This window comes from Ascaphus truei, chromosome 2 (assembly GCF_040206685.1).
Source record: "Ascaphus truei isolate aAscTru1 chromosome 2, aAscTru1.hap1, whole genome shotgun sequence".
NCBI lineage: Eukaryota > Metazoa > Chordata > Amphibia > Anura > Ascaphidae > Ascaphus > Ascaphus truei.
Window position 1 is genome coordinate 424821927 of NC_134484.1, and position 61151 is coordinate 424883077.

At 42.6% G+C, this 61151-nt stretch overlaps 1 protein-coding gene across 1 annotated transcript; it reads right to left on the reverse strand.

The window, feature by feature from the left end:
- Positions 1–23955: 23955 nt before the first annotated feature.
- On the reverse strand, positions 23956–60298 carry MAP3K8 (mitogen-activated protein kinase kinase kinase 8). Its single transcript, XM_075587681.1, has 8 exons — positions 59791–60298; positions 50903–51261; positions 31683–31850; positions 29927–30188; positions 29365–29471; positions 27819–27971; positions 26167–26410; positions 23956–24861 (listed from the first exon to the last, which is right to left on the reverse strand). Exons 1-8 carry the CDS (start codon positions 59873–59875, stop codon positions 24728–24730), a joined length of 1512 nt encoding a protein of 503 aa, XP_075443796.1. The 5' UTR covers positions 59876–60298; the 3' UTR covers positions 23956–24727.
- Between the last annotated feature and the right edge of the window lie 853 nt (positions 60299–61151).

A 61151-nucleotide genomic window follows, 5' to 3' on the forward strand; every position in this document is an offset into this window, starting at 1 on the left:
CAGCACTACTAGAGCTCAGTGTGATCTCTGGCGGAGTTCTAATAGACGTTAGCTGTCTATCTTTTATTTTAGTATATAGGATTCCACTATCTACTGTATACTGTTTTATCACACGTCTGCACAGCTATTTAATAAAGTTCACTACACTCACTACATTCACCCCTGACCGTCTATACTCTAAAGGTCTGCGGTGCGCCTAAAAAGGGATTCTGTAGTGCACCTTCTTTGGTACACTTTTTTGGTATACCCCACATTAACGTACACAATGGGACCGGAGCATGTATGTAAAGCGAAAATGTACTTAAAGTGAAGCGCTACCTTTTTTCCACTTATCGATGCATGTACTGTACTGCAATCGTCATATACGTGCTTAACTGATGTAAATAATACATTTGTAACAAGCTCTATAGTCTCCCCGCTTGCGCACAGCTTCGGTACAGGTAGGGAGCCGGTATTGCTGTTCAGGATGTGCTGACATGCGCATGCGCGGGCTGCCGTTTGCCTATTGGGCGATATGTCCTTACTCGCGAGTGTACTTAAAGTGAGTGTCCTTAAACCGGGGTATGCCTGTACTGTACAAAGACAGTAGAATAAATAATCCTTATGATGGCGCACACCTCAGCAAAATTATGAATGATAAGGAAATGTAAAAAAATAAACTATATTATGTTATTTAAAATAAAGACAGATCAGACAAATTGCTAATACCTTATCGGATAGTCCAATAGCATGGATTATGCAGGACACCCTGTGCTCATGCTTGGAGAGTTGGTGATATCACCGCTCTCAGTGGCAGCGTTGACGCAGCCTAATTTTGCAAGCGCGAGCTGTTGAAATAAGTATGTAAACATTTGTATTTACATTGTATACCGTTTAATAAAGGGTTTTTTTTTTTTCATGTGATTTTGATTACATCAGGTAGGGGGGGCCCGAGAAATTTGATGGATGAAAAGGGGGGCTCGGCATAAAAACTTGCTCACCCCTGTAAATATAAACAATTAAAAATGGTATTAGAAAAAAAACAGTCGCTATTATCTAATACTAGAGAACTAATTTATTAAAGTAAAATACAAAATTAAACAGTAAAATGTCACATGTTTTGCTGCTTTAATAACCATGTCAGAGAATATAGGCCACTGTTATCTTGGAATTGGGTTCACCGAGATATTCTTTGATGCTTACAGCATCTAGCAATGCTATTTAAGTAATAATAATAGTTTAGCCTATAATTGCAGTTAATACAAATGTATAGTACAAAGATGCCTTTTTCTGTTGTAAAGCGAAAGCGATAAAAGAAAAAGAATTATTGATTTGGACATGCCAAAAAAAAAAAAATGAATAACTAACATGAAAACACACTGTGACATAGTTTGTGGAAAAAATAAACATTCCATTCTTATATTTTAAACTGAAGAGCTATTTTTGTCTTATCTTCTTTTAAAAGGTGTAAATATCACATTACCAGCCTACTGCTGCGGCACTTCTGAGTCTAACACATCGCCGGTTTTTCCCTGGCTTTTTCCTGGAATGCGACGCACTTCACCTGGAGCATGCCGCATTCATTTTGCGTTCTCAGCCATGGGTCATGCGCGGGTCATGCGCGGTTGACGCGCGGTTGATGCGTTTATTGAGAATGGTTCAGATTTAATAGGTTGCAATTCTTCGCGTGTCCGCCAGATGGCAGGTATTCATGAATTGTAATGCGCATGCGCTTCAGTAATGTGTCCACTTGCAGGTGTTTCGTTTAAAAAAGATACCACAGTGTGCTATTGTAACTTGGCCTTGAGACTGAAGGAAGAGGTTGCAAAAATTTATCAATTTAGGCTTTTCATATTAAAGAAAGACAAAGACCAGTTTCGGTTACAGTATTCTCCAGAGACCCGCCGCCCGCCATGAGTGTTCAAGTGCAGCCCGTTTTCCAAAAACCTGACAGAAGTTACGCGTATTTGATATGGGCTGCGATTAATGCAACAGATGATAAGATGGCAACAGTTGCTCAAATTTATCCGTATTTTATCGAAAACTATGACTTTTACAAATTTTCGCCAGCTCCTCATACGTGGAAGCGTGCAATAAGGAAAAGGTTATGTAGCGATCCCTGTTTTTATCGTATTGAGCCACCATTTGTTGGAGGGTATTGGTGTGTATCACCGGATTTTTCCTGTATCTATGATCATGCAGACGGCAAAAGGCGAAGGGTCGTGTTAAAACCAACAAAGAAACGACAGTCGCTGCCAAGCAATGCACCAGCACCGGCTTCCAATAACGGTCCCACCGCCAGTGACAACCCTGAGCCTGAGCCGGATTTCACGTGCAGTTTCGATCAAGCTTGCATGTACCTAAGCAATTTCAAGCCTCATCAGCTGACTACAGGTGGACTAGTCCCGCTGCAATCTATCGACGTGGATTATCAAGAACGCTGGACTGGCAGTGGACCGGCGCCGGCGCCAGCTGAATGGGAAATTCTATGGTGAGTATTGTTGCCGTATTATTTTCTGTGTTTTTTTTATTTTGACAATACAGTATCAATATCGGTGCGATTCAAAAGTCAAGCAATTCTCCTGTAAGCAATATTATTGGCTGAGTGGCTTCTACAGTACTGTACTGCAGATACTGAACTATTGGTGGAACGCTAGGCGCATGCGCATTGGAACCTTCTTGAAACACATACAGTATGCGTGTCATTACATCGACGGTAGGCGCATGCGCATGTGAACAGGAGACGCCCCCCCAGAAAATTATTGGTGGGACTGGCTGGGAACTTCTTTAGACAATTACAGTAAAACTTTTCTTTTTGTTTTTCCTCAGAAAAGAAAACGGCTAATGGAGGGATTTTGATGGATAATATCGCTTTGTGTAACAATGCCTGCACATTGCTGAATCGGATTTAAAAACTCACGTACCGAAGTCTACAGTTTAGTGGCTGATGTACACTATGCTGATGTTTTCCGGCCGTACAGTATACAATACTTTTTTTATAAACAGTGTAATAAACCCGAAAAAAATAAAAACTATGCATTTATTCTACATGTATTACAGTACTGTACATACAGTATGTGTCTTCTATACAGTGCCAGTACATACAGTATAGTACTGTACTGTATGTGTCTTCTATTTTTTTTTAATACTCTTGTACTGAGCATGCCTACAGTATACAGTACAGTATGCCTGGACAGTAGTGTACATTCTAGAAACACTGTATTTTGTTACAGTAGCAAAGGAGCCAATGGAACAATGTAAAACAAATCAACATGTTCTTTTATTGGTGGAGTAAGTACAAAAACATTTATTTACCAATACTGTACAATGTAGAAACATTTTAAGTGCACAGCAATTCAAAACATCAACAGGTATATGGTTTACTGCTACAGTTGTGAAAACATTTATGTATAGAAAGTAAAAACATTTACAGTCAGTCAGTATGGTTTACAGTCACATGTTTTAAAAACAAATTCTTTATTCATAAAATATACAAAACGCAACATCTCCTTTATCAAAGAACGGCAAGTCAAAACATATACAGTGGGATGGTGTGCAAAACAGTCTGCACCAGTACAGTCCTCGAAGGCAGCAGACAGGTCCGGTTTTCAGGACAACCTTGAAAACCGTGCCTGTTTGCGGCCCTCAGGGACTGGAATTGTACAGGTCCTGTGTGTGTGTACAGCAAGTTAAAACATTTCTGTATAAATACAAGTTAAAAAACACACAACAACATCTCCTTTATTTAAGTACAGCAGGTCAAATCATGTAGAGTACAATACAGTTCAGCACAACAGTATGGTCTTACCTGTGATTAAAAAAATTCTTTATTCATAAAATACAGTATACAAAACGCAACATCTCCTTTATTAAAGAAACATACAGTATACAGTACAGTGGGATGGTGTGCAAAACAGTCAGTCAGGCCTGCACCAGTACAGTCCTCGAGGGCAGCAGACAGGCCCGGTTTTCAGGACAACCTTGAAAACAGTGCCTGTTTGCGGCCCTCAGGGACTGGAATTGTGCAGGTCCTGTGTGTGTACAGCAATGTAAACAGGAAGTTAAATACAGTACAGCAGGTCAAAGCATCTCCTTTATTTACAGTAAGTTCAGCAGGTCAACACACGTACAGTACAGTGCAGCACAACAATATGGTCTTACAGTTCCCGTGATTAATCCAGAAAGTCCACCACATTGTCCGTCCATGGCCGATTCCTTGCATGGCGCAAAACGCCATTAATGCAGTCTCGAACGCCTTTCATTACAGGATCTGTAATTGGATAAAAGCGCCACATTTCATCCAGAATGTTCTTTCTTAAATTGGCAGGAAGCGCCTTTTTTACGCGATTTCCGTCGTAGTTCACTTTGAAGGCCCAGTCGCAGTACAACGAGTAGGAAACATGGTGCTTAAAAATTAACAAGGCATACTTGTGGGGTGCACCAGCACTCATCACCCTATACTTCTCCCTGAGTGCCGGTGGCAGATCATACAGGGTGATGTCGGGCACCATATCGATGCGAGCGAATGTAGGTCTTCTGCGAGCGGGTGTGCTTGAGGCGACGGGCGATGGTAGGTTGTCTGGGAGGAAGCATTCCTCCGGTCTTGGTCGCCGTGTTGTCTCCTGGCGTGGTCTTGACGGGGTTGTCATGTCCTCCTCAACGGCATACATGTACACTACATCTTCTGGTGGAGGGGGTGCGCTTGGTGATGGAAGGGGGTCGATGCTCCCATTCATCACATCCATGTCACCCCCCTGCTCCGGCGTCGGGGAAACAGGGGCATTAACACCGAGCAAACGATGTATACCCGCTATGTCAGACTCTATCTTCTCCATCCGTCGATCCATCCGTTGATCCATATCTAGCATCCGTTGATCCATATGTATCATCCGTTGATCCATATGTAGCATCCGTTGCTCCACATTTAACATGGTCTCCAGAAGCAGATCTATCTTTGCTAGCACAATAAAGTTCCCGGGGAGACCCACACTTATCCCATTCAGCATCCGGTCTAACGAGCTGCTTCTTCTGCATGGCGTGTGGACTTCTGGGTGGATGGGTGCAACGGAGGATAAGATGGGTGTTCCATGGAGAGAAGCGGCAGCGACATCGAAGAAGGGTGGAGGAGGTGACCTGTGGATATCCGGTAGAGGAGAAGCGGCAGTGTCGTCGAAGAGGGATGGAAAAAGTGACCTTTGGATTTCCGGGCGAGAAGCAGAGTCATCTAAGAGCAAAGGAGAAAGTGACCCGTGGATTTCAGAGGCGGCAGCGTCGTCGGATAGAACCGGAGAAGATGGCCTGTGGGTTTCCGGGAGGGCGGCGACAGCGTCGAGGACGAGGGGTGGAGAAGACGGGCTGAAGATTTCCGGGACAGCGGCGGCAGAGTCGTCAAAGCGTATGGGAGGAAGTGGTCTGCGGGTTCGATGGGTTGGCTGCCAATCGTTTTGCTTCGAGAGTACATCACCGTATATCTTCTTGACATAATAAGGCTGACATCTATGAAAACCCTTAGCCTTTGGGGTCAGCAGAAGGTTTTCTTTATTGGCCTTAGCCTGTCGCTTTTGCCTTGGTGTGGAAACGGCAATCGCCTTTCGCTTTTTCTGCATGACAGGCACGGCAGAGGCGAGTGGGTTCCTGCGTCCGTAGAATCGGGGTTGCTCCATGGAAGCAGGTGGCACAATGCAGTATCTGGACAAGGGCAAGTTCAGATAAAGATCATCGAGTGGTGGGCTATGCAAAGTGTGTAACCTTTTATGCATGCGGCGAGGTACAGGTGCTGAAAGTGGGCGTACTCTAATGTGAGTCATTAACGTATAAATACACCATCCATTTTGTGGATTCACTGCACATTGAATACACATCGACTAAACATCGAATATACATTCTTGTGTTTGTATTTCTTTCTACTCGCAGGAATGGTTGTTAAAAAGATTTCCAAGGATCTCAGCATGCAAATTAAGGAGATGTACACGAGCGGACACCGAATTGCTGCTATCCAACGCTGGTTAGCTACTTCTGGCCTCGTTGTGCCAGCAACCACCGTGAGCTATCATGCACATGGAAAAAACAGAGAACGCAAAAGGGCATCAAGGGTAACTAACGCGTAAGTATATTTATAAAACTTTTTAAAAAAATTAGATCCAAAAATGTATTGTACATCTACAGTACTGTATCTAATATTTTTGTTATTTCTGTAGATTTATATTACAATAGTATATATATTTTGTATATTTATATTACAACAGTATATATATTTTGTATATTTATATTACAACAGTATATATATTTTGTATATTTATATTTATATTACAACAGTATATATATTTTGTATATTTATATTATAACAGTATATATATTTTGTATATTTATATTTATATTTCAACAGTTATATATTGCTGCATACTGTATTAATAGAACAATATATTGTATCCTCTTGATCTACTGTCTCTAATATTTTTACTTACCGGAATGTTTTTCTTTACATTGTAGGGAGACAACTCTTCTGGTGGACAAAATAAGTGAGGAGAATGATGAGAGGAGTGCATTAAGGGTCAAATACACTCTGCAGCAAAATCACAATCTCGCTGTATCCGAGACCAGCATAAAGAAGATGAGATGCAGCATTGGATGGAAATATGTACTTGTGAGGTTAGTACTGGACAGTACAGGAGGTAAGAGTGTTGTTTAGGAAACTGTACTGTACCGCTAAAATTATTTATTCCTTGTCATTACAGAGCGTACCCCATGATAAGGGACGCAAACAAAATCAAAAGAGTGGTCCAGGCCCAGGCATGTATCGACAGTGGGGAAACTTTCCAGGATTGCATCTTTACTGATGAGTCTACTGTGTCGCTGGAGAGATTTGCAAGCTTTGTATTAAACAAAAAAGGCCGCATATCTTTGAAGGCGCGGCCAAAACACCCCATGAAGCTGCATGTGTGGGGTGCCATCTCTAGGCGTGGACCAGGATGCATTGTCATCTTTGAAGGTAAAATATATCAAATATAATGTAGCCTTATGCACTGTACTTTACTAGTATAGCCTTACTGTATGCACTGTACTGTACTATTGTGCAGTTTTTTGAGCACTTTTCTTTTCTTGCTATAGGAATCATGAATAAAGCTTTCTTCCAAGACAACATTGTCTCTGAGATAGTGCAATACATCACACGCGAGTTCCCGAATGGTCACCGCTTCTACCAGGACATTGATCCGAAGCACACCGCGTCAACAGCGCATATCCTTGAGCACGGTATCAACTGGGTGAAGACACCAGCGGAGTAAGTGCGGTAACCGTGTCTCATTTGTTTTCCACAGTTTTTACTGCGTACTGTATCTCTTAAACTAATTGCCCTTTTTTTCCAATGACAGATCGCCAGACTTCAATCCGATCGAAATGGTCTGGCATCAGCTGAAGGACCATATCCGGAAAGTGGTGAAACCCTCCAAAGAAGATGAGTTGTTGAAAGGCATAATGAGATTTTGGAACGATGTACTCACCGTGGAACGCTGCAATAAATATATTGACCATATTGCCACTGTGTTGCCCATTGTCATCGCGCGTAATGGGCAAGCATCAGGAAAGTAGTACTGTACTGTAGTATTGTAAGTACAGTATGATACAGGTAAGTATGGCACAGATTTTTTCTTTCCCAATAGTCAGAGTATACAGTAGTTACAGTTTTTTTTTACAGAGAGAGCAGCACCAGCCATCAGGTTACAGTACATAGTATTTAACAGTAGTCAGAGTATACAGTAGTTCCAGTATAGACTAGTTTGACAGTACTACAGTAACTGCCTACTAACTGCTCAATTTTTTTCTTTCCAGAGAAAGCAGCACCAGCCATTTGCAGTAGTACTACACATCACACAATGCCATAATACAGTACGCACATAACTGCACTAATTTTTTGTTTTCTTGTCGTTTCAGGAAAAAAGGGTGGCCTGGTGGGAGGTGGGGTTTTGTGTCCAGTCAAATCTGTTTGTACAGTAAAATGTACAGTATATAAACAGCAGTAATGATGTACACAAAACCTCTCCTCTCTCAATGAACTACTGTACTGTACACTGAATGAGGAACAAGATAAAGACGGAAAAAATAATATTACTATATATATATAGTAATATTATTTTTTCCGTCTTTATCTTGTTCCTCATATATATTATACATTACAGTATATATTGTTAAATAATATTCTTATAAATGTGCATTATTCATGTTTCCCCATGTTTTAGAAATGTTTTCTAAATGTTTATCCAATTTCAATCTGCCAAAAGAACTTAATAAAGACTGCATTATGTATTATTCATGATTATTTTTATATTTGTATTTTTTGGTTCCTGATAAAATAAAATAAATATTTATTCACATTCCTGCTAGTCATAATCATTTACAACAACCACAACCCCCCCACCCCTACAGTACACCAATGAATAAGAATGAATGACAAAACAACATGAATCAGTTAATGTTTTTTTTAACTCTCAATTCTCACAATGCTGTGCAAATCGGATTTACATTTCAAAATCGAGAAGGGATTTTCCAAAGCGTTACCGTAAACAAAGCCTCAAGGGTTGGGGGGGGGGTGATTACACGCAGGTGCACTGAGGCTTTCTAGCTCAGCTATGGACGGATTAAGAACACAATGGCAATATTCAGAAAATTAACGACTCTGTGGAGAGAGGGGGTTGGGTGACTCATGCGCAGTAAGCAGCAAGCACCCATCTCTAAAAGGATTAGAGTACACGCAGGCGCAGTGAGGCGATTGACGCTCGGCTAGGGACGGATTAAAAACACAATGACTAACTAACTTCAGAAAATGAATGACTCTGTGGAGGTGTCTGTCGATAACAGTTTGTGTGTGCGTGGGGGAGGAATGAAGGATTAGTTGTGCAGCAGTTCAAAGAAATAACATACTGTACTGTAGAGTACAGTAATTTCAAAAGGCAGTTCATCATTATACTGTAATTTGATCCCTACACCCCCCAAATACAGTACATAAAAAGCACACAAATCATCCATGTGCAGGCAAACGCACAGATTTAATATCGTAATATCAAGATTGTTTTTGCAGGCTTGTGGATAAAATAACAGTTAAAAAATCATAATTAAATTTTTTTGGGGGGGCACTGAAGCGAGCAGTTGTGGGTGAAGTTACAGGCGCATGAGCAGGAGCAAACTAGCTCCCATCCGAAAGAGGATTACATACAGGCGCACAGAGAGGTGATGCTCTGTGCAAATCAAATTCGAGAAGGGATTTTCCAAAGCGTTGCCGTAAACAAAGCCTCAAAATTCCCATCTCAAAGAGAATTACACACAGGCGCAGTGAGGGCTTTGTAGCTCGGCTATGGACGGATTCAGAACACAATGGCAAGATTCAGTAAATTAACGACTCTGTGGAGAGGGGGGGGGTTGGGTGACTCATGCGCAGTAAGCAGCTAGCTCCCATCTCTAAAAGGATTACACGCAGGTGCAGTGAGGCTTTGTAGGTCAGCTATGGACGGATTAAGAACACAATGGCAAGATTCAGAAAATTAACGACTTCGTAGAATTTCAAATCCTTGAGCTAGCGTTCGTGGGGGAGGGGGCTGCAGGGTACAGCTGCATGAAGTTCAAAGCTAAAGACATACTTTAATTTCAAAAGGCAGGTCATCATAATAATACACCCCCAAATACAGTACGTAAAAAGCACACAAATTAACCATGTGCAGTCAAACGCACAGGGTCGCAGTCAAAAGCTACAGCACAGATTGAATATCGTAATACAGTAAGATGGTTTTTGCAGGCTTGTGGAGAAAAAAAAAAATTACAATAATTTTTTTTTTTTAATTTTTAATTTTTTTTTGGTCACTCACTCAGGCAAGCAAGCAGTGGTGGGCGAAGTTACAGGTGCATGCGCAGTAAATTCCTGCTGTCAAGCAGGAATGTGATTGAAACCAGACACACGTTCAAAGGAATGGTGTGGGAGAGATGTACTGCATTACACAGAAGATAAGAAGTTGAAATACCCTGCAGTGCAGTTAATTATCCTGAGCGAGGGGAGAGAGCTGTATATGCCGAAATGTGACACTGTTACAGTACTGTACACGCCTATGCGTTTCAACAATTTTCAAATGAGACATACCGTACAGCAGCACAGCACTGCAAATGCATGTATACTTTAAATATGCAAATTTACAATTACTGCGCGCGCGCACACACAGACTATGTACTGATGTAGGTTGAACCGCGAAGGTATTAGACTTCCAAGACAACAGCTCGCAAACGCCCCCTGAGTTTTTACACGGCATTGAGTATTGCAGACAGCAAGAATAAAATGCTAATATCACGAGCACGAAAATAACGCAGTTCACTCCGGGCGAAAACGACAAAAAAACACACCTAACCGGGATAATCTCAGAACCGCGGATCTAGCCGTCTTAGACTCAGATCGGCCGCCACTGTGTGGGGGCGATTCAGTAAGCTCCGTTAAGTGGCTTTAAGAGCGCAAAGTACCCTTTAAGACCGATAAGGCTGCAGTGCGATTCACTAAGCAGTGATAACTGCGCTTTATCGCTCTTAAAAGGGCTTTTATCAGTCCTCGGCGCAAAATGCGCACGATCAGGCTATTGCGCTGATTTTTGCCAGTACACGAGATTCACTAAGCAGCGCTAAGTGAATCGGCCTAAAAAAACGCGCCAGACAAATGCAGGCGCAAAGGGAGCTGGACTTAGAAAAAATTTCTTTGTTTACCTTTTTGCAGGCACACCATCCATACAACAGGCCCGCGGAAGTCCCCGGCTGACCCCGTGGGGGTCCCTGGCTGATCCCCACGGGACTACAGGGGTCCCCGGGGGTCTCAGCAGGGGTGTCTGGGGGTCCCCACAGGCATCTGGGGGTGTCCGGGGGTCCCCGCTGGCATCTGCGGTACCAATGGTGTGCCCCCAAAAAATAAACAATACTATAAAAAAATACCCCCCCCCCCTAACACATACACTAAGGTAATGGCCAAAATTACTATTATCCACATATGGATAATAATGCATTTGCCCATTAAATATACATTAATCACAATAAATAAAATAAATACATTTTGTGCTCACCCTTGTCCGGCACCCACGATGAAGGCCATCCTCATCTTCATCACCGTCCATACACTCGGGTGCTGAAAAATATACACAAGAATAAAAAGAGCCAATCTAATGTCCCCAAACCCCTTAATTACCTTAGCGGTTATTAATCGCGACAGTCATTAAGGGGTTAACCCAGCCTCACCCACCACTCGGGAGGCCTACATACCCTCCCCCACTAACCCCCCACCCCGTGAGGCCTAACCAACCTCACCCACTACCCAGCCGGGAGGCCTGCCCACATACCCTTGGGGCCAATACCCCCTCCCCCCACACCCAGTACCCACAATAAAAACAATACACTGCCCCACAATAAACATCATTCTATTTATTAAATACATAACCCACTGCCATGGGAGAGGGGATTTGGCCCGGGATTAAAGGGGTTACACCCCATTTGGCCACCCCCTGCTCTCACTTGGGAAGCAAGGGGTTAACTGGACTGTGGTCCAGTAATGTGTTTTTACCTTGCTTCAGAATCCAACTGTTTATTCCCCTGTGGAAATGTATTGTCTCATACCAGTGTTTGCACCAACACATACACTAGGGTTGATGCGGGAGGGAAGGGGTTAATGTTCATTCAGTGATTATAGCCCTTTGTTCCCTTTTCCCGCCTTTTCAGGCTCCAGTTTGCAGCCTTCCATAGGTCGCCATTGAGGCTCCATACATACCAATGGCAGAAGTAGCGGTTTTGGACCTGTTTTCCAGCGATGACCAGCAGGTGGCGTCCGAGAGGAGGAGCGGCGGTTTCCCATTGTAAGTCAATGGGGCCATTGACTTCAATTGGAATTCCTCGACGCCGGCCTCCAGGAACAGGTTGGCAGCCATCCAAACCGCAGACCGCAAAAGTGGATACAATGTCTTTGAAAAGAGCTTTATCACTTGGTTCAAGATCAATGACAATTGGCGTGGGAATCTTAGGTTCTAGGGCACCTGGGAATAAAATTCTTTTTGCCCCAAGCCCCTAGGAACCCCCACACATGACCCCCATCGGGTCCGGGAATGAGGGACCCCCGTAAAGGGTTGAGCGGAGAAAGAGGGTCGCGCCATTGACTTTAATGGCGGAGCGGAGGTCCCATTGAATCCAATGGCGGCGTGCGCCCATGCATTGTCTATGGCGGCGCTGGCCATTGATTCCAATGGGGAAAAGCCGCGTGGCGTGAAAACGGCTAAATAACGAAATGGTGAAAAGTGTAGTCCATATCTAAGGTTCTGGAAGGACCAGAGGGCTGGGATTTGGGTGGCCTGTAGCCAAGGTTCCGGCATGAATGCATGGCCATTCCCAGCCCTCTCGAACAACCAGACGGAGTGTGGGCAAATGTAAAGATTTTTGGTTTTTCCATAGACTTCAATGGCGGCGTCTCCCCATTGAAAGTCTATGGCGGGGAACCCCATTGACTTCAACGGTGGAGCCACGCCATTAAAAGCCTATGGCGGCGGAACCCGTTGATTTCAATGGGGAAAGAGTAAAAGGCAGAGATTCATTTTTAAAGGGAAGAATCGTGTATTTTAAAAGTGTTTTAACCTGCATTTGTGTATCTCTAGTTCTGGGGGTCACAGAGGGCTGAGACTTGGCCTCAATGAAGATACAGTTCCGGCAAGAAAAGCTGGCAGGTATCAGCCCACTGGGCCAAACGGAACCGATTATATTAATATGTGAAGATATTAAACTGTGAATGGTATTTTGGGTCTGGTATGAGAACGCAGAGCCCATCTGCTATGTTAATAGGTCAGGAGGGCAGACAAATGGTTTAGCATAAGCCCTCTGATCAAAGGTTGACCGCTCTGATTGTATACACTAGGGCGAAGAACAAAGGGCCTGAGTGGTCTGTAAGTGTCATAGTTCACACTTGCAGATAAGGGAGATTCTACTTCAAAGGACTCCACTAGCCAGCTAGGCACCCCAGGGTTAAGAGATAGCCCTGAGATGGCATATAAATGAGGCTCAGCCTATACTCATTGTCTTTGTGTCATCCTGAGATTGATGTATGAACTGCTAATCAAGATTTCTGATTATTTCGTCATTCCAATTCTAAGTAAGTGCATATTTTGTCTGTTATTTGAAGATCTCGTGTGTTCACCTTTTTCAATGAATAAATTATATTTTATCATATCTACTGGTAGTCGTGTTCAGTTCAACCCAGGTATTTTGGTGTATATTATAACTTGTCATAAAGTTACCGTGACACCCACCCCCTGTGCCCCCCCATAAATACATGATTTATTCTTTTACATACAGGGTTCATACCCCAGGCCCACGTGAGTCCCCGGTGGGCCTGACGGGTCACCTCACAGACCTACAGGTTACCAGCAACTTGTTTCATACAGGGTCTGGAGGCCTGTTGGTGGGTCCCGCCAAGCACCAATGGCTCATCAGGTGGTCTCCACGGGTCACCTTGGGCCACAATTGGGTCCCCACGGTAGGCCCGCGGATGTCTGGGGGCCCCGGGTCAGACCCACAGGTGTCTGAGGGGCCTCGGGTGGTTCCCATGGGGGTCTGGCGACCCACGGGTGGTCCCTACGGGTCCACGGTGCCCCCACAGATGTATGGCCACCGGTTCTTCCCTGCAGGTGTCCCCCGTGGACCACGCAGCCTGGTACCTGTGAGAAGCCCGAGGATACCTCAGGTGGTCTCCAGAGGTCTCTCGCAGACCAAAGGAACAAACCCTGTATGTAAAAAAAATAAACCGGACCTATATATTCAATACATCAATCCCCCCCCCCTCCCAGCACATACAGTACAATAAAGTGCAAAATAACTATTATCCAGATATGGATAATATATTATTTGCCCATTATGAAACACATAAAACATGCATAAATCAAAACATGAATTCTTAATCTTAAAATCACCACATTGCATGTTACAATAAATCCAGCATCGATTGTAAATATAAACCAACACACCAGCAGCTACACAAATGTATATGAAATGTCACACAATTGCATTGAGTGTGTACATGATGGAATTAATCTGTGCATCATGTAACACTATGCAAAATATATGTAACAATAAAATACACTATGCGCAATGTCCCCTAACCACCAATGCCATCATGAAAATCAAATAGAAACTAAGCAACATCAATACAATTACAATCAATCAATCAATTTCCTCAAACAATTACAATACAATACAAATCAATTATACAATTCCCTATTCAATTCCTAAAGCCAAACCATTGCCAAAATAATTCTAATTTAAAGTAACCACCATCATTCTAATCTAACTACCAGAAACAAGCCATTACAAATAACCTGTAACTAAATACAAATTACATTATTCACAACAATGACAAAATACATCTGATAAATACATTAGCCATACATGAAAAGAACATAAACATTAGCAAAACAATCAATTATTATCCCTGTATGTCTATCCATATAGATAGATAAACATAACATACAGGGGCAATAATAGAGCATAAAATACAATGCATTTACATACAAAAATCACATACAATACACCCATTCAGTGTCCATGAATGTATGTATATACATAGATACATTCACGGGCATTAAATGGGACTGAAAAAAATAAAAGTCATGAATCAAAAATCCAAAAAACCTGTAAAAGTAAAACTAATAAACTTTTCTTTTGTTTACTCACCATTAGATGCCCACTCACCGAAATCCAGGCGACCCAGAAGCACTGGAACCAATCCACAGGTAACCATAAAATAATAAACCCTTACAATCCATGTCTGTGTCTTCTTTCTTCTATTTGTAATCCTTCACATCTGTCTTGCGGTCTTCTTTTCTTTTTTGGGGTCTTCTCCGTCTTCTTCCGTCACGCCCTTCTTCTCTTCTTAGGAGGGGAGGTTTTCCCTCCTCGGCGTCTGGCTCCTGCTTTTTTTATCACCAGCCTTTAGCTGGTGAGCTTTATTCAGCGCAACTTTCACGTACGATCAGTTTGCGTTGCTTAGTGAATCCCGCAGAAGGGCAGGATTCCGCGCAAACAGCTGTACGAGCAAAGTTGGACTTTGAAAAAATTTCAAGAAAAAGTCCGTTTTAGAGCGCAAAGTGCCTGTTTGCGCGGCTTAGTGAATAGCGCTCGGCGGAACTTCACGTTCTAAGAGCACTTTGCGCTCTTAAAACGACTTATCACTGCTTAGTGCATAGCACCCTAAGAGTTTTAACTGGAGTGGCTATACTATGTTTGTGACAAAGGAGTAGCAAAAGTGCTTGCTAATGTAATGGAGTTTCCCCCACACTCTGGGAGATCTGCCTATTACAGGGTGTGTAGTGCTGGGTATCTGCTGGTTCACAGGATGCTGAGTTTTCCGCCGGTGGTATGGGAAAGACAGGACAGGCTTTTGGGGTGATATTTAGCTCTTCTCTCGGTGGTTCAGCGCCTCCATCTCTTGCAGGCTCCAGGAGTGCCGGAGGCAATCCCTGCAGGAGAACCCTCTGATACTCCCCCTGATAGATTGCACTCAGAGGCAGGAGTATATTTTATAACTGGAACAACTTTATTCTGCAACTCTGCATATAGTCAGCATACACTGCATATACTTGGCCTCCAGCCTTCAGATGGTCCCTGGACTCAAACCCCCAGGCACGGCCCCAAGTGTCAATCTTAACTTTTCCCCTACTCCCTTATGAAGCAGGAGGTTTAGTCCTCACTCCCACTCCCCGATGGGATGGAAGGTGGCCAGAACCTTGCGCATACTCTTCCGTGGGACTGTCTCTCTCAGGGGAGAGATAACACTCCCTTAAGTACCCTTGGGGAGGGTCCAAGTTCTGAGCCCAGGATTGGGCAGAACACAGGCCTTGTCCTGCCCCCCTGTCACTCAAGGGAGCTGCACACTGCTGTGGAAAACCCGGGTTGGGCCCAACACTGCCTGCACTGTACCAGGACTTACATGTTAGGCAGGGCACAGTAGGATAGGAGCCAAATCCAGACATGGCAACACTAAAATGCAAAAATCAAAATTTTTGGGAGAAACATAAAAGAGATGAAAGGGATTCAGTGACACATTCATAATATTGCTTTGCTTATGAAGCCCCTGCTAGAAATAGATATTTGTATACTGTGGACAATACAGAATTAATTTGCTCCACCTATCACATAAGGCTGTCACACATTTTAATCTGGTCTGTAACTGTTTCATACGCCCATAATATATATTATCTTTAACTCTGCATGCAATGTCTTGTATATAATGTATACCCTGCTCATTATGTAACTGTATTTGTAACCACGTATTATTTGTCTTAACTCTGTGCCCAGGACATACTTGAAAACGAGAGGTAACTCTCAATCTATTACTTCCTGGTAAAATATTTTATAAATAAATAAATAATAAATACATGGTGGGAAGGAATAAGAAACACTGTACCTGGTCTGCCTAGCAACACGACAGGAGATATAGGAATGGAAAAGGAGAAAAACTGAGAGAATCTTAAGAGCAACTGTCAGTCTGAGACATACACACACAGATAGCTAGTGACAGTCTGAGAGATACACACACAGATAGCTAGTGACAGTCTGAGATATGCACACACAGATAGCTAGTGACAGTCTGAGAGATACACACACAGATAGCTAGTGACAGTCTGAGATATGCACACACAGATAGCTAGTGACAGTCTGAGAGATACACACACAGATAGCTAGTGACAGTCTGAGAGATACACACACAGATAGCTAGTGACAGTCTGAGAGATGCACACACAGATAGCTAGTGACAGTATGATACACAGATTGCTAGTGACAGTCTGAGAGAAGCACACACAGATAGCTTGTGACAGTCTGAGAAACAGAGACAGCTAGTGGGCAGTCTGAGAGATGCACACACAGATAGCTAGTGACAGTCTGAAAGATGCACACACAGATAGCTTGTGACAGTCTGAGACACAGAGACAGCTAGAGGGCAGTCTGAGAGATGCACACACAGATAGCTAGTGGGCAGTCAGAGATTCACACACAGATAGCTAGTTACAGTCTGAGATATGCACACACAGATAGCTAGTGACAGTCTGAGAGATGCACACACAGATAGCTAGTGACAGTCTGAGATATGCACACACAGATAGCTAGTGACAGTCTGAGATATGCACACACAGATAGCTAGTGACAGTCTAGAGATGCACACACAGATAGCTAGTGGGCAGTCAGAGATTCACACACAGATAGCTAGTTACAGTCTGAGATATGCACACACAGATAGCTAGTGACAGTCTATAGATGCACACACAGATAGCTAGTGACAGTCTGAGATATGCACACACAGATAGCTAGTGACAGTCTATAGATGCACACACAGATAGCTAGTGACAGTCTATAGATGCACACACAGATAGCTAGTGGGCAGTCAGAGGTTCACACACAGATAGCTAGTTACAGTCTGAGATATGCACACACAGATAGCTAGTGACAGTCTGAGATATGCACACACAGATAGCTAGTGAGTCTGAGATATGCACACACAGATAGCTAGTGACAGTCTGAGATATGCACACACAGATAGCTAGTGACAGTCTAGAGATGCACACACAGATCGCTAGTGACAGTCTGAGATATGCACACACAGATAGCTAGTGACAGTCTAGAGATGCACACACAGATAGCTAGTGACAGTCTGAGATATGCACACACAGATAGCTAGTGACAGTCTAGAGATGCACACACAGATAGCTAGTGACAGTCTAGAGATGCACACACAGATAGCTAGTGACAGTCTGAGATATGCACACACAGATAGCTAGTGACAGTCTGAGATATGCACACACAGATAGCTAGTGACAGTCTGAGATATGCACACACAGATAGCTAGTGACAGTCTAGAGATGCACACACAGATAGCTAGTGACAGTCTAGAGATGCACACACAGATAGCTAGTGACAGTCTGAGAGATGCACACACAGATAGATAGTGACAGTCTTAGAGATGCACACACAGATAGATAGTGACAGTCTGAGATGCACACACAGATAGCTAGTGACAGTCTTAGAGATGCACACACAGATAGCTAGTGACAGTCTTAGAGATGCACACACGGATAGATAGTGACAGTCTGAGATGCACACACAGATAGCTAGTGACAGTCTTAGAGATGCACACACAGATAGATAGTGACAGTCTTAGAGATGCACACACAGATAGATAGTGACAGTCTGAGATGCACACACGGATAGCTAGTGACAGTCTGAGATATGCACACACAGATAGATAGTGACAGTCTTAGAGATGCACACACAGATAGCTAGTGACAGTCTGAGATATGCACACACAGATAGATAGTGACAGTCTGAGATATGCACACACAGATAGCTAGTGACAGTCTTTGAGATGCACACACAGATATAAAGTGACAGTCTGAGATGCACACACAGATAGATAGTGACAGTCTTAGAGATGCACACACAGATAGATAGTGACAGTCTGAGATGCACACACAGATAGATAGTGACAGTCTGAGATGCACACACGGATAGCTAGTGACAGTCTTAGGCTGGGGCCATAGAGGGTTGAGCCGAGCCGAGCCGCGCTGACGCTGAGGCTCGCCTGCTTAAATCTGCATGATTTCATGCCCATGCAGATGAGCCAGCGGGCGCGATCGGAGGCGGGGGGGGGGGGGGAGACTGAGGGAGGCGGGGCAGTGACACACAGATAGCTAGTGACAGTCTTAGAGATGCACACACAGATAGCTAGTGACAGTCTGAGAGATGCACACACAGATAGCTAGTGACAGTCAGACACAGAGACAGCTAGTGGGCAGTCTGAGAGATGCAGATAGAGACAGCTAGTGACAGTCTGACAGCCTGAGATAGAGACAGCCAGCGCCATCTTAAGCTCCAGTGAGGGAGTTGAGGGAAGAAGTCACCTCACAATCTGCAAAGTGGTTTCTTGCTAAATTGTTAAATGAACAAACCAAGACTACAATTTATTTTACTTTATATAGCATTGAAGCAGGGGGTTTTGGGAGCTGAACACAGTTCATTTCAGCTCTGAGGACTCACTGCTTCCGGGAAACTTACCTCTGACAGTCTGAGAGATACACACACAGATAGCTAGTGACAGTCTGAGAGATACACACACAGATAGCTAGTGACAGTCTGAGATATGCACACACAGATAGCTAGTGACAGTCTGAGAGATACACACACAGATAGCTAGTGACAGTCTGAGATATGCACACACAGATAGCTAGTGACAGTCTGAGAGATACACACACAGATAGCTAGTGACAGTCTGAGAGATGCACACACAGATAGCTAGTGACAGTATGATACACAGATTGCTAGTGACAGTCTGAGAGAAGCACACACAGATAGCTTGTGACAGTCTGAGAAACAGAGACAGCTAGTGGGCAGTCTGAGAGATGCACACACAGATAGCTAGTGACAGTCTGAAAGATGCACACACAGATAGCTTGTGACAGTCTGAGACACAGAGACAGCTAGTGGGCAGTCTGAGAGATGCACACACAGATAGCTAGTGGGCAGTCAGAGATTCACACACAGATAGCTAGTTACAGTCTGAGATATGCACACACAGATAGCTAGTGACAGTCTGAGAGATGCACACACAGATAGCTAGTGACAGTCTGAGATATGCACACACAGATAGCTAGTGACAGTCTGAGATATGCACACACAGATAGCTAGTGACAGTCTAGAGATGCACACACAGATAGCTAGTGGGCAGTCAGAGATTCACACACAGATAGCTAGTTACAGTCTGAGATATGCACACACAGATAGCTAGTGACAGTCTATAGATGCACACACAGATAGCTAGTGACAGTCTGAGATATGCACACACAGATAGCTAGTGACAGTCTATAGATGCACACACAGATAGCTAGTGACAGTCTATAGATGCACACACAGATAGCTAGTGGGCAGTCAGAGGTTCACACACAGATAGCTAGTTACAGTCTGAGATATGCACACACAGATAGCTAGTGACAGTCTAGAGATGCACACACAGATCGCTAGTGACAGTCTGAGATATGCACACACAGATAGCTAGTGACAGTCTAGAGATGCACACACAGATAGCTAGTGACAGTCTGAGATATGCACACACAGATAGCTAGTGACAGTCTAGAGATGCACACACAGATAGCTAGTGACAGTCTAGAGATGCACACACAGATAGCTAGTGACAGTCTGAGATATGCACACACAGATAGCTAGTGACAGTCTAGAGATGCACACACAGATAGCTAGTGACAGTCTGAGATATGCACACACAGATAGCTAGTGACAGTCTGAGATATGCACACACAGATAGCTAGTGACAGTCTGAGATATGCACACACAGATAGCTAGTGACAGTCTAGAGATGCACACACAGATAGCTAGTGACAGTCTAGAGATGCACACACAGATAGCTAGTGACAGTCTGAGAGATGCACACACAGATAGATAGTGACAGTCTTAGAGATGCACACACAGATAGATAGTGACAGTCTGAGATGCACACACAGATAGCTAGTGACAGTCTTAGAGATGCACACACAGATAGCTAGTGACAGTCTTAGAGATGCACACACGGATAGATAGTGACAGTCTGAGATGCACACACAGATAGCTAGTGACAGTCTTAGAGATGCACACACAGATAGATAGTGACAGTCTTAGAGATGCACACACAGATAGATAGTGACAGTCTGAGATGCACACACGGATAGCTAGTGACAGTCTGAGATATGCACACACAGATAGATAGTGACAGTCTTAGAGATGCACACACAGATAGCTAGTGACAGTCTGAGATATGCACACACAGATAGATAGTGACAGTCTGAGATATGCACACACAGATAGCTAGTGACAGTCTTTGAGATGCACACACAGATATAAAGTGACAGTCTGAGATGCACACACAGATAGATAGTGACAGTCTTAGAGATGCACACACAGATAGATAGTGACAGTCTGAGATGCACACACAGATAGATAGTGACAGTCTGAGATGCACACACGGATAGCTAGTGACAGTCTTAGGCTGGGGCCATAGAGGGTTGAGCCGAGCCGAGCCGACGCTGAGGCTCGCCTGCTTAAATCTGCATGATTTCATGCCCATGCAGATGAGCCAGCGGGCGCGATCGGAGGCGGGGGGGGGGGGGGGAGACTGAGGGAGGCGGGGCAGTGACACACAGATAGCTAGTGACAGTCTTAGAGATGCACACACAGATAGCTAGTGACAGTCTGAGAGATGCACACACAGATAGCTAGTGACAGTCAGACACAGAGACAGCTAGTGGGCAGTCTGAGAGATGCAGATAGAGATAGCTAGTGACAGTCTGACAGCCTGAGATAGAGACAGCCAGCGCCATCTTAAGCTCCAGTGAGGGAGTTGAGGGAAGAAGTCACCTCACAATCTGCAAAGTGGTTTCTTGCTAAATTGTTAAATGAACAAACCAAGACTACAATTTATTTTACTTTATATAGCATTGAAGCAGGGGGTTTTGGGAGCTGAACACAGTTCATTTCAGCTCTGAGGACTCACTGCTTCCGGGAAACTTACCTCTGACGTAGGTGGCGGTAGCTGCTCTGGCTCAGCAGGCAGGGCTTTAAAGCTTAAAGCTCCCACGTCACATAGGCCAATGGGAAGCCGCACCGATGACGTCACTGCTTCCTATTGGTCCACCGGACACAAAAACTTTCAACAGCGGACATATTGTGAACCGTGGCAGCCAAGTAGAGCTGCAACAGGTATCTTGTTCGGAGGTAAGGATATCCAAAAGCAGGGGGTCCCTACAGCTGAAATGAATGGGGTTCAGCTCCGGACACCCCCTGCTTCAATACAATATAAAACATTTACAAGAAAAATCCACCGGATCGGATTGCCATTTTAAGACACAGACGGATAACAGACAGTCGGGAGACCCGTTCCTGACATTTTGTGTATCCTCTGTGAACGTACACAAGCATCACACAAATAATTCATTCTTAACAGGTCTGTAATGCGAACATACTCTATCTTTAGATAAGAGCTCCAACGCCGTGCTGTCGGCATTAACATTGGCCTATTTGGCACACACACGTCTCCTCTGGTTTTTGTCTGGTTAGTCTGACTATGGTGTACTAAGGGAGGGTGGACTCAGGCTCCCACCCTGACACATAGGGAAATAAGAGGGGCTATACAGATGTTATTGCCTTGCTTCTGATGTCTCTCTAGGCATGACTTTCAAATAACATATCACCCCCTATATTTGTAACAAATGTAAGATTTGCCGAATATGGTCACCATATATTAACTATAATAAATATCTATGCTGGTCCATCAAGGTTGTTGACATATTGGGCAAGATAGGTAAAGGTGAGACATTTTTAATCCTTTGGAGTGGTACTCCAGGGGCAGTAAATCATGGACTTCATTAGCTCGTTTTGTAGGGGAGTTTGTGTTCTACGCTCCTGTGCAGCGTAGGACGTGATATGGCACACAGAGAGACCTCTTCCATTTCCATAATCAGTCACTCCATGAGTATGTGTTCGCAACATGCTTGAAGGGCCGTGCCCCTACGGCCCTCAACAGGCTAGTATGTATTGTATGTATATCTTTATTTATATAGCGCACACAGTACTTTGGGGCTTTAAAAAAATAATAATACAGTACAGAGAATTATAGTACAATAAGTACACCATAGAAAATCAGATAATAGGAGAGGAAATCCCTGCCTGAGAGCTTACAATCCAAGTGGTGTGTTGGGAGATTTACAGAGACAGAAGGTGAGGGAATAAGTGCAGTAGGTGGCAGTGATTGGCCACAATAGTTGGTAGGAGTGACTGTGGGTGTGGGACAGTAATTATGAGTCTAGGCCAGCGGTGCGCAAACTCCCCGTGCCTGCGCCCCCCCTACTTGCTCCCTCCTCGGTCGCACCCCCATCGCGTCCAATGATGCATCAAATGACACTGCGGGGTCATGTGACGTCACGTCTCCATGGCAACGGGCGTCATTTGAAGCCGCGTTGTCATAGAGCCGCATGACCAGAGCCTGGTAATTAAGTTTACAGAGGCCTCGCGCTCTCAGCGCGGGGCCTTTGTAAACGCCGGGCCCCCCCCAGAAAAAGTTTTGGGCCCCCTAGTTTGCGCACCGCTGGTCTAGGCTATTGAAATTCTTTATTTAAAAGGTATAACTTTAAGCTTGGGGAAGAGGGTGCTTGGCATATACTGACTGAGGCAGTTCCACAGGTAAGGGGCAGGGAGAGAAAAGGGTTTAACGAGAGAAAGCAGTAGAGGTGAAATGGGTGGAAAGGAGGCAGAGAGTGTTTTGGGCAAAAGTTAAATTATTCTAGCAGCAGAATTTTGGATGGATTGCAAAGGAGAAAGTTGTAAGGCAGCGATGCCTGTTAGCAGTATGTTACAATAATCCAGACGAGAGAGGATAAGGGCATGCATTAGAGTTTTAGCAGTAGATTGACAGAGCAAATGGTGGATCTTGGCAATATTACGGGGGAAGAAGCGACACATTTTAGCCATGGCGTGAATGGAAAGGGAGGAATCAAATATCACTCCTAGGCCATGTGCATTTGGTGACATGATAGATGGTAGTACCATTGTCTGTAATGAAAAAAGGGGGTATAAAGCCAGGTTTAGGGGGAAATCTGAGAGCTCAGTTTTAGACTTATTAAATTTAAGGTGGCAGACCACCATCCGCGAGGATATAGCATGGAGGCAAATTAGAGAGTTGGGACTGGATTGCAGGAGTGAGGGTAGGGGTGATATACAGTATCTGCGTATCATCTGCATAGAAATGACATCTAAGGCCAAAAGAGTTGGAGAAAAGGAGAGGTCCCAGAACAAAGCCCCGAGGCACACCAACAGACAGATAAAACCCTTTACTCATATAGTACATGTTATGTAATGATAATAATGAAAGCATACACATAAAATAACCATTGTACTTATGATTTATTTAATGATTGCGATCAGACATATAGATATATATATTTTTTACAGTGGCACTCTTGAACGAATGCTTAAAATCTACAAGCTGGTCTTGCTACCATTGAATGCAAGTATTTAGCATACACAGTATGCCACATTCTGTTCATAGCACAAAAGAGTACTATTTTACCATTTAGCTGCTTTGCAGAACCCTCCTGAACAATAGAAGTTAAACGAGCAGTCTTTAAGAGTTTCATAGAATTTCCCACTCATCCGTAGGGATGTACAGAATAACATGTCAAAACATTACACTTTACATTTCAGATATAAGGAACAACCATGTGAATTACAATTCCATAGGAACATATTCATTTTCTAAAAAGATACAATTTAAAATGTGCTAATTAATAATCCTTACAAGAGCACATCATATTTTGGACTTCACTGGTGAAGTCTCTGACATCCATAAAGACTTTCTGACATCAGAGCATCACTGATGATTCGTTGTGTATTTGAAATGAAGAATTAAGCGGTAGATACATGAAAGTGCAATATCGCAATAAATAGGAAGATGGATAGATTTCTAGTTGCTTATTTCATTACGTCGACCAGTCCTTTTCATGTTCGTTTTGCATTCATTTCAATTGCTGGTGAGAGTATGTTATATAAAATAGCTTACATCCACTGTTTTCATTAATAATGCTTGACAAGGAAAAGTTTTTTTAAAAATAGCAATTTCCTGTAGACATTGGATCCTTCCTTATCCATGCTTCTTCTACAAAATCCATAATTACTGGCAGTCATACTCCACATTAGGAGGTCCACGGACAATGTTAAAATAGCCAGCAAGAGCTCCAAGGTCAACAGACAGGGACCTCTGCCTCTTCAGCATCTCAGAATCATCACTTAAGTATAACGAGGAGTCTGAAAAAGAAAAAGATTAGGCGTTAAACGATGAAAATCTGTGAAAAGTTCCCTAAAGAAAAGAAAAGGCCTGCACCAGAAAGACCTCAAGTATATCTTATTCCCATTCTTATACATCAAACCTATTACTCAATAATGTAGGAGTTCAAATAGGGAAGAAAGTTAAACTGTGACATTTATGAGAGCAATCACACTTCTGATCATAAGATACATTTGGTCATATGTGGGGTTGGGTACACACAACTTGTTAACATTGATGAGTAGAGTTTAATGTAATTATAAACTGTTGTATTGAGTTAATCAATTATGATCCTAGGTTGCACCAAAAAACGCACTGCTTTAATTATTAATTGCTGTAAAAAGGTCTGCAATGAATTTGTGCTTTAGGTATTTGTAACCTCACTTCCAAGAGACACCCTTCCCCTATTTTCTTGCTAGCTAAACAAGAAGTGTGAGTAGGTGACAACTCCTAATGGATAATGGATGGAGAGAAGCTAGTCTTGTATGAGCTTATTGAGTGCTGCAAAAAGCTAAAAAAAAAAGGAAGGGGGGGACAGAAATGGACATGAGAAAGACAGGGCAGTTGAGAAGCCAGAGGGTGTCGTGAGAAGGGTGTGTCGAACATGTCAGAGGGTACATAAAGGAGCAGGAAAGACAGGTGGGAGACAGGGAAATCTTGAGATAGAAAGTGGGCTCTTTAGTTGGAAAGAGAGCAGAGAGAAAATAAGGGAGACATAGGAAACATAAGGACGGCAGGATGGCACATAACAGGGCTGGGGAATAAGAGGCTGGCAGGGGATAAAATAGAGGGGCTAGGAAATACCTGATGGTAACAGGAGACATGTGATGGGAAGAGGAAGTTACTTAAAAGGGATAGGGTGACAGAATGTACATATTTTAGATGAGGGCATATAGGACGGCCTGGAACAAATAGGAGAAGTGGGTGCTGGTTAGATTAGCTTCCTCCACATTTTTCTACAAAAAATGGCACTGAATGAGTGCAGAAGTTTCCATCTTCTGTTATTAGAACAGAATAATGGAATATCCTGGATATGAAGTATATTAATGCTGTATATGAACCATGGAAAGAGTGGTTTTCATTGGTAATCAGGTCTGCAGGAAATCAGAATTGATTCTGCTTCTACATTGCAAAATTTTCCACAAAAAAAGTTAAGAACTGTTGTTAAGAGAACCCCAATTCATAAACCCATTTTTACCCAATACAATAGGTTTCCACATCACCACTGTTACAGAACACATGCAATCGTGAAAATATAAGCAGGACACATAAAAAGGCATTTGTACCTGTAATGTTTTCTGGTAGCTCCAACTCTTTCTTAAGTAATCGTTTCCTTTCAAAGAGGGCAGAGTCCAAACTCTGACACCGTGGCTGATCCTCTGGAGGGGGATGCAAGGCTTCATGTTTTAGTAATTCTGCAGCAGGAAGCCGTTGATTCGGGTTCCTTTCCAGTAATGCAACAAGAAACTGTCTCATGGCAGGGCTGCAATCTTCTGCAATGTCTTCTAACGGTGGGGCTTGCTTGTGTATCTGTAATAGATAATAACGTGCATTTTTTTAATAACATGACAAGACACCATTTCGCATAGATTTTATAGAAAGCATGTACAACTACTCTAGAGAATAAGGAACAGTTAGTTACATTTGATAATTACAAGTTATTTTAATCTCCCAAAACAGGTAGAGTAATCATAGGAGTCAGGAGTAGCGAACATTGAACAGAGAGAAATGGAAATTTCAAGACTAAAAGCACTTGGAATAAAAGCACTGGTTGAAGTGTGTTGTTACTGCAGGGAATAGAGTACAACTACTTTTTAATTTGCAACCCAAGTACAGCTACTTTTTTTTATTGACATAATAAGAGTCCCATATGTTACATTATTTAAAGAAACATTGATTTGTTTTAGGAAGCCTCCCTCTCTTTCTGCTTTCTCGGCATGATTATTGTACAAACCTTTGTCAACTACTGTCAGCATAGCCTTTTCCCAGTATTAAATACATTTGGCGTTATTGAAGGTTGGCACCGTACCACTACTTTAAAGTCACTTCGAACCACTGAATAAGACGTGGGATAGAGTGACTTGGGTCAGAAGAGAACTGGACCCATGAAACATAACATAAGTTAAGAATTACATAATGGTTATCTCACACACAGTGTCTATAATAACATTATAAATTCATACTTCTAGTCAAATTGTCATAGCTGGTTTGGCCCAAAATATTTGTAAACCTTTTCACTTTCACACTTTAATGATCCAATGCCAGCCAGTGTCACATTTGAACCAAACGCATCGTATATAACTTATACAGAAATAAATAATTCTAGTCCTAAGCACTGCCATTGCAGCAGGACTTAATGACTCCATATCCACTCCAAGAATCTGGCATTTTCTCCTGTCCAAGTGACGACAAAAACACCACAAGAATGAAATAAGCAGAATGAAAGCTTCATCTGATTCTACATCGCGTGGTTCTATGTGAGGCAGCATGGCTTTTCAGAGGGAATTTCTCTGACTTACAAAGGTACTATGGAGATGAGAAAGAGTTTGGGGAATGTGGATGGATTCCCTCCCAAAAGATACGAGAAACCATGTTTAAGAATAGAGATGACACCTTTAACATTTGTTTTGGCATGTCTCAGACCGTTAATAGGGAATATGAAGAAGCTGCCTGTGCTGATGCAGAAAGAAGTGCAGCTATCCTCATTTTACTCAGTTATAGTTTCAAAGTGGAAAATATTAAATCAATGCACAAATACTTTTGTTCTCTTCATTAACCCCCCCTGCCCCCCCTCCCCACCTCCCAAACCTTAAAACCTTTTATTTCCTGTAGTGTGGTAAACGGCTTCATGACTGTTGTGTATTTCTAAATAATTATTGTCTTGTAAAAGTGATACAATATTGGGTTTTAAACATTATTTGAGATTGTGAAAACCTACTATGTAGAGGTATGAAGGATATGCGGAACGTGGGTATCGCTTCACCCAAGGAGGATTCCCAGTCTGCATGTGAATAATGGTTGCTCCCATGCTGTATATATCAGCTTTAGTTGAGTGACCTCTGCAGAGAACCACTTCTGGACTCATGTATATCTGTAACCAAACAATATATATAAAAAAGAAGTTAGCATTTGTTTTTTTAGAGGTGTCTTGGAATCATGGTACAGTATAACACATGCAAGTATGTAAGGTTCGGTACCAGTAGTTATAGTTTGAATATGGAGAATATTTTGGAAAATATTTTATAGGATTGTGTATAAAAACAAAAAAGCACATTAACACGATCGTATTTGTAGTTCTGTTTTTTTTCGCTCCATAAACCAACGATGTACTATTACAAGAAATGTATCCTGGTCAGGTACGTGGAAATGGTTAGGACTTACTTATTAAAGGCTTGTGACTGCATATCTGGTGCAGATTTTTGCATCAGTTGTGCCATAGTCTGGACTCCATGAGACTTTAATAAATGATCCGTTAGAATAGTTTAACAGATGGTGTATAGCCTCATGTCAAACATTGCAGGCAAGTTATACATACCAGACAATGAACACATTTGTGTAGTACAGTATATGTATATTTAACACATAATGTTGATATTTTGCTCTTTAATCCTTTTTAAACATACCATTAGGCCACATAAATTAACCTAACCCCAATTGTCATGTAACTTCTGCATTTATAGACTACAGACTCACTACTGATCCCTAATGCTTGCATTCATTGTGTGCATGTATGTTAATACAGTCACATGGTGTGTTGTTTATATCAACAAAAAGCAACCCCCCCTTCCCCCCCCCCGCAAGTCTATTTATTTAGTATGTTCATAGAATCAGAAACAGGTGCTTCCCTGGATCTGAACAGCGCCATGTGTAGGTTCTGGTGTTTCTGGTGCATTTTGGAAAATCGATGACTGACAATCAGGCCTCGACCCTTTGGCCAATAGGAAACTGCGATGTCAACAGAGCATGAAATAGCAGCTCCCTATTGGATGAACCCGGACAGCCATCTTTGTTATGACTTTAAATTTACTGGCATATAAAAAGGCAAATATTTCAGGAGATCTTGGGGATGTCATGAGCTAGAAATAGCAAGGTTCAATTACAAATACCCCCTTCAGTACCAATTCTGTAAAAAAAAAAAATACAAATTCCAAAAGTGTGGAGATTGCTGCTTTAAATGACTATGTTGGCCTTTATTAATTTAGATTTCTTCCGGACAATAACGTGTAAAATATAATAAATGTGCAGCTGAAAGGTTTACAACAATCAGGTTCATAATGATTTACATAGGACTGTTCTCTCCTGTGTCTGGTGTGTCAACTTTCTGTGATGAGAAATCGTTGAGGGTTAAACTGCTATTGCTGCCGAACATACTCTCCCCTGTGTAATAGGGTTCAGAACCCTACATGAATATAGCACTGTGATTGCTAATATTTGTGGATACCAACAGGAACAAAGTAACAAAGAAACAATGTATATTATATTACCTCTGTTCCCCTCAGGTCCTTGGGATAGTACACATCTCCAGTCATCTGAATACTTAGTCCAAAGTCCACTAGAACAGCTTTTGTTGACATGAACACAATGTTGCTGGCTAAAATGAGAGATGCTAATTAATTCAAATTGCAAGATCACTTTTGCTATTTTATTTCACCTTATTTGCATTAAAAAAAGGTGTAGAACAGACTGGACACATCTGATAATCCACACCCTTCTCTCAGGTGTTTGTTTAGAACACGTGTGCTGGGTATATGTTCTAGGTACGCTTCTGTGATGCCTCATTAGAACATATTTACATCATTGTAAATTAAATTGTAAGCAAGAATTTAAATGAATTGTTTTACCATTAGCTTTAACAAAGTTATTGTTAATGGATGTAACATGTTTGCTTGCCTTTCCAGTGCTGCAACATCATTTTACAGAATGCCTTGCGGTTGCAGGTCCTTTTGACATAATATTTAAAAAAAACAATATTCCTAGCTGCGGAATTAAAATATGGGTCTTAAAAAATACAATTTCTGGAAGAAGAAGAAAGGAACACAGACTTACGTTTTATATCATGGTGGATCACATTTTTTGAGTGAAGAAAATCAAGTCCCTTGAGAATATGTTTGATCACCCAGATAATTTCAAACTCCCTCAGAGGTCCACAGCTCTCCAGCTTTTCCATGACTGACCCTCCTTCTCCAGCCTCCATAAACAGGTGGACGGTGTTGTCGCACAATACAGCCCCGTATAGTTCAGCAATATTGTCATGACGAAAGTGGACTTGAATCTCCACATCTGCTGGTTTGAACTGTTCCACTGGGATCTATGGTCGGGAGAATGACATGTGGATCAACATAATTTTAGAGTATGGCAATTAGACCATATGAGCATTATTTACACCGAGTTCTTGCTGCTACGTGGATAAGCCCTAATTCTTACTGTGTCAAATGACAACAAAATTGATATTTCTTATAGTCACTTACTACCTCCTACTGACACTCCCCATAATGAGAAGCTGATTCGTATGGTATAAAGTAGGTGCAAAGTGCCCCAATACAATAAAATTAGAAAACGTGATGACAATGCATCTATCGGCTTCCATTAAATGCTTTGATATATGGTCCCTCCCACATGCTTTCTATGAGATTTTTAATGAAGTACATTTGTATTCCCCAATTATGCAGCAGGCAGACTTTCATACCCGTGTGCTAATACAATTACTAAACAATTATAAAGTATTACACTTCTCTTAATCAGATTGAATGCAGTACTGGTACTATGGGGGGCATGGGCAGAAAAGGCCACGAAAGTGGTGCAATAAAACCATCCATTTAATTAAAGAAGAAAATGTTTTCAGGGGGAGTAATCTGCTCCAGGGAAATCTTCATACATTTCTTCCCGTGTGTCTGGCCAACATAAAACTTTGGAGTCAGAGCTGCCTCAGACATGCCCACAAGTGGTATTTCTATTTGCCAAGTTATACCATGGAATGCAGACAGCGGTCAGTGCCACTGGCTTTCACCTCTCAGAAACAATCAACAACATTTTTTATGTGAAGACTGCGTATCAATTATGGGGCCATATTGTTGCAAGAGAACGCTTTATAAAGCATTAGATTTGTTCTTGCCTTTTCCAGTGACGTTTTTGTTTTTTTCAAATTCAAAGCTCTATTCAGGAGATATAAGTGTCTGAAATGTTAAGTGTCCGGGAGGTTAAAATGAAGCTTTCCCCAGTGCCCAGTGCTATCTAAAGCAGAGATTCTCAACTCGGGTCCTCAAGACCCTCTTAACGGGTCAGGTTTAAGGATATCTCAGCTTCAGCACAGGTGGCTCAAATCAGTGGCTCAGTCTTCAACTATCTGTGCTGAAGCAGAGAGACATTAATTGAGCAACCTGCGCTTAAGCTTGGATACCCTGAAAATCTGACGTGTTGGAGGCGGGGGGGGGGGGGGGGGGTCTGGAGGACTGGAGATGAGAACCCCTGATCTAAAGTTACCAAGTTACCATTCTAATCTTAGACGCTTGTTTATTTATTTATTTGTAATCATTATTGTGACGTTGTTGTTTTTTTTAGAGCAGGACATGCTCAGGGGGCACCACACTTAGCATTATACAAGTTCAATGCATTAGCTTCTCGATGGGATTCCTGCTCTACATTTACAGGGAATCAATGGAATTGTATTTCTTTAATAAATTCTGTGCAGATTATCTGGCCCCAGTTGGGCTGCCGGTGAAACGGTGGTACAGTACATAGCTCCCCCGTGATGCTGCCTCTTCTAGACATCATTATTTGGAGAGCTGCTATTCCGGGAACTTACCAGTTTGCATGCCATTCGTTTTTTTGTTTCTAGATCTTGTGCCAAATGTACTTTCCCATAAGCCCCCCGGGGAATAAATTCAGAGCCGATATCTTTGTAAGTCATCTTCCAGGGAAACAGCAGCACATCCGTGTCTATTTGATAACGCCCACTTTTGATAGTTAGCATCTGGAAAAGAAAAGTGTAATGGAGTATGAAAACCCCCATAGAGTACAGCTGTTTATGGTGTACATATACACTGACCTCTTCTTTTTACAGACAGGCACATATTTACTGTACTAAGCCATTTTCTGCAATAGGACACCTTCAGGGTTATAAATATGTTAGCATTCTACGTTATGGCTATTCTGAGACAAGAACTCTTAAAAGGGAAAAGAAAAAAAAGCACACGATAGTAATTTATTCTGTTTTCTGTCCCTTTTGCTTCAACTTGTTGTTGGTGATCGAGGCAAATGAAAAGAAAATTGGTGCATCTTCCAGAGTAGGGGGTCTCAACTCCATGTGGAAGGAAAGAGGTGAATCCGGAGCGACAGCAAAAAGCCCAATGACGTCAGATCCCGGATTTTGAACACAGTAGCTTTATTGAGAACACACAGATGGAACAGCAGGCTGCAGCACAGCCTCCTCCTCTACGCGTTTCACGCACTACTGGCGCTTCTTCTAGGAGTGAGGAGGGTGCCTGCAAGCCCAACATTTAAAGCACAAACCCCGTGAACAGGGACTTAGTTAAAATTGTTGCAGCTGTCTCAACTACAGTCCGTAAGACCCCTCAACAGGTAGAGGTTTAAGGATATTCCAGCTTCAGCACAGGAGGCTCAGTCGAAGACTTCTCCTTTGCTGTAGCAGGGACTGATTAAGCAAGCTGTGCTGAAGCAGGGACTGATTGAGCCACCTGTGCTGAAGCTGGGATATCCTTAAAACTCGACTTGGGAGGGTGTGGGGGGGTCGCCTTGAGAACCGGAGTTGAGCACCCCATCTCCAGAGTGACCAAACATTATAGGCACCGTTTATTGATTCCCTTATTCTTTTATAGAAGGAGATGTGACCATTGTGACAAGTTGGTTAAAACAGAATTCACTTTTGTTTCTATCCATGTCTCATATGCACTTGCAGTTCTGTCATTAAAGTTATTGAAATCAGGACTCATTTTTCCTAGTTTTTTTCTACATGTAACTCCATTAATATATATTATATACCTTATATAATAATTATAAACCGTTATATATTTGTGTACATTCTGCATTGTCTGTATAACATGGTATATTTGGTTACAGCTACAAGAACTGTGAATCAAAGGGTTGGCAAGCATAATTAATTATTATTAGTATTAAAAGGGATACTAGAGTGTCACAAAACCCACCACAAAGAGTTTTGGAACAATGGAAGTCAATTTACTTTTCAGGCCTTTGGCCAAGTTAAGGTACCTGGAGATAAAAATAGGGGATTGCTTCTGGAAAACATTCACTGCTCTCATTCGACTCAATAGGCCAGAAGATGTCTTCTACCAGCAGAAGGTGATTGTGGCATAGCAACGCTTAGCAAATATGGATCAATATATCTATTATAACTTGTATCTTATGTGGTTTCCATAATATAGTCCCCATGTGTCCTCTACACATGCGAGTTATTTTTCTCTGGATAAATAATACATTGAATTATTGCAAACTATGTGAGACATGCATGTCCATTTCTAATTAATGTAGGAATATTTTGCTGCTTCTAGGTGTGTTTCTATCACTGGGTAATGACCGCTTATAGAGAGAAAAATGGTCAGACAGTAGGTGGAACAGATTCCCTGATCTATAATAAATGTCTATGGCCACATTGCAAAGAATAAGGAAGTAAAGTCTCATTATATGTGGGTGCCAGTGTCATCTCTGCAAAGGAGTGCATGAAACTCATTAGAGTCAAAACGTATCCCATGAAAGGAAGAAAATGGCACTCCAGGGGCCTTTTAATAAAGTGTGTCAAAAGCGATTAATGATCAGTGATAAAAGAACACGTTGACACATTTTATTCAAAGACCCCCTGTCATAGGATAATATTGGACTCCGGTGATGCCCTCATGCAGTGGATAACGGATCATCCGAGGCAGTTCCGTTCAGGTTCGGGAGTGCACCTCAATCAGAATATTCATTAAACAAAACATTGCGAAGGCAGAAACCTCTACCTGAAAAATCTCCGCTCATTACATAAGAAAAACTATTACCATTACTGTCGCTGACACAAAGATGGAAAAAGGCACCCCTCCCAAGATCTTTCAAAGGTCAAAAGGAAATATATAGGCCTATATATTGTACTGATCAAAAAAAGTAATTTTCTAATTTAATTCCGTAAACCCGCAAAAGCTGCTTTAAATCAACTTTTCATTTGTTTCAGTGGCCTACACACAGGTGCAAAGTTTTTATTAAGTTATTTTGTTTACATGTATAATAGACAAAAGAGAGATGTGGATTATTTCTCTGAAGAATTCCCAAACCTGTGTCACTGTAGAGACATAAGCATTATGTCATGGAAAGAAAACAGGCTTATCGTTTAGTCACTGATAATTAGGCTTTACAGGTTCACCTTCACCACTTGTGATTCACTGTAAGATTGCAACAGAATGTCTACAATACCTACAGGCATTTTTATTATCTCTCTTCCTGGAATATGCTAATTTGTTCCAAAGCACAAACTGCTGTACGGGAATGCAAAATTATAGTCATAAGTGCAAGGGTCAGTATTCTCCAGTTATATCAATCTTGACAGAAGAAAGAATAAAACTATAGAAATACTCAAATCACTAGTGACTGGCCATATACATCACTTCTACATGGATGGTGCAATATAAGTTATTGCAGTGCAATTATGCATTAAATGCCATTCAAGTCAATGGGAGTCCACGTGGATCGAGGTGCGACAACCAGTATTACACATTACTGAATCCCATGGGTTATTACGCTGCAAAATTCACTATTGCCACCCCAAACTATGAGTAACTTTGTCCATATATACCTAGAGCTTAAATCAGGCATACATACTCTCCACATACTGTACAAAGAAAGTCAGGAGAGTGTTGGATAAGTCTTCTTATAGATGTATTTAAAACCAGAGACAGAACATAAAACACAGACAAAGCTCAGTTTTAGCACATCCAGTGAAACTCATACACGGTACAGTGCCTAAATATATATGTATAAATATCTAATAAGTAAAATGGTCTTTTAGTTTGACATTTTTGGCCAAAATTGTTGTAAGCCCCTGAGCCAACTTCACGGCAGACCACAATTCAGGGGTCCCTAACGCTAATATAAATTCTTAATAACCTGTGTAATAACAGGAAGAATGATTATAGTAAATCTGTCAATATTAGCTGCAAAGTTCTGTCTGACTGAAGCTTTTATTAACCTGTACATTACCAGGAAAAGCACTCTGTATCAGAGATGTCACAGCCAAACTGCAAGCAGGCAAGTTCCCCTGAGTGGAAGATGCTATGGAGTGAGCCCATAACCATTTAAATGTGGGAGGGGGTGAGCTTAAATTAGGAAGGAGGTTGCCACCCTCCAATCAGCCATGACTAGCTGGACAAGAATTGTAAAACATACTGGACACCTAACAAGCTCCTATTGAACCCCCAAAATGACCACAACATATATATAAGCATATGAGTGTCACAGAGGAGTGCTACTGAGCATGGCAATATATATTTAAAACCAGAGACAGAAGATAAAACACAGACAAAGCTCAGTTTTAGCACATCCAGTGAGACTCATACACGGTACAGTGCCTGGCGTTGGCTCAGGGGCTTACAACAATTTTGGCCAAAAATGTCAAACTAAAAGACCATTTTACTTATTAGATTCTTATAGATGTAGCCAGACTCATTGTCTTCAGCACAACTGCGGCTGCCCCAGAAGATTCATGCTGTGGGGGGGGTCCGACCTGGAAACATGGTTTCCCTGCAGCGATGTCACCACCGGCACTGTCTCCGAAGCCGCATCTTTTTGCTTTCTCAGTCGCGGCTCAGGAGACAAGGAGTCTGGCTACATCTGTATGTATGTGAGGGCAGAATCTGACCTGGCGTGATACAGAATACCAGTTAGGCAGAACTCTTGGAGGCGGCAGTGAAAAGAAATAATTAGAGAGATAGTGAGATGTAAATCATGAGCCGAGCGTAGGAGAGCAGAGCTTAAGTTACAATATTTTCTATGCACTATTAAAGCTGTCTCACATTTTAACCTGGTCTGTAACTGTTTCATACGCCCATAATATATATTTTCTTTAACTGTGCATGCAATGTCTTGTATATAATGTATACCCTGTTCATTTATGTAACTGTATTTGTAACCATGTAGTATTTGTCTTAACTCTGTGCCCAGGACATACTTGAAAACGAGAGGTAACGCTCAGTGTATTACTTCCTGGTAAAATATTTTATAAATAAATAAATAAATACCACTTTTAAACATTTTGGAGGTGTATGTGATTATATTACATATTTACACTTGCAAATATGTATATTGTCTTTATATCCATAATGTCTACACAACAGTATACAGTACACCCAGTGCTATATGGGGCCACACCTTTAAGTCTGAGTGTTACAACCTGCATTCCAGCATAGCTGCTGGTGAACAACAGGCTAGGAGGGTCTCTGAAAGCTTCCTACTGGGTTGATGGGCTTTTGACGTGATACATATTAAACCTTTCAGAGGCTTTAAAATGTCTGGGTTTTACTTCCATGTTTCAAATCAACCAAAGAAGTGCTGCTTGTTCTACATCCTCTCACTTGCACTACGGTTAAAATGGTCACTCGAGCTTAATTTAAAAAAAAAATCAGAATCGGACATTTGGTCGCGGCTGTTTTGCCGCAACCAAGTTCGACACAGGCGTTTGTCTGCCAAGGGACCCTTCGCCGCAGCTTCTCTGCCGCTGGACACACAGCCGCCAGTCGTTTCGCCAATAAGGTGAGTTAACTTAAGGGGTTATGGTAGGGGGTTAAGGATAGGGGTTTTAGGGTAAGGGGTTAGGTTTCTAGGGTAGGGAATTCGGGCAAGGAGTTAAGGTTTTAGGGGGAGGGGGTAGAAATAGTTTTAGGGGTTAAGATTGGGGTGTTTTAGGGTAAGGGGTAAGGTTAGGGACTTACTCTGCCGGCAAAACTGCCGGCGGAAAGAGGTACTTGTGGCAAGCTGAGTGGCGGCTAACCGCCGGCGGTGACTCTGTTGCGGCAAAATGGCTGCAACTAAATGTCCTTGGACTGCCTAAAAATTGCCATACAGAAGGGTGCTTAGCTAATACACCATCAATAACCTACTACGTATGTACTCTGCGGCCATCAAAACTGCAGCATAAAAACTGTTGATATGAAAGCTGGAAACATAGCTGAACATATGAACATGGTGGCAAGCCATCAAAATTGATAGTAACAAATACTTTATGACTGAACTAGATCAGGAGGGTTCAACATAAGTCTGTGGGCTGGATGTAGCTTGTGGTTAAACTGGCCGGTAGGAGTTTTGCTGGGCTGTATCGGATGCTCTGAGAATACGCAGCACTGTCAGTCACCGGCAAGCATCAGAAAAGGGAGCCCCATAATTATCTGTGCTGCAGTGAATTATGGGGCGCTACTGTACGATGGTCAGCGGTGATTAACAGCACCACCGCCACGTATCATCCTCTTGCCCCTATTGGTACAGGCCACATACCAATATTGTACCCTTCACCGTACGTCCGCACAGCAGTCTGTCATTTGAGAAAGGAGAGAAGAGCAGCAAGTTTGTGCAGTCGTATCTACAGACTGTCACTTACTGAAGGAGGTGGGAATTGTGGGACAGGGGGGAGAGAAGGAAGGGGGAGAGAAGAAAGGGGGGGTGAATGAAGGGGCATCGGGCTAACTAAGATCGGGTAGACTGAAGGATGGGGGGGGCAATAGAGTGGACTAGTGGGAGATGGACATGGTTGGATCATGGGGGGTGTACTGTCGGGGGAACAGGGTGAGAAAAGAGAGTGTAAAAGGGTAGCTAAGGGGGTAGGGCAATCAGTTACCTACAATGGAGCCAGTGAGGAACCACATACAGAATGGGAGCCGATTCCAAGAGCCGACTATAAATTTATATAGCAGATTACTGAATGATTAAGTGTGTTTTGCTTCAGGTAGAAATGAATAGATTTTCAGAATTTTGTATGTCGTCATTTTTAATTATATTAAACAAATAAAAATACTAAACATTTATTTTTTCCCTTTCACATTATTGACGATTTGTCAATTTATTTGCGCCCCTCTGCGGCCTAATGGTAATTTATTTGCGCCCCTCTGCGGCCTTTCTAATGGTAATTTATTTGCGCCCCTCCGCGGCCTAATGGTCATTTATTTGCGCCCCTCCGCGGCCTAATGGTAATTTATTTGTGCCCCTCCGCGGACTAATGGTAATTTATTTGCGCCCCTCCGCGGCCTAATGGTAATTTATTTGCGCCCCTCCGCGGCCTTTCTAATGGTAATTTATTTGCGCCCCTCCGCGGCCTTTCTAATGGTAATTTATTTGCGCCCCTCCGCGGCCTTTCTAATGGTAATTTATTTGCGCCCCTCCACGGCCTTTCTAATGGTAATTTATTTGCGCCCCTCCGCGGCCTTTCTAATGGTAATTTATTTGCGGTGCTCTGTCCATTTCTGGGTTTCACCTTCGGCCCAATTGCAAAAAAAAAAAAGTTAAGCAGCACCAAACTAGATAAAAATCCCATTGGGAACCAAAAATAATGAGTCAAACACAATAAATATAGACTTTAAATGGCCTTTGATATTCTACATGCGTTGTTATTTTTCTAAAAAATGTTTAACTGAGAATGCTAAATTTATATTGAGCAATCTCAATATTGCATAGGTATTTTTTACTATTTCAGTCCAGTTAGATTTGCCCTCAGTGAGTTTTAAATGTCAAAATATATTTGAAAATGTATTAGTAGTAATAGATTACTGTTCATATTTACCAAGCAGTGCTACTTCATAAAAGATACCTTCCAGCACCGCCCAGTAAATATGGCAATTCATGATAAATTCAAGTGAATGATCTACAAATGGTCTTCCAACCCCAATTGTGCCTTAGGCCTGTTATATACAGGATGAGGCCGTGTGGCCGCGTTCCTATGCGAACGCGCGTGCCGCATGCTTTTCCTGTATATAGTGCCGGGAGCTGCAGGTAAGGTATATCTGTGTGTATGTGTGTGTGCTTGGGTTGTGTGAGTGAATGTAAGTCCTAAATAGATTTTTTAAAGAAAAAAAAACTTTAATAAATATTTTTTTTTTAACTTCTGCAATTATTGACACACACACACACACACACACACACACACACACACACACACACACACACACACACACACACACACACACACACACACACACACACACACACACACGCGGGCGAAAAGATTAATTTCTTCATCTTCGCCGCTGTCTGTCGGCTCTCCTCTCCCTGCCGTGTGCGCGCGGACCTTCTATAGAAAGGCTGACTTACGTCAGCCAACTAAAAATCCGCGCACGCGCAGCACGCGCCCGGCACTATATCACGTGCCTTATGGTGTAGCACTTCCTAGTAAATATGGACCATAATCTTTTAAATCTACTGATTGATATACAAAAAGAAAATCAGCAGCATGAATGGCAATCAGTATTAAACACAAGTAAGAGGAAAATCCCATATAGTTAAGAAACTGAAGCATTAAAATATGATGTACAGTTTCGCTTAGCCAACACGTGATTAATAATATTAGATAAGGCGTGAAGCATGAGACAAGAATCCCTTGTTAAGCAATAAAAGGTGTTACTGTAGGTGTGGTGGACATTCAAAGCAGTATCTAAAAACTATTACAAAACCATTGGCGGATGTACTGTACACAATCTATTATTGGACAGATGGAATGACAGTCTCAGTCTTCGTACCATCACAACACAATCATCTTTATGTTAAAGGGAAATTAATAATGTACTGGGAATCCTTATACAAATGTGACTAACTTTAAAGCAAAAAAAAAAACAAAAAACGTTTTTTTTTGCTTTAAGGTTAATTACATTTGTGTAAGGATTCCCAGTACATTATTCATATATATACATCCATGCACATACGCAGTGTGATTTGTCCAAGGAAGTCTTATTTGTGTTTAATAAGAGGGGCTGAAATAAATTTAAATCCTCTGTTTCAAATGACCATATTTCTAAGTAGAAAAATCATGTCAACCACATTTGATCCCTTACACAGGTAGGTTGCCACTGGTTTATGATGGTCCCAGGAGGGACTGCACCTTTTAGATCTGTATAATGCCAATGCCTCCTTTGTATTTTAGATCATATGTCAGGGATCAGGAAATGACACACCCATTGCAAGTTCAAAGATTTTTTGAACGTCACATCAAAACAACCCATCAGGTATTTAGCATGTAGTACAAGGCATGTGGCTGTCTGTAGGTGTGCAGTGGCATTACGCCTGAAAGGTTCGAGGAAATATGTGCAAGACAAGGAAGTGAGATATTGCACACTAGACCGGATTTACTGTAAAATGTAGCAATGTGCTCTTTATCACCCAGTAGCATTTGCACGACATTAGAAAGTAAACATCAATAGTAAATGTAACCTTGGGTGCTCAAGTGGTCAGCAATACATAATGATAATAATAATAATATAATAATTATTATTATTAATAATAGCATGTTCTTGTATAGCGCTGCTAGTTGTACGCAGCGCTTTACATAATTACATAATTAAGTACTATGGATAAGATTTACTGAGAGGTGCTAAGCTAGAAGGCACCACATGTCCCATTCACTTGCCTTGTGATTTAGCACCACTTAATAAATATGACCCTAAATGGTTTAACAAGCAAGTGCTATAGGCAAACACTGAGGTGTTAATTCTATATCAGCCATTTACTTATATGGGAAATTGTCTGAAAACATCCTGATAGGCCTCTTTAGCCTACTGCATGTACAATTCCCCCCCAACGGGGATATGTTCTACTTCAGCCAAAGGTTTGTATGGTGCACCAGCCCTGATATGGATGTATTGTACAGGAGGCAGCGGTGCGCAAACTGGGGGGCGCAGGATTATGTAGGGGGGGCGCATGCGGCGTGCAGGCAGATGCTGTACACGGGCGGTTGAACAAGCTCAGTGTTGCTTCTCTGCTCTCTGTTTGTTGCGGGGCCTTGCTGCGTCTCTGCTCTCTGCTGTGGGGGTGGGTAGGGCTTTGTGCTTCTCTGCTCCTTCGGGGCCTTCCCTGCACACAGACAGTCCATCCTCCTCCTGTCTGTTTCCCCCACACGGGGGACCGGAGCATGCGGAGTACTAACCCCCCAGGTAAAAGTGTGTGTGAGTGTGTCTGCAGCAGTGTGTGTGTGTGTGTGTCTGCAGCAGTGTGTGTGTGTGTGAGTGTCTGCAGCAGTGTGTGTGTGAGTGTCTGCAGCAGTGTGTGTGTATGTGTGAGTGCCTGCAGTAATGTGTGTGTGTGAGTGTCTGCAGCAGTGTGTGTGAGTGTCTGCAGCAGTGTGTGTGTGTGTGTGTGTGTCTGCAGCAGTGTGTGTGAGTGTCTGCAGCAGTGTGTGTGAGTGTCTGTAGCAGTGTGTGTGAGAGTGTCTGCAGCAGTGTGTGTGTCTGCAGCAGTGTGTGAATGTCTGCAGCAGTGTGTGTGAGAGTGTCTGCAGCAGTGTGTGTGAGAGTGTCTGCAGCAATGTGTGAGTGTCTGTAGCAGTGTGTGAGAGTGTATGTAGCAGTGCGAGTGTGAGTGTCTGCAGCAGTGCGAGAGTGTGAGTGTCTGCAGCAGTGTGTGTGTGTCTGCAGAAGTGTGTGAGTGTGTGAGTGTGTGTGTCTGCAGCAGTATGTGAGTGTGAGTGTCTGCAGCAGTGTGTGAGTGTGAGTGTCTGCAGCAGTGTGTGTGTCTGCAGCAGTGTGTGTGAGTGTGTGTCTGCAGCAGTGTGTGTGAGTGTGTGTCTGCAGCAGTGTGAGAGTGTCTTCAGCAGTGTGAGAGTGTCTGTAGCAGTGCGTGAGAGTGTGAGGGTGTCTGTAGCAGTGCGTGATAGTGTGAGGGTGTCTACAGAGTGCGCAAGAGTGTCTGCAGCAGTGTCTGCAGAGTGTGCGCGCGCGCAGTGATTGAGTATGCGTGCTGTGCCTGTGAGAGTTGTGATTGAATGCAACGGTGCGCAAACTGAGATGGGTGGTGATGTCACCGCTCTCAGCGGCAGCATGGACGCAGCCTAATTTTGCAAGCGCGAGCTGTTGAAATATGTAAGTATTTAGACATATTTGTATTTACATTGTATACCGTTTGTAGGCGGACGCTCACAGAGGTATGCAAGGGAGACTGATTATAGTGAAATTAAATAAGCCTTTTATTGCGCCTGTTTCCTTAACATCAGGAAACCATCCAAACAAGGGGTAAACAAAGCTTCTATTCACTTGGGAGTATTTCTAGTGAAATACTATGCAGTTCACAACTCCCTTAGATAAGCATGTCTCCCAGCCCCAAACATATAGCATGAAATGAACAGATATAAAAAGTCTTGTAAATAAAAGTCTTATCTGTTCCTTGTGGTTTGGAGGGAAAATCTTCTCTGTCCCTGGTTGCTACCTTTTCTTCAGGGTTTGTCAGCATTCAGGTTTAGAAGTTTCCCCTCTGTGTTGAAAGCAGCTCTGCTGTTTCTTCTGGCAGGGCTCAAGACAAGTGTCTCCAAGTTCAGCTCAGGTGTGAGCTAAGGAGTCTCTCTTCCGGTCTCAAAAGACAGGCTTTTCTAAGCCATCTAATCAGGCAGGTGATGTTTGTTAATTGACTACCAGCAGTTAACCACCACACTGCTGGATTAGAGGCACATTGTGACGGGAGACGCGCTTAATAACACATTTATATTTCGTGGGTCCTGATTGAGCAGAACAGGTTGAGCAAAATAAACTGAGATTTATTCCCTTGATAGGCAAACACACGACAACTGCAGAATAAACTTAATAATTACACTCACGGGTAGAGAAACAGAGGATAGTGTCCAGAAAGGTGCAAAGCACCAGGAGATTGTCTTTTAAAATGTAGTCCTTTTGCAAGGGCACAAATTGCCAGCCCCAATCCTTCTGTGAATGTGCAAAGTCTTTTCTGGTTCTTTATGGGTTCGGTCTGGAATCCCCAGGGGTAACGCAATCCTGAAGCAGGGCTAGTTTCCTTGTTGCAATGTTTTTTAACACCTTGCGTTCTGGAATCGTAGCCGCTGTACTTAGGTCTTATCCACTTGAAGAAATCAGGTAACAACAGCAGGAACAACAACAACACAGGAATGAGGGATACAGGCCTTTTTAAGGACAAGGGCCTGTGAAGTGTTACATTAGCCTCATCCCATTGGCAAGGAATTATCTTCCTCCTATCAGAACCTGCCATGTCACATGGGCAAATCCTACAGCCAGCTCAGGTAACTCTGAGCATGCTCAGTAAGCAGCTTGGTAGCACTGCTAAGTAAAAAGGGGCCACTCATTTCTGGGGACACAATGTCTGGAGTTTGGTCCCAAGGTGTGAAATATCTAGGAGGAGTAACAGGATCTGCTACTCAGAAACATCCTGACTAAGTGACACTTTAAGAATCTGGGGTCTTTCATGTATGCATAACATTTGGTCCTTAATGCATTACAAAGGCAGGCAGAAAAAAAACAGCATTCTGCCGGTACATTTTAACTGCACCAGAAAGGCACTTTATCAAAAATATGTTTCCCTTATGACAAAGTTATATTTTTAATATGTGTGTACTTGGGGGATTACACTGAGGCGGCACCCCAAAAATCAGGGGGCTGGCTCACTCCGTTCCTAAATTAGCAGTCTTAAAAGGGGAACAGCATATAAAATTAACCCCTTCATCCCCAATATGAAATAGGTGTAACCAGCCGAGCCCACTGCCTTTATTCATGCGCTGACTACCCCCATTTTCGCCACACACATTACCTGAACAGGGATAACTCCCCTGTTACATACCTCCCCTGTTTGTGGGAAGCTCGGGCTTGCCACGGCCAAAGCCCATCCTTCCACTCTCATTCTAGATATCTCTGTGACTTGAATGAGAGTGGATGGAGGAAGAGAACCCTCAGTCCTGCAGGGATTGGAGCCTTTTCTCCAGTTTATTCGTGTCTCCTCCTGAAGGTGCTTGAGATCAGCACTCCTCAGTCGCTCGAGGAGGACTTTTTCTAAGTATAGTCTTTTTGCTACGTGCGCGGTCATGAGATTTCCCTCGCGTCGGGTGCTCGTCTTATTGTAGGCATACTGTATGGCAGCAGTTGCAGAGCGTTTCAAAACAGCCCTTTGAGTTTTCCGCTCTTGAAGCTGTCTCTCTGCCCTTTTCCCACTCAATGGGGTTGCTAGTTCAGCCTCTTTGGGGTTAAGTTGCAATTCCACACCCACTTCCAGAGAATGTCCCATCTGTTCAGCTTCATCAGCTAAGGATTCTTCTGGTTTTGATTCAGCACGTGTACCTTCTTTTGTTGCCTGTTGGGTGGCTGAAGGTTTTGCTAGTGCTTGTTTAGGTGGTTCAAATTTTGCAACCTTGTCTTTCAGATGAGCGTTATTCCCAGCTCTCACTGTACCCTTGTCTTCATGGGTTTTTGAGGCTGTGGGATCCTGACGCTTAGTCAGGGTCAATACTTGTCCTTGTAGGACTGTAATCTCATCCGCGAGAGATCCCTGTTTTTTGAGTGCGTCTTGCAAGTCTCTTCTCAGGGAATTTATCTGCACGCTTTGCTTTCTCTGAGCTTGCTTCCACATTTTTATTGCATTGTGAAGCACTATGAATTTCTTTGCTCGGGCCACAGTTACTTGTTTTAGTTTCTGGACCTTCTTGTGCTCCCTTTTGTGCCGGGTCACCTGGGTTCTAAGCTTGGCCTCCAGCGATGCTTTGGTGACACTCAGGGTAGCCTTCAGTTTCTCATGCTGCTTTGCGGGGACATACTGGGTCATCAGACGTTCCTAAGCACTTGAATTTCTTTAACAGCCTGCAGATTTTTTTCCTGCAGAGTTCGCTGCTTCTCCTCGGCCTTCTCGAGGTGCGTATGCAGACCTTGCAGTTGGTTCTGCAGTCGGTGCTCTGCTTCAAACTTCTCACCTTCCAAAAGTCTATTTATTTCCTTAAGCTCGTGTAGCTTTTCATTCTTTTCCTTGACTTTGTCTGTCAACTGAAAATTTTCTTCTTTCAGTTTTAAGTTTTCTCTTTTTAATCTTGAATTTTCTCCTTTTTCAGTCTCTGTATTATTCAGGGCCTCTTTGCAGTCCTCCTTCCATTTACGCACATCGGCTTTGAGAATGACAGTCTCCTGGCGTGAGACTTCCTTCTCTAGGTTGAGGGTCTGAAGCTCCTTCTGAGAGACTTTGAGATCTGTATCAAGATTGACAATAGTTTCTTTAGATATGTCCAGCTCCTCAGTGAGACTGTGTAGTTCCTTTCTGGAAACTTCCAGATCTGTGCGGAAGCTGTTGGTCTCATGATGTGAGGCATCCAGTGCTCTGCGGAGTGTCTGAACCTCTTTCTGAGATACATCCACCTCTGTCCGGACATTGTTGACCTCCTGTTGTGAGGCATTCAGCTCTACGCGAAGAGTGTGAACCTCTTGCTGAAAGACTGTCATCTGCTTTAGTGCCTCCTCATACTTCCGCTTCAGCTTAGTCATCATTTTATCAGATTGGCTCTGCTTTTCATCCATGGCGGAAATAGTAGCATTTGCAGTATCTAGCTCAGTCTTGAGATCATCCAATTCTGTTCTGGCTGCAGAGTACATTGCGAGCACATGTTCCTGTAGCTTCACGTTATTTTTCAGTAGCCCCGCGTAACCATCTTTCTTTTGTTTCAATTGTTCACGGAGTATATCACAGTCACTCCTGGCATTTTTCAGGGCATCCTCAGGGCTGGTCAAGGGATCGACACTCACTGGTTCCGGCTCCGCTTCCCTGGGATGGTTGGTTGAGGGTTCCTCACTGTTGGCACCGGACAGACACTTCTTTGGGGTACAAGACTTCTGCCTTGGGCCCTCTGGATATTCGGTTAACCGCGGTACGAATTCTCCATTTTCTCTAGGCTGCAGGGCAACTCGGCCCCCCTTTTCCTCCACAGGGTCTGCGGACGTGTCTGTTCCTTCCACGGTAAGTGAAGAACCGCTTTTCTTTTTCTTTTTGCGCCTTTTTGATTTGGATGACACTGTCCCTTCAGGGATACTGGGGTCTCCATCTTCATTTGAAATTTTAGCAGCGTCACTGGATCCACCCGGCTTTTCTTGCAACTGTAATAGCTGACGGAAATATTCGGTGATCCACTGCTCCCGCTCTTTCTCCTGCTGATCATATTCGTCATCAAAGGGAGCGGTCTTTTCGGTTCGTGCCGAGTTCAGGCACCCCCACCATTCTTGGGGTGTTTTGTGGGTGTGACTCGGTTCGGGTTCCCCGTAAGAGATGTCTTCCTCTTTATTGGACTGGAAGGGCCACTCTTCCGTGGGGTAGGGTTCATTACAGGAACGCTGCAACTTGTCCTCCATTTTTAGGCTATCCTCCTCCTATCTGTTTCCCCCACACGGGGGACCGAAGCATGCGGAGTACTACCCCCCCAGGTAAAAGTGTGTGTGTGTGTGTGTCAGTAGCAGTGTGCAGTGTGTGAGTGTCTGCAGCAGTGTGTGTGTGTGTGAGTGCCTGCAGTAGTGTGTGTGTGAGTGTCTGCAGCAGTGTGTGTGAGTGTGTGAGAGTGTCTGCAGCAGTGTGTTTGAGAGTGTCTGCAGCAGTGTGTTTGAGAGTGTCTGCAGCAGTGTGTGAGTGTCTGCAGCAGAGTGTGTGTGTGTCTGCAGCAGAGTGTGTGTGTGTCTGCAGCAGTGTGTGTGAGTGTCTGCAGCAGTGTGTGTGAGTGTCTGCAGCAGTGTGTGTGAGAGTGTCTGCAGCAGTGTGTGTGAGAGTGTCTGTAGCAGTGTTTGAGAGTGTCTGCCGCAGTGTGTGTCTGCAGCAGTGTGTCTGCAGCAGTGTGTGTGTGTGAGTGTCTACAGCAGTGTGAGAGTGTCTGTAGTAGTGCGTGAGAGTGTGAGGGTGTCTGTAGCAGTGCGTGAGAGTGTGAGGCTGTCTGCAGCAGTGTGAGAGACTGTCTGCAGCAGTGTGAGTGTGAGAGTGTCTGCAGCAGTGTGAGTGTGAGAGACTGTCTGCAGTAGTGTGAGTGTGAGAGTGTCTGCAGCAGTGTGAGTGAGAGTGTCTGCAGCAGTGCGAGTGTGAGTGTCTGCAGCAGTGTGTGTCTGCAGCAGTGTCAGAGTGTCTGCAGCAGTGTGTGTGAGAGTGTCTGCAGCAGTGTGTGTGAGAGTGTCTGCAGCAGTGTGTGTGAGAGTGTCTGCAGCAGTGTGAGTGTCTGCAGCAGTGTGAGTGTGAGTGTCTGCAGCAGTGTGAGTGTGAGTGTCTGCAGCAGTGTGAGTGTGAGTGTCTGCAGCAGTGTGAGTGTGTCTGCAGCAGTGTGAGTGTGAGTGTCTTCAGCAGTGTGAGAGTGTCTGCAGCTGTGTGAGAGTGTCTGCAGCAGTGTGAGAGTGTCTGCAGCAGTGTGAGAGTGTCTGCAGCAGTGTGAGTGTCTGCAGCAGTGTGAGTGTCTGCAGCAGTGTGAGTGTCTGCAGCAGTGTGAGTGTCTGCAGTAGTGTGAGTGTCTGCAGCAGTGTGAGTGTGAGTGTCTGCAGCAGTGTGAGAGTGTCTTCAGCAGTGTGAGTGTGTCTGCAGCAGTGTGAGAGTGTCTGCAGCAGTGTGAATGTCTGCAGCAGTGCGAGAGTGTGAGTGTCTGCAGCAGTGTGAGAGTGTCTGCAGCAGTGTGTGTGTGTGTGTGTCTGCAGCAGTGTGTGAGTGTGTGTGTCTGCAGCAGTGTGTGTGAGTGTTTGTCTTCACCAGTGTGAGAGTGTCTGTAGCAGTGCGTGATAGTGTGAGGGTGTCTGCAGAGTGCGCAAGAGTGTCTGCAGCAGTGTCTGCAGAGTGTGCGCGCGCAGTGATTGAGTATGCGTGCTGTGCCTGTGAGAGTTGTGATTGAATGCAGCGGTGCGCAAACTGAGATGGGTGGTGATGTCACCGCTCTCTGCGGCAGCGTGGACGCAGCCTAATTTTGCAAGCGCGAGCTGTTGAAATATGTAAGTATTTAGACATATTTGTATTTACATTGTATACCGTTTAATAAAGGTTTTTTTTATTTTTCATGTGATTTTGATGGCATCAGGCAGGGGGGGCCCGAGAAATTTCATGGATGAAAAAGGGGGCTCGGCATAAAAAGTTTGCTCACCCCTGCAGTAAGTGATCATTAACTTAACTAAGCAGTTCATGGGTTAGGAATGATCAATTGTATGATAAAACCATATACACACTTTATTTCAGTATTCACAATAATCCTACTCAAACACCACCCCCCCAATATAATTACATGCAAACCCCTCCCCCAATATAATTACACCCCTCCCCCAATATAATTACACACAAACCCCTCCCCAATATAATTACACACAAACCCCTCCCCAATATAATTACATGTAAATCCTTCCCCCAATATAATTACATGCAAACCCCTCTCCAATATAATTACGTGCAAACCCCTCCCCAATATAATTACATGCAAATCCTTCCCCCAATATAATTACATGCAAACCCCTCTCCAATATAATTACGTGCAAACCCCTCCCCAATATAATTACATGCAAACCCCTCCCCAATATAATTACACACACCCCTTCCCCAATATAATTACATGCAAACCCTTCCCTCAATATAATTACATGCAAACCCCTCCACAATATAATTACACACAAACCCCTCCCCCAATATAATTACACACAAACCCCTCCCCCAATATAATTACATGCAAACCCCTCCCCCAATATAATTACACGCAAACCCCTCCCCCAATATAATTACATGCAACCCAGACTGAGCAGATCCTTCTGCCCCGCAGACTATGAGAGAATAATACCATTCATGAGTTGGATACCGCTGGTTTTATTTAACATGGCATCCAGTTTATGTTTTCTTGCAACCAATATCACGTGTCTTAAAAATGCATTTTTACTTGCTACCCCCAGATACATACTGTACAGTATTTATTTTTGTACAAATGTTCATTGTAATCATCTGGATCACATAGTTCATGCCGTCACTTTCCAATGTGCTTAGCAGCAGCGTTGTCTCTTTTAAACCCATTGCAACCTCTTCCTCTAAGCACTCGGTCCCAAACGTCCTTTACCATTTACCTATTTGTGGCACATTGGTCTCATTGACGTATCCTCCTGCCTATTCATACAATGGTGCACTTCAGCGGCTAGGAAAAAAACCTCTCCGTCTGCAACCATAAAGGTGTAATTTCCCCTCATATTGAGTGACTCACTTTCCTTGCTAGGAAAATTACATGTGTTCTGATCAACGGTGCTCTCATAGACTACAATGTAGTTAGCAACTTTACTTAAAGATATGTTATTTTTGGTATACCCTGTGCATCCACATACTGGACACTGTATAATTAATTGGTAATCGTTATTTCATACACTTCGAACTTGGGCATGCCGGGCTACATTGCAATGCTTTTAAGAGCTCTTAAATTATAATGAACAACCAATTTAAAAAAGTCTATTGACTGATAAACTGTTGCTTGTACTCCTTTGTAACTCACATGAATGCTGAAAAGTGGTGTACACTCTAAAGCCAAATTGCTGACGTGGGGGAATAAAAACACTTAAAAAAAAAACTTTGCTGAATATTTCACTCATTCAGGCAAAATGTGGAATTCTAACTTCATCGTGTTGGTGTGAAACAGCAAATTACATTGAAACCAAACAGTTGGCCTCATTGCTGCCAGCTGAAAACAGTCTCACTATAAATTATAAAGGTAGTTTTTTCCCTTCTCCAGCTTTGTAGGGTGGAGACTTGTGCCTAGAAAATATTCTGTGAACGGCACTGCATACACCGCAGCAATATATGTATAATTGTATTTATACAGCGCTAACAATGTACGACACGCCTTACAACATTAAATAAATGACAAACAATGCGATAAGCGCAACAGGTAAATAACATAAGGCAAAGGGGATCCTGCCCCGAATAACTTACAATCTAAGAAAATAATATGACGAGATTTGTAGCACTTTGCAAACCATGCAAAGTTGACCCTTCGTTTAGCATGCACAAATTTGGAAACATTGATGAGTCCCTAGAATAAGGCTTTTGCTGAGAAGTAGTGACGAAAAAGAGAGGGGGGGGGGGTGGGGGAAAGACCAAACCCAACAGTATTTCAGGGTCTGGATCTCTGTGTTGCAAAAGTTTACATATTCCATCCTGTTTTTATTTTGCTATTTTTTTTTTTCCGGCCCTTTAAAATCTGGCGACCAAAAATCTTGTGAACACTGTTTGGACAGTTCTGCATTTTTTGTACATGTGCAAAATATACTATGCAGCATTATCTGGAAAGTTTGATCTGCTGCGATCAACAAAAAGTGACCCAGTCAATGTGTTTAGGAATGGTAAAGAACAGTTTCCATAAGTAGCCTTGAAAATAAACGTTCACTCATCCTTTTACTTATTTCTAATTAGACGTCGCCAAGAAAAGGCCGCAGCAGCAGCATCAATAAGGGAAAGACCATGAACAAGGTCTGTCTCGTTTTTATTGACTTGCTGGCAATGCTTTAGCCATATTATTCTAAAAACAATGCAGAGAAAACAAAGGCAACTGTTGCTAATACCTGGGGTAAGACAGCACACTCATGCAACAGGAGACTACCCACTTCAGGTAAGGTAAAAGACAAAAAGCGTAGATGATGGGTCAATCACTGTAGGGTCACAATGCATCTTAAAAAGAGCATTTGCTCCTAAAACAAATGTTTTTTTCACCTAGGTTGGAAGCAGAGTGTCACCGGAGCTGAGCCGCATTGATTTCAGCTCCAAGGTTCCCCTGCTTCCTGAGATACCTACATCGGAAGGGAACATTTAAAGCCCCACCAAGCCCAGCCGGAGCTGCTACTGGCGCCCCTTCCGTGTCAAGTATCCCTGGAAGCAGGGGGTCCCTGGGGCTGAACTCGACGCGGTTCAGCTTAGGAGACCACCAACTTCAAACCTATTATTTTAAAAAATAATGTAAGTGTCACCGAGTTCTGCTGCTTTAAACATATCACTGTGTATCAATGCTTTACCCACATACATTTTACTAAGAAAATTAATTTTACCAGAGGGAAAATTGTTAGCAAAACCAAGATGATTTTCTCTTACCCTGTTTAATATGATTCCACATTCCTGTTGCAAGCACTTATGCAAATGCTTTGTCGTGTTTGACACCTGATTTGCAAAGGAGAGTAAGTCTTTGGTGGCTCCATATTTGACTGAAGACAAAAGAGAAGATTCTTGTCCACTGAGAAACAGAGAGTCCGAGCGTTCCTCGTCTTCATATGCTTCGTGCCGTGTAACTGTTCTCTCTCCGCCGGCACCGGCTTCCCCGTCTCGGTATATGTTTTCCATAATGCTAATAACATCAGATACATTCAAATAGGAGAACAGTAATTCAGTGTCTTTCTTCTGGTCACTGTTGATGCTCATATACTCCATTATAGTGTTGTTTTTGGAAGCTGTACCTATGAAATAAAAACATGAATTTGATTAAACTATGGTCAAGTTCATATAAATACATACATATACATACATACAGGGGGGCAAGGATAATTGATGCGAATATAGAGCCTCTCATTATCAATTGACAACCCGGCCTTCACGTTTCTAAATGGGCTCTGTCGACCCTTGGGCCTAGCGTCCCCTTGGGTATACAACAAGCGACCGAGATTCCCAAAAAGAGCTTGCTGGGGTTCTGTGTGTTTGTCCCCTTGGGTATAAACAAATGGGTGGAAAGAAGGCCTTTTGTTCTGTACATGTGGTTTTTCCAAACAGTTTTATTTTAACAATTATATAATAAAATTAAGTTTTAATTAGGATGTCCTTTCTCCAAGTGCCACACTATAGGGATTCTCTCTCCACCCATTTACTAATACCCCATTCCCTGTGAGCACCACCCTCTCGTCACTGTTTGGTTCACTTTCCCTCTCTATGCTTGAGCAGAGTAATATCTGCAGTGTTCATTTGTATGCAGATCTCTTTTTCTATATAATCCCCATGGGTATATCCAGCTTAACAACTTCCATGGATCTTTTTAAAGTGAAGTTTTCCGTGGAAGTCGCCTATATCCATCCGTGGGTGAAGAGGTGTAAAGTAAAGTACGTACATACATACATACACCTTACCACTAATGAGATAAAACCCAATCTGGTTACTGTTGCAAAGCTACCTTTATTTCCATTATACCAAGGTGCTAACCAGACTGAAAATATCGAGCAATACCACAACAACAACAAAATCAGGAAGATTGTTATTGCTTAGGGCTCTAAACCTTTAATGTATCTATATCTTTATCTGTATAACAGCCCCCATGTACATAGCGTTTCACAGCCGTAATGCAGGTGGCAAAATAACAGTAGATATAATGGGAAGAAGTGTTGTAGACATCTAAGTAACATTAGGAAAAGGAGTCCCTGCCTTGCAGAGCTTACAAAACTTCAGCAGCTTATTTACCATAGCTTACTTATACGAAGTATTAAAGCGGAATTGAATGTTTAAGAGAAAAATGTTTTACCTCTCCCTAAAAATCATACATGGTACATGTAACAATATGTTGGCCCTTTATTATTCCAAAAACTCCTAATTAAAAAAATAAAAAAAGAGAATATACATGAATATGTATTAATGAGGTTTTTATTTCACGCATCACTTGCACTCACATTCTCATCCCCTTCTGTAACCTCGGAAGGGTCTTTCAATGGTTGTTTTGAAGATGACTGGTATTTAAAAATGAATAGAGGCATCAAGGTAAAGTCAGTGGTCTGTGGTTAGATGTTTTGTTTGTGGAAAGCCCCTGTAGTGTTTTTGAAACGTATTTCCTCTCAAATGAAGAGGCTTTACCTGGCAGTCATACCTATGTTAAAAAAAGGCACCAATAACACAGGAGACAAAAATGAATGAAGGATATCCAAGGGAGCGTGTGCCCATTAAAAGGTGTATTTAATGGAATCTACAAAAATAACAGCAGCATTACGGGGTACAGGGCCCCCCCACCAACGCGTTTCGAGCGCTGGCTCTTTTTCAATGTGACTAAAAAGTACTCACCTAGCCGTTTTTATAACCCCCAGAAGCGCGCCATTATCCACCAGCCGACCCACTTCCTGAAACTCTCAGAAGCGACGTCGGCGTGATGACGTCGGCGCGCGACGTGGGGAATACAAAAAAATACAAACTTTATTAACAATATGACAAAAAAACAAATCTAATGCTAAAGATACAGATAGAAGTACCTAGTATGTCCTCCAAGAACGAATAAACGCTAAACGGATAGACCGTTTGATTGGTATGTTTCTTCTTTCTTTTAGTAGGAATATTCATAGTTTTTTCCATGATATTTCTTTTTAATTTGTATTTTGTTTTCTATTTTAGCGTTTATTCGTTCTTGGAGGACATACTACAGTAGGTACTTCTATCTGTATCTTTAGCATTAGATTTGTTTTTTTGTCATATTGTTAATAAAGTTTGTATTTTTTGTATTCCCCACGTCGCGCGCCGACGTCATCACGCCGACGTCGCTTCTGAGAGTTTCAGGAAGTGGGTCGGCTGGTGGATAATGGCGCGCTTCTGGGGGTTATAAAAACGGCTAGGTGAGTACTTTTTCGTCACCTTGAAAAAGAGCTTGCGCTCGAAACGCGTTGGTGGGGGGCCCTGTACCCCGTAATGCTGCTGTTATTTTTGTAGATTCCATTAAATACACCTTTTAATGGGCACACGCTCCCTTGGATATCCTTCATTCATTTTTGTCTCCTGTGTTATTGGTGTCTGCTTTTTCCTACTGTTTCTCTTGTCAGCACCCCAGAAAAAACGGAAGCACACCCCCTGTTGTGGATGAAGATTGAACAGTCTTGAGGACAAATTCTACTCAGAGTGAGTTATTTTTATCACCTGCTTATTCTCCCTTCCGATATATTACGTTGGGTCACTTTATTGTGAGGTCTCTTACTACAGTGTCTGTGGAGACCCTAGTCCACTAGTCGGATTATAATGGAGTTGTGATTGTTCTACATGTCATGGGTTAATATCCCTTATCCTTCCACCAGGGAGTTCACATTGCAGGATTCTTCAATCAAGTATTTTGAACAGTTATTGTGGTTTCCGTCAGGTACCATGTTATAGGCTTTTTTTCTGAGCACCACACATTTGCTTTTCTTTTATACCTATGTTAAAAGCATGTTTTTGTTCTACTTGTTATGTTCTGCAGAAAATGCATTATTGTTTGTTCTAAGTGGATCTAAAATATAATGTTAGCTAAGCCATCTGAAAATTTACACTGCATGTGCAGTGAGTTGACATCCATTAGCTAACCCATGCTGTATTGCATTGGTTATTAATATGCATAATCCCAGTAATGCTCAGCGCCAGGACACGCTGAGATTCACGCCTTGTCTGGTTCATCCCTTTTTAAAGGGGCAACCCAACATATCGGGCAAAAACAAATTGTTTTTTTCCCCCAACAATTTATCAGTGTCGTCATTTTCCTTAGAAAAATTGCTGTGCTAAAATAAAAGTCTGTTTATATTTTTTCTGTGGTCCACTTAATTCAAACATCTGGCTATTATTTCCCCTTAATTTCATTAAAAAAAATTAAAAATTATGCTGCCATTATTAGCCAAACACTATTCAATGGAAGAGACTCTGGATGCAAAATCTCTCTGCATATAGAAAAGTTTACAAACAGTCTTAACAAGAAAGAAATTAGGTGGAGAGTGAATGCTCCAAAGCATTTTCTTGCGATGAAGTCATTAATAGTTTAAAAAATTATTTTTTTTAATGACGTGGACTTATTTGATTGTATAAAAATTGTGTCATTCACCAACATTTCACATATAGAAAATGCCACTGATACTGTTTCTAATTAATCCTCGCAAAACAGCTGCCCGACTGGTGCTTTTCTACGTATTTGGTGTCCCAAGATAGAGGTTTTGTTTGGTTTATTTGTAACAGAAATGCTCCTTTAAAATATCAGTGAGCAGGAAAAAACTAGAAAACAGTCGCCCTACTGTACAGTATTGTGAAGAAAGCTATTCAAAATAAGCATGCCATGGGGACTGCACCTTTACATTTAGGGCCTCTGAAATAGTAACTATGGTAAAAAGGTGTCACCTACTGTACTTTCTGCCCCAAGGGCAAAGTATGACTTAAAAACATCAATTCGACCCAATATTCCCCCTTTTTGTTATAGGATGGTAATGAGGTGTCTCTGGAGCTGAACCACTCTATTTCCCGTTCCGTGGACCCTTCTCGGTTCCCACAAAACTTACAGATGAAGGTACTAGGATCACTTCCTCATTTCTCATTGAGATTTAAATGGTTGTACAAAGGGGAAGCCGCAGCAGGTGATGTTGCAGCCTGTATTGGCCTAACACTTTGTTTCCCGTGGAGGGGACTGAAACGCTGTTACCTTCAACTGTAAGTATCTCAGGAGTCCCTGGAGCAGAAGAAAGCAAGATTCAGGTCCTGAGACCCCTCAGTTTCCAAAAACAAAGAATGAAGAGCCATGGTTGGTACTATAATGGCCATGAATGCCTCCAAATGGTTTAAGCTCAGCGCGGGCTAAAATCAAATCAACACTTAGCTGGTAACACAATAGTCGATCCAAGTTCTGCAATCTGGCTTCAATCAGTGGATGGTATTCCCCTCAAAACATCCTTGTTTTACTGTCCAAAAGACAATGAAACAGAGGTAGTCACAAGCTCCAACTCATTATGTAAATGATTATGGGGCTTATTATCAGTGACACATTAGCTGTGAGGTGCATTGTAAGCACGCAAAGGCAAATGAGGTTACAGAGCTACTGCAGCTTTCTGAAAAAGGCCCTTGAAATAGCCGTTAAACCTTAAGCTGTCCTTGTGACCTTCCCTGTATGTCAGGAGGCCTGAAACAGTGATAGAAACGGTAGTAAAGCACTCTCCACTTCCATTCATATCACTGGGGGCTGTGATTGCTACCCCAAGAGATCACATGATTGCTGCCCCAAGAGATCACGTGATTGCTACCCCAAGCGACCACATAGTCGTTATCCCCAAATACGAAGCTGCCAGTCTTTTGGCAGTGAAAATGTTAAACTGTCCGTCTCATATATTTTTCTTATAAGATTTAGCAATGTTACTCACTTCCTTAGAAAGATTCAATCACCCTTAAAGTAAAAAATAATAATATTAATATAATAATAATTTAATATATATATATATATATATATATATATATATATATATATATATATATTAAGGTTATGGTGGGTAAAAAAAAGTGACTAAAACCCTCCACAGTAAAGCATAAAGCAACTGTTAAATATTCCTGTATATTCATTTGCATGTCTTAGACAGGTCTGCAACCCTGTCTTTCACCATTATCACACAGCACACAGCACTTCCACTGCAGCAAGTGATTCTGGGAAATGACATGCAAATGAGCACACAGTGCCACCTTTTATCTCATGCTCACATTATATGAGCAACCCTTAGCCAATGCATGCTGCTTTAAACACAGCTTTTAAGCAAGGGCTTGGGAGATGCAAAGTCAGTAAACACTTAACACCCTACCTTATCTACAGTAAATATCTGTTGGTTTTTTTTTTTTTCCTCTCTCTACACTGTTTTAGCCATTGATTCCTGTGTAAATCAGTATTGTTCGACCTGAAGAAGAGAGGAGAACTCTCGAAAGCTTGTCCTATAACATAAATTGTTAGTCCAATAAAAAAGGTATCGCCTAATATTGAAGAACTCATTTATTCTGCACTATCGCAACTGGACTAACACAGCTATTTTCTGCTATATATATATATATATATATATATATATATATATATATATATATATATATATATATATATTTTTTTTTTCGTATTTATGAATACTTTACAACACGATTATTGGTATCTTAAATACTTTATTGTGCAATGCATACAATTGCACATTATTTCTAACGCGATCAGCTTATAGCGCGATGTGATTCTTTGGACCCCAAGCACAGTGTTATAAGGGGGTTGAGCTATGTATATATAATCGTGTTGTAAAGTATTCATAAATACGAAAATTGGGAGCCATGCTTGCATCGCGTTATAAGCGGATTCGCATTGTAACGGATCGCGTTATAACGGGGTTGAGCTGTATATTCACACACACATTTGTTTCCCGTAAATATGTTTCTATTTTGTCAGGTCCTGTGTGATTCTCTTTTTATCTGCACATTTTATGTTATGGTCGGTACAAAAGTGACACAAACCCTCCATTGTACAGTGTGCAGCAAATAAAAAATATAGCACATTCACGTCTCAGACAGGTCTGCAACCCTGATTATGACCATTATCGCAGCATACATACTTCAATTGCACGTAGGGATTCTGGGAAATTACATGCAAATGAGCACATAGTGTCACCTAGTAAAAGGCGATTTTCCAGAATCCCTGGCTGCAATAAATGAATGTGTTCCTAAGTGCTATTTTTATTTTCTTTGTATCTGATCAGAATTGTTCTTCCCCTTCATCTCTTTAGGTAATGATGGTCAAATCATTAAAATCAACCAAGATAAACAAAATGAGGATTTCGCAATTTGCCTGTGTAAAGAAGTGTTTACATTACAGCATTATCACTAGAGATTAGGTAAAGATCCTAAAAATACTCCAAAGTATTGTATTACTACAGTGACACAAAACGTTTTAAAACACCATTTTAAAGAAGGTACAGCACCAATCACTTGACCTTTCGATCCCTTTGCTGCCAGAGGGGGCAGCAATGCATTATTTTGCCATTTGTTTCTTGAACCTCTGGCAGCAAAAGCGTTATCATCAGTAACCGTCAAATAGTCAGTGAATAACCCTGTAAGTAATCGATTAATTTAAGGGCTGTTATATACTGTACAGCATGCGGCCGTGCGTACATATGCGAACATGCGTGCATGTGCCGCATGTTTTTCCTGTATATAGAGCCGGGAGCTGCAGGTAATGTGTGTATATGTATATGTGTGTGCATGGGTTGTGTGAGTGAAAGGAAGTCCTAAATAAGATTTTTTAAAGAAAAAAAAAAGTTTAATAAATATTTTTTTTTTAGTTCTGCAATCATTGATACACACACACACACACACACACACACACACACACACACACACACACGAGCGCCAGTAGCAGCACGAAAAGATGATTCTCCCCATCTTCGCCGCTGTCTGTCGGCTCCCCTCTCCCTGCCGTGCGTGCGCGCGTCCCTTGTGTAGAAGGGCTGACTCACGTCAGCCAACTAAAATTCCGCAAAGAGACAGCACCTACTGTAGATAAACCATTCAACTCCATCCAACTGCAAAACATGCCACCATGAAGACCATCTAATACACAGACATAGTGTCATGTTCCCAATGACAATGTAATGTGCGTGTGTTAGATGCAAGTGAATGCTAGGAATGTTACGTTGGGCAGGCAAAAGGGTTCATTTACAGATCACTGGGCACTTACGTAACTGCTGAGTTAATCATTACGGAATCACAAATACTTGCAAATTACAGCATATTTCCACCCATGTGATGCCAAGAAGAGATGCAGAATGCTGTAACTGCACAGCAAATCCATAAATAACCATACTTCTTTACTCTGTTGCTGTATAATTACATCACACAGAACATCCTAAAGCTCTGGGTCATCTATCCCTTCCCTGAACAGATGCCATTGTACCTAGTATGTTCCTTTGTTATTCTTCTTTAATGTCACTCTCTTTCATCTCCCATTACACTTCAATTGCATTGTATGAAGCCTTGTGCTAATAAAGGCAAAACCCTGACTCCCTGAAGGGAGAGAGGTATTCAGTATCAAAAAAATTGCACTTGTTTTTATTTTGCAAGAATTTGTTGTTGATATCTGTATATACATACATATACAGATAGAGCACAGCTGGCACTCCAATCAAAAGAGTCAAATCATTAGGTGCATGTTCCATAAGACAAGTACATGCAACAGATTGCCTTCCCAGCAGGGAAAGCAAAGAAACAGCACTCAGTAGTATATAGCAAAAAGATTGTATTCAAACAACATGACCGCACATGTGTAAACCAACGTTTCGGTCCACTAAGGACCTTCTTCAAGGGAGTGCTGAAACGGCTGTCTGTGGGTGGGTTTACTGGCTATGCATCTTAACCCTGGCTGTGCTCAAAACTGTGACGATGCAGCAAGCTTAAGCCTATAGGGAACCATGTTAATGGTTTTGAAGCAAAAGGTGGCACTGTGTTCTCATTTACATGTCATTTCTCAGAATCCCTTGCTGCAGTGGAAGTGCTGTGTGATAATGGGGAAAGGCGGGGTTGCAGACCTGCCTAAGACATGCAGATGAGCATACAGTAATATTTCCATTTGCTATATGCTTTGCTGTGGAGGGTTTTTGTCATTTTTTTTACCCACCATAACTTAACTACGTATATCTATATCTACATACATACCGGTTGTATATTAGTTAAGCCAAAAAGTGTCCCAGCTTCCACTGTTACAGAATACATTGTGCATTCAGTACATATTTTAATAATGGAGTCCTCTAGACCAGGGGTGTGCCTTACAATGCATCTAATCTCAGACGCGCTATTAGAAAGGGTTGGGGTTCCTTACAATGTATCTGATCTCAGACATGCTATTAGAGAGGGTTGGGGTTCCTTACAATGCATCTGATTTCAGACTTGCTATTAGAGAGGGTTGGGATACCTTACTATGCATTCCTCAGAATTTCACCATATAATTATAGGGTTCCTTAACAAAATACCAGTGGTTTTCAACCAGGGTTCCCTGCAATTTTCAGGTCATTTGAAAATTGTATGAAATACAGAAGAATATACAGTTCATCTCAGACGCGCTATTAGTGAGGGTTGGGGTTCCTTACAATGTGCCTGATCTCAGAATATCATGTTTGGCTAAACTCAGACACAGTTTCAACACTTTTTTCCTTCTTAGATAAATGTTCCAGCCCCTTACTGGAACCCTCTCCCCATCCCCCGAATCAATCACTTATACATCACATATATCTTACCTTTGTATTGTGCACTATGCCCAGGCATGTCTCTAAAGAAATACGTTGCTGTGAATGAAGCAAGACATAGGAAGGAAGCAGGCATAAGCTCCCCCTGCCATGATCTCTCTGTGTGTCGCTCTACTGCTAGACTGTGCTGCTATGCTCATGTAGGGGAAACTCCTCAATCAAGTCAGCTGGAAGTTTTTTACGAGAAGCGACTCTTTCAGGAAATGATGAAAATGAAATCGAAAAGCAGGAGCAAACAGGCTGAGCACACAAGGACACTTAACCTTTACAGCACCAGGACTATCTCGGTTCATCAGCAGGGCGTGGGGAAGACCCGAGGAAAAGAGCAACGCAATGAGAGAAGCGAAGTCACTAGAAATGTGATCTGCAGAGTAACTGTGTCTCTCGGTGGAGGAAATTCCCACACCATTCAGTATCTGTCAATCTAATCTCATTTGCATACATATCCAGATCCCCCTTTGGGAGCTGCAAAGCTGATCTGAGCGGTGTTGCTTCAGAGAAACAGGGGCGGGTTACTAAGAACACACTCTGCAAACGCAGGCAGGGGGTTGGGGTGACATCATCACAATGACACGTTTAATCAAGGAGTCAGAGGAGACACAACAAAGGTTTGGCCTCAGATCTCATCTGAATACAATAAAAAAGAAATGCATGTGTAGCCAGGTCGCCTGATGGCTACTATTCTGCCGTTGGGCTGGCAGTAAACCCTGGTACACTCAGGTTGCCAGTAGTTGTATGGGGTTTTCCCCCTTCTCTGTAGTACTGCATTTGAGTGACAGCAGGGGATGGTACATACTTTTGTAGCTAGGACAACAGGGTGCCCGCCTCCTGGCTGTACTTAGGGGCCGGACCGCCCTAACTTTAGAAGTTGTCCTTCTCCTCTGAGGAAGGCAGGTCACACAACTGGGAGCCTGGGATTGGGGGCCTTCCCATGTGTTTTCCCACCTCCCCCTCCCCTCCCCTTCCCTGGGGAGAGTGAGTGTGGACCATACCTCTGCCTCTGCTAGGGAGGTGGGGAAGAGCTAGGACGGCTGCGGGTGCCCTTGGCCTGTAGTGACGGTCCAGGGACCATCATCCAGTGAAGAGCTGAGAGTACTGTATCGGGCAGAAGCCTGCTGTGTAACTGACACTGCCTGTACACTCCGTGTACAGAGTGAATAAACCGTTCCTGTTGTTATATACCTCCTGCCTGGTGCGTGACCTTACTGTGGGAAGAGATAATAAGTTCTACCGTGGGAGATCACCTTCAGTTCCTGGAGCCTACGGCAGATGGAGGCGCAGCACTGCTAAAGAGATAGATCGGGTGGTAGAAACACCATTACACATATAGAAACCATTACATACTGTATTTA

What these genes read in the sequence shown, in the direction of transcription:
- MAP3K8 (XM_075587681.1), bottom strand. Translation starts at nt 59,875, where the DNA reads ATGCCTGCTTCCTTCCTATGTCTTGCTTCATTCACAGCAACGTATTTC. An exon ending in GCATAGTGCACAATACAAAG is followed by an intron (nt 51,262 to 59,790) that starts GTAAGATATATG and finishes TTTATTTCATAG; the next exon opens with GTACAGCTTCCAAAAACAAC. An exon ending in GTGGAATCATATTAAACAGG is followed by an intron (nt 31,851 to 50,902) that starts GTAAGAGAAAAT and finishes TTTCTTTTCCAG; the next exon opens with ATGCTAACTATCAAAAGTGG.